The following is a 72,089-nucleotide window of genomic DNA, read 5'->3' as shown; positions in this document are numbered from 1 at the left end:
TTTCACATCGAATGTGGAAGATGTTCTCTCTTTGAATTTGATCCTCATCTTTGTACATGGTTAGAACCCTTCTTGCCACCAAACTCAATTCAACCCTTGAAGCCTTGAGTGTTTTGGATTCCTCATGTTCATCTCCAATTTCTTCGTTAACAAATTTGGTTTCAGATTTACTTTCTTCGGATTCTAAGTCTCCATTACCTTTCAGCACCATGATCCACCTATTCGAGCATTGATTAGCAATGTGTCCTCGTCCCTGGCACTTAAAACACACAATGTCACAAGTTATAGAAAGTGTAGGATCAGTTTTACCTTTAATCTTAGGTGCTGGGATAGATTTGGCTCTTGCTTCTCTTTTTGGCCGATTGGTGCTCTCATCACCATGTTTTAGTTTTTGCTTAGTGTCATATGTGGGATTGCTTCTCTAAACACTTGGATTTGTCCTCCTACTGTTTGAATCACCTCCAAACTATGAGCTTGTACCTCTCCTCTTGAATTAATTTTCAATCTTGATGGCCACATGAAGCATCTCCTCCAATTCTACATATTATTATAGCTCCACTTCATTGGCTATTTCATGATTCAAACCATCCAAAAAACTGACCATTGTTGCTCACGATGCTCATTCATGCTCAATCTCATCATAAAAATCCCCATCTCCTTGTAGTAATCCACCACGGTCCTACTTTCTTAATTTAATGATTGGAGTCTCTTATGCAGCAACCTATGATAGTGGGTTAGTATAAATCTCTTCCTCATGGCTCCTTTCATTTGTTGCCAAGTTGTAATCACTTCATCACTAACTCTCCTTCAGGTACTTTGCTTATTTTTCCACCATTGGAGTGCATAATGCCCAAATTCCACAGCTGCCAATTTAACTTTCTTAGCCTCCGAATAGTTATGACAATAAAAAATCATCTCTATTCACTCCTCCCACTCTAAGTAAGCCTCTGGATCACTCTTTCCCATGAATGGTGGTATGTTGACTTGAATGTTTCCAAGATCATCATCTTCTTCTCTAGCTGGTCTCCCATAGGTTGGCCTTCCTTGGTAAGCAAAAATATCATCGACCCCCTCTTCAAAATCATCTCCAAAATTACCTCCTTCAAATTCCTCCCTAGGCCATCCACGACCTATTCGTCCTCACTCTCAGCCTCCATAGAATTCTTGTCTTGGATTCAGCCTACCTTGTGATGTTTCTAACCTATCCATCCTTTGATCTAGGTGATCAAGGCGAGCATTCATCCATTGAAGTTGTTCCAAGACCGCCATCATATCAGTAGGTTCACCTCCACTTCCCGTTGCTCAAAACTCAACCTTAAACCCAACGGATTCCTCTTCATTAATCCTAAATGAACCATCTCCTTTTCTCATTCTAGAATTTACCATGTTAGTATAAATAATGCAAAAATCCTTACCAAAATCACTCCTTCACATGTTTCACTCAAAAAAGGTCTCAACACTCGTATTTGTACACTAGTTTTGGCTTTTAACCCTCTTTTAAGCTCACACTCTCTTGACTTTTTCGACTCAAAGAAGTATCTCAAAGTTCTAACTAAGCACACAAAAAATAGCAACTAGATCACAAGTTTTCCTTAATTAAACTTATCAACAAAACATCAACTAAAACAAACAAATACCGAGTGAATTGTCAAAACCTAGCCTCGGCCTAACTAACCCAAAACAAGGTCAATATCAATGAAATTTAGGAGTCAATAAATACTGGCTTAGAATATAACGAAATCAAAAATTTAAGGATAAAATATAGAAAAGAGATTCAAACAACAAACAAGAATCAATTCGAATAAAATAGGAAATAGTTGTTGTTTGTTTTTCTTGTAATTTCAGTCTTTGTGTCAAATCCTTTACCAATTTTGATCTCATTCCTTGCTGCCCAGAGTCCATAATTGCAGTCTTTGTACAATTCAATTTTCCAGAAACCAAATATTGAATAAATAGACTATAACTTAGCAACTCCAACAATTTTCCAGCAAACAAATTCAAACTCCAAACTTCAACCAAAATCGACCTTTTACATTTTTTTTTTAAATCTTCGGCTTTTCTTTCTATTCTTTTTTTTTTTTAAACACTCACAGAATATACACTCAACTTCAGTAGCAATAATCACACCAAAAATTGCAATTCCAAAACCAAGAACTTCACCAAACCTAAAACCACACTCCAAACAAAATCAAATTGCACAATTTTTAGGATTTATGCAATATCCTTCCAAATCTCTTTTTTTATTATTTTGAATATGTGAATGCAAATAATTTAAGATTAAACAAGTAAATAAAAATCAACAATAAACCAAATTAACAAGAACAATGATGAAAAACAACCAACAAACTAGAAAGCTAAAATATGGTAAAATTAGGACACACAATTTGACTAGGAATGAGAGATTTTATTTTATTTTATTGCAGAACGTGTAGAATAGATGCAGTCTTAACCTAATGCTAAAATTACAGATTAACACAAAACAAAATAAAGCAAATACGATAGATCAAACTTGAACAAAATTCGTCTATGATACCAAATGATACGAACCTAGGTCAATTCACACCTAAACCTGTATTATGTTAGCCTGGATCAAAAAATTAAGATCAAGTTCTTATGATCACCTCAATCCCTAATCAACCTATGACTCGAAACCTTGGTATATGATGAAAATGCCATAATAGGTGATGGATGTCCTATTGATAAGTCAAACTAAAACACTCACTCTTTAATGGTGTTTTAGGTGAGCTGATTTTTCATTTAAAATAAGCCTTTAAATAGGCTTTGAAAGAATAAAATAAAACCCTAAAAGAATAGTCAAAAGCGGCCATAGATATTAGGAAACGAAGCTTGGCCAATTGTCACCTTCCTTTCCTACACTAAATTATCCTAATTAATTCCTTTATTTTGAATTAGGAATTAATTAATTTACAGTCAAAATAACAAAATTCTAACTTTCCTAAGTTGGTTTATCCAGCAAATAAACAAATAAAAAACCAAAATAAAATATAGTTTCATAAAACAAAAAGTCAAATTCAAATTAGGAAACTAGTTGACTAGTTTGACCACTAAGCTATTTTTGACTAATTTTCAACTTGTAAAGGCTCCAAATAAGCTGCCATATGCCATGTAGGATTCCAAATAGTATTAATAATGATTCCCATAGGTTTCCCTTGATTGGAACAAAGAGAAAATGCTTAATCACTAAAATACAGCAAAGCCAGCGGGAAATACAACAAATTCGGCCAACGATCCCTTCCATGCGCAAATGGCTTCTTTGGTTACTTTTGCTTCTGCCTTGACTTGATTCCTGACCTCTTAGTGATATCAATTGAGTTCAAAAAGTTTTGAACCCATTCCTTGCTGCCTGGAGTCCATAATTGCACTAAAACATCTATTCGGGTCCATATCGGCTTACACCACTTTGATGCTTGAAACAGGCTTTGATTCTTTGGGTATTGACAAGGCCTATTGAGAATTGATAACTCCTTGTATGAAACCAGTCAGGTTGTCCTTAAATCTCTTGACTTGAGCCCTAGTGATTGTTCCCATCTTCATTTGTAAAGTATCAGCACCCCATTGGATAGTCGTCACCATTTCAATTAATTTTATAACTACCAAGTTAAAATACCGTTATTCGATTAATTCCTCATAGTGGTTAAATTAATATGCTATTAATTCATAGCGGTTGAACCTTAATCCAATTTAAGTCTAAAAATAGGAACTTGTATTTCACTATGATCTTGTTGGCTTTATTGTTAACACACATGCTCCATGAGCCATCTTTCTTTGGCACAATTATTATAAGCATAGCATAGGGACTCAAGCTCACCCTTATGAGATGTTTCTGTAGAATCTTATTTTATTTGGGATTCATGTGATAAAAAGTCAAATTTGACAATGAAACCACGCATTAGCTAAACTTGACGTTGAATTTCCCTCATAAGTGGTAATATGTCTAGTAATTCTTTTAAGGCAATGGAATGAAATTTCTCTAACAGTTTTTGGACTTGGATAGGGATTTCTAGTTCGGTTGTTTTGGCATCTATTTGTGAAGTTACTTGAGCTGTGGCAATAATTGCAAAGATGTTTTGCTATTGTTTGATTCAAAAAATAAATTTGTTACTTGTAATGGTGAGTAGAGTTGGTTTAGGTTTTGTAAATGTTTCAAGGGTACTTGCAATAGTGGTTAAGGTTGTCTTAGGCTTAGGATTGGTTTTGTTTGGTAAAAGAACAATTTTTCTATTATTTTGCTTAAAAGAGTAAGTGTTGGCTTCTCCATCGTAATGTACTTTGATGTCGAATTATCCAGGCTTGCCTAATAAGATGTCACATACAATACTATCTATCATATGATACATTATTTCATCTACATAATGTTTACTAATATTTAGCGAAATTGTGCACATTTCATCTACTTTTGTTTCACACCCCATCCTAATCCATCTAATAGAACAAGGATTTGGATGCTTCATGACAAGGAGTGGCATAACTGTGACAAAAGCCTTGGACGCAATGTTCTCACTACTTTAATCATCAATAGTAACTTTACTCAACTTTCTTTGAATATTATAATTAGTTTGAAAAAGGTTATTTCTTTGTGTTTGTTATAACTGCTTCGTAGTAGCTTTTTGAATAATGCTAACAAATGGCTCTCTCTTATCCTCATTGATAAAGTCTTCATCCTTAGCTGGTTCTTCTTATTCTTCCTTAAATTCAATAGGTTCACCGTCAGCATAGTCTGCATGTCCTATATAGTATTTTTTTTTTTCCCCCTAAAAGGGCATTCTTCAGACTTGAGACCAGGTTCGTTGTACTTAAAATACCTGAAAGGTTAGCCGTAAGTATACGGATTTGTTAATGAGGGTTTAGATTATTGATATGGAGGTTTAGTGTTTGGTCTTGGGTGTGGATTAGGTGGTTTGGGATGTAGATTTTAAGGTTTTGGTTTCTCACTATAAAAATCAGTAAGAGGTCTCCATTTGGTAAGTGCTTAAGGTCTAGACCTCTGTGATTGTCTTTAATCGTGGTGGCTAAGCTAATTGCATCATTTAGCGTCATTACTATGCTCAATTCTAGCTTTTCTTGAATCAATGGACTCAAACCAGTTAAATACCTTATGACCAATTGTTTCTTAGTTTCATTAAGATTGTTCCTAGCATTTAACCTATAAAATTCAAACACGTGTGCTTTTATACTCTTTCCACTTTGTTGACAATTATGATACTTCTTGAATAGAATTCGACTTACATCTTAAGGTTAGAATCTTGCCCTCAACAACTTCCTCATTTTAGGCGAAGTTTGGATTGTATTTTTGCCCTCTCTTTTCCTTTTTCCGTTCAATTGTTCCCACCAAGCTAGGGCTCTCCCTTTAAACAACTTTAACTTTCTTCTCTTTAGGAACATAAGTGAACACTTAACCAATCAAGAAATTTTTATATACCTAGTTGTCCATCAAACATTTTAATATCCGTTTTAAATTGTATATGTGGTGCTCTGTGTAAGTTTCTTGGTGATGAATGAGGTCATCAAGCATCTTTAATTCATCATCAAAGTCTAAAATCAATGTTGGTGTGGGGTTTGAGCAACAAATGGTCGTGGAGGAGTCAGTAAGTGAGGTCAGATGGAAAATGGAGTGTTAATTAGATTTGGATCTAGTTGGCGTGCAATATGGTAAATCGATGCATTCCGAGTTGCTAGTAGGCAAGTACAAGGTAAATCTTAAGTTTGTGATCTACTCACAGGCGGAGCCACCACTATTCCGTTGGTGAAAACGAAGAAAAGCTATCAAATTTCTTTTATGAGAGATTCTAATTGCTTCTCCACACTTTCCATTGATCCCATAAGGCCTTCATTTCTTGGTTCTTGCCAGAAGGTTGGAAACTACATTCACTGGAGTTAGCCATCGGAGAATCATTTAATCGAGGCTATGAAACCAATTGATGTAGGAAGTCTGAAAAATAGAATCACTATCTAAAGACTAGAAAAGGGAGTTCTAAGCATCGATTAAACCAATTATAATTAAAGAATACAGGCATGCACGCATCAATACAATGGAAATGGAGGAATCGAGTCTAAGCTCGAGGAAGAAGAAAACCCAAGCTTTTATATAACGCCAGAAAAGCGAAAAGAAAGATATTGTGAATGACAAACTACATCATATGGCATCCGCAATGTTTTTAGCCAATGAGGGCCATTTTAATTGACACGTCATGTTAACAAGGCAAAAATGCATCGGGAACACCATAAAGTTAAACTCATCCACAACTAAAGACGTAGATAACATCATTCAACTAATAAACAGAAATAAAACAAACTAAAGATTAACTTATGGACCACTAGAATTAAAAAATTAAAGGAAAAATAAAAACAACAATAATGAACTATCTAACCAGAAATCCAATTTAAAGCTCGATTAGAGCTCATTTGCAATCGCCGTTGATGCTTCAAATATTATATAAAGCATTTTTTTAATTTTGTTCAAGATGTCTTATCCACTTGGTTTTTTTCTTTTTAAGTTGCTAATTTCAACTTCAAACTTGCAATGGAATCCTCCTTGTTCATTAACTTGCCTACAATAATATTTGCTGTACTTGGAATTTCCAAACCAATTATGATTAACCATCTCATTCATAAAGTGTGATCGAATTTTCACTGGTATATAAGTTTTACTTTGGAAAATTACTTGCGGATTTCCTGAAGTGTAGATGATCAATCCAATTTTAAATGGTACTGAGCATTTTATAAAGATGAAGCAAAGTTGACAAAAAGGGTTGTAGCCAAGTTGGAATAAAGATTCAATTGTCAAGCCAACCGTTATTGGAGAATAGAATTGAAAACAAATGCCTACTGATTTTAATTATATATATAATGGTAAATTTCATTTAGATCCGCTCAGTTTTGCCATAATTACATTTATAATTTTTAACCATAACAATTAACTACGAAAAATTGACAAATGAGTTTTAAGTGTGATTATTCAAAAGCATGAATCTAACTGTCATTCAAACAAACTGAAAGGGTCTATAAATGAAATTTCCCGTGTATATAAAACTAGCATTGACTACATGTATTGCTCGTGGTCTATATATATATATATATATTAGAATTTGCGTTTCATTTTTTTTATGGTTTTAATCTATGCTGTTAATATTTTTCCAAATGATTTAATTTATATTTTTATATCTAAAGACGAATTATAATTTTTTGTTTATCTTTTCTATATTCTAGAAAAAAAAAGATGTTTCTATATAGATATAAATCTTATTAAACATTTTTTAACATCAATTTTTTTTAAAAGTTTTTAGTTATACTACCAAATGGACTCTATACAATTCCATTGTAACTTTATATTTTTACCACGATTTAAAATTACTATGAATAATATTTAATAATTGAACCTTTTTTAATAACCTTTTCATACATTCTCAATCTTCTTCCCAAATCGCTCATTTAACTCATACTCCACGATGAACTAGGGTTGCATACAAAATAGTTATACAAATCATAGAAGCTCAAAAATATAAAAGAGTACGATGTATTTGTTTTATCTTTTCCATTTTACAATGTTTTTTTTTTTTTGTTATGCAATTTTTATTTTATTTCTTTTAGTCATTTAGCAATGATAAGTGGCTGGAACAACATTCTCTTTGATTATACATGTTTGTGTTTTTTTTTTTTTTGTCATGATTTGCTTGACTTTATCATTTATTTTCTAATTTAGAATTGAACACTTATGGTTGTTTAAGAGTATACAATTAAATATCTTTAACGTTGTACAGAAATTTACAACTGAACAAACTAAAAATAAATTCATAAATTCATAAAAGATATGTGGTAGTATAGGAGTAAATGAATTTGAATATATTTGGAAATACACAGCCAAACAATTTAAAAATGTTTAGAATCTCATGACCAAAGAATTCTGTGGAGCCTCTATGTCTATCAATTTTGCTCAACAGTATTATGATTGGAAAGAAAATTCATAGAGTTTCATCACTAATAGTTTCGCCCAAAACCCTTCTATTCATTGCCCAAATGTCACTATCATTTTCCAGATGGAAAAACAAAAAATTTGGCCTTGTTGGAGAATGTATGAATTTAAGGTATTTTGTGTATGATATTGTATAAAGTAATTTTATATTTTCTATTTATTTAAATGATGGTGCATAAAGAATGAGAATGTATAGAATTATTTTGAAATTATGAAAAGAACTTCTCTTTGTTATTTTGATTTTTGTGTTTTTTCAATTTCAAATAATTGAGATAGGTTATTTTGTATTCAAATTTATTATTCAGATTGCTAAATTAATTGTTCTGCTTTCTAATTTATATTTAAAATTTACATTCTTGTGTTTTTTGTTTTTAATAAAATATTAGTTATAAGTTGAATTCAAATAACTTCAATTCCTATTTCAATTGGGAAAATTTCATAAAACCTCCTCAGCCTTGATAAAATATCATTGAACTTCCAAAAGCTTTCAACTTCTTCATCCACCCCTTAACTATTAGAGCATCTCCAACAATTTTTTTGAAAGCCATCTTTTCTCTATTTTAAAAAGCTTTATTGGTTTTTTTATTTTTTAATTATTTCAATTGGCTCTCTAAATTGAAAAGTTAAAATAAAGAATAAAGTTTGGCTCTCCAAATATAGAGAGTCAAACTTACTCTCTATATAAAACTTTTAAAAAAATCATTAATTTACTATTTATAATTCTATAGTTCAATTTTTTTAAATACTACCTTGATGTAGGGAGGAGACAAAAAAAGAAAAAAAAATAGGGAAAATGTGAATCATAATTCTTTTATGGGGAAAAGCTAAATAAAGAATAATTATAAAGATTGCCATTGGAGTTGGATGAAAAAAACATATTACCCTTTATTTTTGAAAATTCTTCAAGATGTTTTTTTCTTTCTTTTTTTTTTTTTTTTTGAAAACTATACTCTTTAAAATAAAGTGCACTGAGCGCCATTATACATACTCTAAATTCCTTCCATTATATTCAACAATCAAAAAGTAAAATTGGTTAATGTATTTATTTTTAATAGAAAAAAAATGCAAGTTTAAATTGATTTGCATTTTCTAGTGAATATGCTATATGTTTTACTTCATTTCACGTTCATAATATCGTTAATATATTAAAGTAGGATAGTCTACTAAGTAGCAATCAATGGTGAATAGTTTTCTCTCCAAAACTTGCACCAAAGTATGGATGAAATTTTATTAAATATTTTCTAGTTCCAAAACAGATCATTTATTAGTAGATAATATTATTGAAATTGAACAAATAAATTTAAGTTGAAAATTTGATAATTATCTATAATCTTTAAAAAATTATACTATTGAACTCACAGAAAGAGCTATTGTACCTAATATTCAATATATTTAATATTACTTAATTTTTTTTAAAAAAATGTCAAGTTCCAATGTAGATATTCAATAGTATATAAAAGACAATATTTGATTGATTGATCACCACAATCTTAATTCTTGATAAAATAATATATAAATCCCAGGAAAAACAATTAAAAACCTGAATTGTGATGAACACCGCAAGTGCGCATATCATTCAAGTAATTAAGAAAGTGAGTAGCGAAGATTGGTGATTGTGAAATAATTTGTATTTTAGCTAAGTATTAAAGGTTTTCACTACTTAATTTTATATGGAAAATTCAATTTAAGATAAATTTAATAATAAATATAAATTGGACTAAAATAAATGCAAAATTAAACCAATATAAACAAAACATAAACCAACACAAACAATTGTATTTGAAATTCAATAAATTGGAAATTAGAATAAGAATCCACTTAGATTTCTTGTGGAATGCTTGAATTAATAATTTTAACTTCGTTTTTTTTCAATTATTAACAAATAGGTTCCTAAATTCACTAATTCTCTCTTTCAAAGTCAAGCTAGATGATAGGTAATATTCAGAAAAATGGAATTTCTTTCTAATTTAACCAGTTACCAACTCAATTAAACTACCCATTAATAACATAAGCCAATTTAGTTCTATTTCCAAAGCTATGTACCCTTGAGCCTTATCTAGCTCTTGCTTCAAGGATAGAGGCCTTTCTTTAAATTGTTTGCTAACGAGTAATATCTTCAAGGTTAAAGGACCCTTCTTTAAACTCTTTGATAACGAGTAATACAAGCCTCCTCTTATGGTCTTCTATTAAAGGCTTGCATAATCCTCTATTAAAGGCTTGCATAAGTATGGAATCACAATCTAGAACTTCTATCTTCTCACATGTAAATATTTTCACATAATCTTGAAGCAATTCCCCTACTTTTTTCTAAATGAAAAATAGGTGTTTGCTTCTTTAAATGGTCTCTTGTTCATTGTAAACTAGTAGTCAAACATATATCCTAATTCTGGAAAATAGTTGATAAATCATGGCATAAGCCTATCGAACCATGTACGGCTATTTGTTTCAATCCATTAGCAAAGAATTTCCCACATCGATGCTTTCCATAGAGATGCCATTGGCTGCATCATTTGGCAAAAATTTGCAATTTGTCTAAGTGGATTTGCAGAACCATAAAAAATCTCAAAGTTTAAAGGTTAGAATCTCTTAGGTATCTCAAAGCCATTGACTTGTTTAGAAAATGGGGAGTCAAAGTAACTAATTTTGTAGTCCTAATAATGAGCAGACCCATCCATCAAAGTGCGTCACATCCATGCTTCACAACTTCCTTATTTCTGGCCATGAACAAACCAGGCAAGCAAGGTTCATCGAACATGATATCCATCTTTCTAGTGGTATAAGCTCTAGGGTCACCTGTCAGCGATAGGCTACGCTTGCTCCATTGCATATTTGGGTTTTTCTTTTGCATCACTTCCTCTTAGCAGTTGTCCTTGATGTGATTCCGCCCGAGCCCGCTGGGGTGCTGACCTGACACGGATGAAGACCAGGCCAATCATAAGAGCTCAAATTAAGAGATTTAAGGATAAACTGGGAGCATTTATACTGGGGGTAATCAATTCTCAATAGAGCTTGTCCATACTTGAAGATACAAAGCCTATGCTAAGCATCCAAGTGGTGGAAGCCGATACGGACCCGGGTAGCAGTTTTGGTGCAAATATGGACAACGGGCAGCATGAAATGATTCCAACTCTTTATGGATTCAATACATATGTCTAAGAGGATATGGAATCAAGTCAAGGCAGCTTCAAAGGCATTCAAAAAGGGGTTGTACGGACAGCTTCAAATTTGGCCTGTTTTTTACTATATTTTGTGCTGGCTTTATTGTATTTTGCTGAGTAGGCTTTTGCTTTCTCTTCCAAGCATGGGAAATGTGTGGGACTTCATGGTCAACTTATTTGGCATCCTAAAAAGCATATTGAAGTTGATTTGGAGCTCAAATTCGTCAAAAAAGGTCAAAGTCAACCTAGTCAAAAAGCTAGTATTTTAGTTTTTTAATTTGATTCTACTTTTTGTTTTAGGAAATTACCATTACGTTTTGGTTATTTATTTATTTATTTATTGGAAAAATAAGTTTAGGAAAGTTATTATTTTAGCATTTCAATTGTAAATTAATTAATTCCTAATTCAAAATAAAAGAATTAATTAATCCAAATTAGTTTAGGAAACTAGGAAAAATTAGCCATTTTCCTTTTCTCTACTTTCTCTTTCTCCACACTTTGAGTCTGGTTTTGAATTAATTTTTTAGGGTTTTTTCTTTGTAATCTTAGCCTATTTAAAGGCTTATTTTCAATGAGAAATCAAGCTTGAATTTTATACAGAAAATTAATTGTGAGAGTGAATTCTCTTTGTTCTCTTTGAACACCTAAAACACCATTAGTGAATGAGTGTTTTAATTTGACTTATCAATAGGACATCCATCAGCTATTGTGGCGTCTTCATCATATACCAAGGTTTCTAATCACAGGTTGGTTAGGGGTTGAGGTGACCATTAGAACTTGAACATAATTAAATCCGTGCTAATATAATACGAGTTTAGGAGCAGGTCATCCTAGGTTTGTATTAGTCCTCTCCTGGTTTGTTGACCTCAATGTTAGACAACGAATCAGTGTCACCTTTCCATCCTAGCCTTCTCATGAGCTCCGACAGTATAGAGCCTTAATCAAAAATTTTAATACCATTCATTTCTTAAGCAAATTTCAATGGAGCTTTTCTTTTTCCTTCTTCACTAGGAAGTCTACCTTTTTCCTTTTATTACAAAAAAAGAGAGATAACCTCATCCAACTTCCTATTTAACTCTTTAGAAGCGTTACTAGCTAGATCTAATGCTGGTGTCCATACATGTTGACAGTTGGTTTTTTGGGAAACTCACCTTCAGAAGGCTTGCTATGCTACCTAGACTGTGGCATTGTATTAACTAGCAACACATGTCATCTATTCTCCTATACTTGATTATGCTTCTAGTATTCACCATCTTTTCCCTAGAAAGGTTTCTAGCCAAGACTCCTAACCTTCTAGTCGTGGGTTCAAGCCTTGCGATGAGTGCTAAACTGTACAAGCCAAAAAAAATGCTTTGATTATCTCTCAAGCATAAAGTGTATATCAAATTTCTCTTTTCTTATAGAAATTTGTTTATGTGTTATTTGATGTATCCTAATGCTTTTATATGACTTCCTTCTTGACTAGCCCATGGTCTAAACCCTAGTAAAATGGGCATCTCTATTTGGGCCTTATTAAAATTTAGCTTAGAAGCTCTTGTCAATTGCTTAGATTGTGTTACAATTATGCTTAACATGGCACTATCTATTCTAATTATTATGTAGGTTTTACTACTATAGAACTTCCTTTTTAGGTTCTTTTATGTTTATATATGTCCATCTTGGCCTCTTTTTTTTCCTAAACCCCATTGTACAATACTCTCCAGCCTAATCCTCTGCATAGTAAATTTTTTTGGATTCCGTCTATTTCTTATTTATGTAGATTGGTCTTCTCTAGTTTGTTTGGCCTTCCTCTTAAACACTTATTAATATTTTAATCATTCACTTTACATTAGCTTTTATTTGAGATTCATCCATTTTCCTTGGTTTGACGTTCAAAAACTTGGCCTAGCTGCTTAAGTTATAACCTTTTGTTAGACTGTTTCCTTTCTTTGGGATTATTTACCAAAAATTTAACAACCTTGGTGACAATCTAAAAATGGATATAGTCAAATAGAGTGACTTGGTTGTATGAACTTGGTTCTAACTATAGTTTTTAGAAAGCAATGATAAAGTAATTTTCAAATCTTTGGATGAGAGAGTCTGGTATTTAGTTTTCAACGGTTGGAAAGCTCTAGTTGCATACTCAAGTAGTGTTAAGATACTCAAGCTAATGGATCATTGCATAAATGAAGAAATTAAAGCAAATGGTTGGAATTGCAAAGGATTGAATATTCTATTTTTTCTTTAATCAATGCTAAGTTCAGGAAGGACCAAAATTGTGATGCAGCAAAGGAGGTATAGGATATTATTGGAATTGGTATATGAAATAAATGCAACTGTTAAGAGGTCAAAACTCTAACAATTGACCACTAAATTTAAGAACATCAAAATGAAGGATAATGATACTTTTCTTTTTTTTTTCTTTTTTTTCTTTTTTTTTTCTTTTTTACTTCTATGCCACATTTAATAAGATTGTAAATTTATACATAATATTGAAGAGAGTATTACTGAACACAAACTTATCAACAAGATTTAAAATCTTTCCTAAAAAAATTTAAAGCCAAAGTAGTCTCTATTGAGGAAAAAGAGGACATTGAAGCTATGAAGATTGATGAACTAGTTGGGTCAGATAGGACTTATAAGATGACTTTTCCCCCACATAAAAGGAAAAGAGTTTGGCCTTGAAAATGATTGTTGTGTGAATTTAGACTCACAAGTGCATGAATCATAACAAGTAATAAAGTATGAGAATTCATGGTCATCGTACCTATAGGTTAAGTAATATTAGTTTCTAGTTAAAACTAATAGTAATATGGACTCACAATTTGGAAGCTTTTAAGATTCAATTAAACTAAAATTCAAACCAACTAGGTAATTGATTAAATTTGAGCAAAACTCAAACTAAGGAAAATTCAATGATTATGAAAATCTAGAGCATTGATGGATTTATTTCAATTTAATTGTTAAATAATCTATTTTATTAGCAATATTTGTTAACCAAATCTTAATCATCCAAATTATTAAAAGTCTTTTTATGCATTCTTGAAATTATTCACACAATCCTAGATTAATCTCTCTCAAATATAAACCCAAAATTCATGGAAATATCATTAAGCAAAAATTAAGCTCATACTGATTACATGCAACATGAATATTTCTCAATAAACCATGAAACACATAAATCAAAATAGAAATTGATATGCAACCGAGTATCTCTCGATTAAAAGGCATAATATGTGAACTATTGAAATCTAAATATGTTCTTTCTCTTGAGTGGAAAAAAAATTAAACATGTTTTCTAGGCCTATAAAAGCATTACGAACACAATAATTTATTAACCAGGAATATATTACTTAAACAAATAGAATTTAACATAAATAATCAAATATTGTTAACTAGTTTCATCCATACTCTAGAAAAGAAAATTACTTCATGATAAACATGTTCTCAACATCCATAATCACTAAATCAAATAATACAATTGAAAATTGAAGAGGAAGAGTAGAAGAATTAGAGATTTTTAGTCCTCAACAATCAAGATGCTACAACCCCCTTTCTCAAGCAAGATAATGGGTTGTCTTCCTTCCAAGCTCTTCAATTGTTCTTTGATTTCTTCATTAAGCCCATAGCCAAAATCCCTTCCTTGTACCTCTTGTATGTGTCATGTATATTGTGGGTTGTGGCTGAAATTGGTAGCCCTTTATATAAAAAATTGATGCCTTGAATCCCAAGCCAAGCATAAGAGATTTTTTGCCTCCTTTATAAGTCAACTAGGTTTCCAAAACTCAGTCCTATTGTACAATAAATATGTGGCTGGCTTGCTAGGTAATTAGGGATTAATTTTTGATTTTTAATTAGTAATTTGCAAAAAAAAAATTTGCCCCTTTTGTCCATATAGTTGTTGAATATACTCCTAAATTATAAAGGTTTTATTTGCATGAAAACATTCTTAATTTGAACATTCCCATTATCCTGCTTTTAAGCCACTTTTTGGACATTCAAATCTACTTATATTTCCTATTAACCACTTGGGTTTACATTTACATGCATATGTGATAATAAGCATTTGGACATTATGAAATGCATTCAAAACTCAATTTTCGCATAGGATTGCAAAATGCCGAACTGCATAATTTTCTCTAATTTCAAAATTAAATGTATTGATTGGATGGTCCACAAGCAAGGAAATTTTACAGTGATGATCTTTAACGTCTTAAAAGACTTCTTCAACTAGATTTACTTCAAAACTCCACATATAGCTCTAAATATGCCCAAAATAATATATAATGCACAAATTTCCAACTTTTCAACATTTTACTTGAATTCTTCTTCTTTTGCGTAAAATTTTCGAAAACACAAAACTAAGTGAATTTCCTTATAAAATGAATACAAAACTAACAAATATTAAGTATACGAGATTATAAAAAAATCATAATATTTGAGGCTTATCAATGATTAATGAGGATTTGAAGCATACTTATTCAAATGATGATACCCTTTAATATGGATGAGGAAGAGATGGCTCTTTGTCAAGAAGTTAAGAAAAATTATGAGAAACAAGAAAGAAAAATCTTCAAACAGAGAAGAAGAGAGAATAAAAAATATTGGAATGAAGTAAGCAAATAAAAGAAACAGCCTTTAGAAGAAAGGTATTGGACAAATTCAATGCTATGAGTGTCAAAGATATGATCACATTGCTAATGATTGTCCAAAAAGGAAAAAAGAACAAGTTTGGAAAAGAAAAAGGGAAAAGAAAGGTGAATACAACTTGTATAGCTTCAAATAAAGACTTAGATAGTTCAAGTGATAATGATAAAGGATGATGGAAAGGTCAATTTCATTGCTTTTATAGCTTCCTTCACTTCTAGCCATAGTATATCTCAATTAGTTTCTTCTCACAATTTTTGTTTATATAATATTTAACTTTTGGAACATGAAAAAGAAGAAGAAAATAATTTGCAAAAGACTTATAATGATTTACTTGAAGAGAGCCTAAAATATATAAAAAGTATATTAAATTCACTTTGAAGCATAAAGAGAAAGTAGAAAAGGATAATGAGTTGAAGATTGTGTCAAAAGAGAAAGATAAGATGATTGTTAAGCTTACAAGATAGATAACTAGTTTAAAGGAATTGGAAAATTTTCATAAATATCTTGTTAAAAAAGTGAGGTTTTTAGAAGTTTCAATGCATGAAGATAATAAGTTAGTTAAATAGTTGAAACTAAGTGAAAGCTTTTCAAAAAATAGTTGGAGCAAGCTAATGAACTATTTAGAAGTGAGTCTATGGAACGATAAGACTTAATTACATTTTGAGTATTGGAAAGGAATGCAATGACAATATATTTCTAACCCGTCTAGTTCAATGACTACATTTGTGAAGTAGGAAAGCCAATCACATGGACAAAAGTAATAAAGTTAGGGAGAACAACTCTACTCTTACTCAAAGAAGACCTCAACCGCAATTTCTTAGACCTTTTTATGGATCATCTAGTGGAGTATTCTTTTCTATCTTTCATCACTGTGGTAGAAAAAGACACATTAGACAAAAGTGCTTTCAACTAAGGAATGAACTACAACTAAGACTTATTGGGACACACTTAGAAGTTTTTATGAGAGAAAGAGAGTTATAAAAAGTCAACAACAATCTAAATAAAGACAAAAAGAAGATTTGAAGTGTTTGATTGTTCAAACCGGTTTGAAGGCTCCATTTCAGGTCAATGGTATTTTGACAATGGTTGCTTGAGAGACATGGTTAGGGATATGTATATATTCTTCAGTTTTTAGGATTATAGTGAGGGTTCAACAACTTTTGGTGATGAAAACAAGTCAAGAGTTCTTAAAAGGGGTTTAGTTTAAGCTCCTGGCATTCCTAAACTAAATGGTGTACTTTATGTTGAGGTATTGAAGGCAAATTTCATAAACATTAATCAAATTGTGATGACAGGTACAATGTTCAGTTTACCAAAAGAACATGTAGTATGTTGAATGACAATTGAAAGTGTATTCACAAATGAGAGAGAACAAAGGATAATTACTAATGCATCATTTCTCCTGTTGAGAAAACTTGTCACAATACTATGGTATCTCCTTCTAAGTTGTAGTACTAGAGACTTGGACATATAAACTATAAAGATGTCTATAAAATCTCTAAGTTCAACTTAGTGAAGACTTTACCCAAAATTTTGGACAAATTAGGCTATATGCATGGTCCTTGTCAAATTGGAAAGCAATATAAAGTTGGTTATAAGAAAAGTCAGTTTATGGCCACTACTAGATCGTACTAGACCATTAGAGCTTGTGCACATAGATTTGATAGGTACAATGAGGACAAAGAGTCTTGGAGGAAAAAAAATGCATTTTTATGATGATCGATGACTTTTCCAAATATGCTTGAGTGAGATTCATTATGGAGAATCTGATAAGTCTTTACACATGCTCTCCATATGAGAAAGAATGAAATATAGACATGGTTGTTTGTCTCAAAAGTGATCACATAAAGGAGCTTGAGAATTCAAAGTTTATTTAATTTCGGTTTGCAAATGGGATAAGTCATAAATTTTTCATTCTTAGGACTACACAAACAAATGGGGTAGTTGAAAAAAGAAATAAAATACTTAAAGAGATGACTAGAATGATGCTTAGTAGTGAGAAGCTTGCAAAGAATTTGTGGGCAAAAACTGCAACACTGCATGCTATATTATGAAAAAAGTGTACTTAGAGATGGCACAAGACACATTTCATATGAATTGTTTAAGGAAAAGAAGTCTGTATAAAATGAAGCATTTTACAATTTAGGTTACTAAATGTCACATTTGGAAAGATAGATAAGAGTTTAGAAAACTTAATGCTATAAGTGACATTGTTATTTTTCTAAGTTATACATTGAACAGCCGAACTTATAAGATATACAAATTAAGGGCTTCCACCATCATGAAATCTATTAATTTGGTTGTGGATAACTCAAGTGTGGATGTTGTCCATGAGTTTGGGGACAATGAGATTTTTAAGAAAGAGATTAAAACTTAGCTGAAGGAAAAGAACATAGTTCTTGAGAACCTTGTAGAAGAGGATTATGTTGAATCACTGAGGTCACCTCAAGGCTAGGTTAAGAAGATGGCTCCACAATTAACATCATTGAAAATATGAATACCAAAATTAAGACAAGGAGACAAATTGAAAATGAAGTGACTGATTTTCACTACACTTCACTTATTGACATAAAGAATGTTAAGAAGGCAATGTTGGATATGAATTGGATAAATACTATGCAAGAAAATTTAAACTAGTAAGAACATTTGGTATTTGGTGCCTAAACCAATAGATGTGAATGTCATAGGTACAAAATGGGTTTTCAATAACAAGATGGATGAATTTTGAATCATTATAAGAAATAAAGCAATGTTAATTGCTCAAAGGTATGCCTAAGTAGAAGGTGTTGATTTTGATGAAACCTTCATTCTTATTGCTCATTTGACATCAAATAGACTCTTGTTAGCACTGTTATGTCATTTTAGGTTCAAACGTTTTCAAATAGATGTGAACACTACCTTTCTAAATGAAATTCTTCAGAAAAAGTGTGTAGAAGAACCTAAGGGAATTGAAGATCATTTACATAAAAATCATGTTTATAGATTATTTACATAAAAATCATGTTTACAGATTAAATAAGGCCTTATATGGATTGAAATAAGCTTTTTGAATATGGTAGGAGAGGCTTGCTTCTTACTTGATGGAACAAGGCTACAAGAGAGGGGGAGGTAACAAGATAGTTTCATTAAAAAGGATAATAAAAGTATTGTCATCGTTCAGATCTATTTGGATCCATCACTTTTGGTTCTACAATAAGTTACATGCTCATCAATTTGCAAATATAATGAAAAATGAGTTTGAGCTAAGTATGGTTGGTGAGTTAAATTTCTTTCCAGGTTTTTGAGTGAAACAAAAGAATACTAGAATTTTCTATCTAAAACTAAATATGCAAATGAATTACAGAAAAGTTTGGTTTGGAAACTATACACTATGCCAAAACTCCTATGGGATTATATTTGTAAGAGTGGTAAAGATATTAATCAATTTTGTATAAAAGCATGATTGGTAATATTCTTTACCTCACTGCAAGCTATTTAGATATTACATTCACTGTTGGTCTTTATGTTAGATATCAAGCTAGTATTAAGGGATCACACATTCAAGGGGTAAAGAGGATAATCAAATATGTGAAAGAAACTTCAAGTTTTGGTATTTGGTACTCCAAAGATACATCTATAGAGTTGGTTTGTTTTTCAAATGCATATTAGGAAGGAAATGTTAATGATAGAAATAGCATTTTTTAGGGTTATTTTTGTATGGAAAATTGTCTAATTGCTTGAGCACAACGAGAAGTAAAATTGCATTTCTTTATCTATAACTAAAACAAAATACATTGTTGCAAAAAGTTGTTGTACTCAGTTGTTGTGGATGAAGATAATTTTTAGTTACTCTGATATTTCATGTGGATCCCTTACCGTTTCATGTGTTAATACAAGTATCATAAACATATCTAAGAATCCTATTTAGCATAAATGAACTAAACATATTGACATTAGGTATCATTTTACTAGGGATCATGTAGAATCAGGTGTTGTTTTCTTAGAGTATATGTGCATTGAAAACCAACTTGCTAATTTGTTTACTGTAGGCTTAATTCTTCTCCTTAGCTTTGTCATACTTGTCTGTAGGTTTGCTTAGGTAAGAAGTGGCTTCAACTTTTTTTGGTCCAATTGGTGAGTCTTGGCCTTTTTTGTGCGTGGTGGAATATGCTTTGCTGGTTGAGATTTCATGGCATCACTTGAACCTTCATCTTTTCTCCTCTCAGCCTTATTATGCTCCACATATAATTTTGAATTGTCATATGTTGTCAAGTGTGATATTGAGTCTATGGAGCTCTCCTCATCTTCATTGTAACTATCTTTAGACCCAGTTACTTACTTTTCACTTTTTAATGTAATGGCTTGAACATGCTTCTTTGGGTACTTCTTAATTTGGCCTGGCAAAGTTCCTTAACTTCTTTGGAATTGAGTTGATAATTGACCTATTTGATTCTCCAAGCCTTTGATTACAACCATTTGGTTATTGAACATTTGATTATGGTTTGTTAATTGTTGCTCGATTCTCTGCATGGAAGAATAAGTATTTTTAGATAACTTTATTAAGAATTGTCCAAGTAAAGAAAATTGATATTAAGATTGAGAAGAATTTTGATTTTGACATTGACATGGGGGTGGCAGCTTTTGGTAGATTTGAAGTTGGAATTGTTGTCTAAACCCATCAACTTGTCCTTAATTGGCTCATTGGTGGTTGTTGCTAGACCATGAAAAATTTGGGTGGCTCCTCTATCCTAAATTATATGTGTTAGAATATGGATTATTTTGTTATTTTTGAAAGTTCTCTACACAATTAACATAATCAGAAGCAAAAGGATTTCCAACTTGGAAATCCACATTATTATGATCATAAGAACTACATAAATCATAAAGTAAGAAATTATTAGTAGATTGGATAAGATTCACCCTTGTTTAACCAAACTGAGTGTTCAAGGTCTTCATGAATTGATTTGTAAGTAGAGCTTCTAAGTTGTTAATATCAACCTTTCCCTTAGTCTTTACTTAACTTCTTCTGATTGATCCACTCTAACTTGGATATTGGTAGTTATCATGGGTCATTACTTCAGTTAATTTCAAATGCTTCAAATAAAGAACCTCCTACAATAACATCTACCATTTGTTTATTGCCATAATCTAAACCATTATAGAAAATTTACACTCGCTCCATGTTGGAAATCCATGGTGTAGGAATCTCTTTAATAGTTTTTTGAAGCACTCTCGTGCATGATACAAAGTTTCTAGGTCCCATTGACTATTTATATCACTTTTCAACTTAGCATTCTTGGATTAAGGAAAGAACTTGGCTCCATTGCATCCCATGTAGTGATAATACTTACAAGCACAAAATTCAACCACATTTTTGCCCTTGTCTCTAAAAAATAAAAGAAATAGTCTTAATCTAAAAGCATCATTAGAAACATCATTTTGTTTAGACATATCACATAATTGAACAAAACTAGAATTATGTAAGTTAGTATCTGCATAATGCAAACCACTAAATTGAACATTATTAAGCAAAAAAGTAGTAAAAACTTCAATTTTAAAATTATTCACTTAAATAGGTGCCCTCATATGCAAAACAAATCACTAACTAATCATATATGGGCAAATCATCTTCTCTTTGGTTGGCCATTGATGAGAACCCATCCATATTAGTACTAACAACTACACGCTGGGGTGCTGATCCTCTGCAACTGAAGATCGGACCAATTAGTAGGGCTCAAGCTAGGAGTTTTAAGAACAATCTTGTTAGTTTCATATAAGGAGTAATTAAATCTCAAGAAGATATAAGCATATTAGAAGATTCTAAGCCCGTGTTCAGCATACAAGTTGTGAAAGCAGAAATAGACCCGGAAAGCTATTTTAGTACATTTGAAAAAACTCCAGACAGTAAGGGATGAGTTTGTAAGTTTATGAACATGCTTGAGCTTCATACGAAGTCACAAAATCATGTCAAGGTAGAGGCAGGGGCATTCAAGCATGTTCAAAGGCGCACAAGTTTCAACATGGCTGAATTTGCTTGTTTTTAGCATTGGGAAGGAGTTTGTTGGCATTCCAAGCAAGTTTTGACTATTCCAATCAATGGCAACGTGTGAAGACTAGTTCTAATCCTATTAAGATGCTACATGGCATATTGGATCTGATTTGGAGCCTAAACTAGTTGGTGATTGGACAAAGACAACTTATTTGGAAAGTTGGTCAAATACTTTCCAAATCTGAAATTTGACTTTTGTTTTAGGAAAGTCTTTTGTTTTTATTTTTATTTAATTATGTTCTGGACAAATTTATTTAGGAAGGTTGATATTTAATATTTTGATTGTAAATTAATTAAATTTCTTTTTCAAAATTAAGAAATTAATTAATACAAAATTTGTTTAGGAAAAGACTTAGAAATTCGACAATCACCTTCTCTTTTGCTATGTTGGCCGAATTTGATCTAATCATTTTAGAGTTTGATTTTGTATCTCTAACCTATTTAAAGGTTTATTTTCTCAATAATATTAGACCTGACAACGTATCGCATTGAATCATATTCATGTCGTGTTGTGTCATGTTTGTGTAGAATTTAGTTAACTCAAATATAATCCTTTAAGCTTACGTGTGAAAATAGATAAATCTGAACCCATTCGATAAATTATCTTGTAACCCGTCACCCGACCCGTTAACTCATTAAGAATGAATATAAATTTGAAAATTTAAATTTGACTTTACTTTCAAATAATAAGATAATATTTTTAAAAAAAAAAACTTGCAAAGATTCTTGTTTTTAGATTTTTTTTTTTTAAATTAAACTGAAAAAAGGATAAAATAATACATTTATAACAATAAATTAAGTAATTTTAATATTATAAAACTTGTGTGATCACAAAAATACTCCTCTTTAATTGGTCTAATGGGTTTATCATATATTGTCGTATTTCACCTATTAAAATCCTTTTAATTTATTGGGTCTTATTGATGATACTGATACAAATCCGATACTATATCATCAATCCAAACCCATAAATTATCGTGAGGGTTCATGTCATCTTATCATGTCATGTGAGATTTTGTCAGGCCTAAATAATATACAGAACATTATTCATATAGAAAATTACTTGTTAAAGAGATTTCTCTTTGTTTTCTTATTCATATAGAAAATTACTCGTTAGAGAGATTTCTCTTTGTTTTCTTAGAACACATAGAACTCTATTAGAGAACTGTTATTCTAGCTTGACTTATCAATAGAACATTCCATAATATATTGTGACATCTTCGATATACCAAGGTTTCTAATCACAAGTTGACTAAGGGTCAAGATGACTATTAGAATCTAAACTTAATTTTGATCCGGGCTAATTTAATATAGGTTTAGAAGCAAGTCGACCTAAATTCGTATCAGCCATTACACCTTCTTGAGTTCTTTGGTCTACACATACCCATGTACCCATTACGATTTGTTTTCTAGGTGTTGGTTTGCTCAGCACTTCAACTACACCATCAAACTCTTGATCACCAACTGTAAAATCTTGACTTTAAGTCCTTGAAAGTGCTTTTTTATCCTCTCTATTTTATTTCCTCAAAGTCTTTCGAGTACATCAATATTAGTATTTAAGAATAAATCCAAATCATTATGACTCATGAATATTGCCTAATACCTATAAAGAAAGCAAGGAAAACAAATTAGAAAATTAAACAAGAAAATAAAAATTGAAATTCTAATGTTGCTAATTAATCCAAAAAGTAAAATCAATAAGCAAAAGAAAGACAAACTAACATTAACTAGAAACTTAGTAAAAAATAACTCAGGGAAACAATAAACTAAACAAAAAGAAGAGAATGCACAATTAAACCCTAGTGTGCAACTATGCAATCAACTTATAAAATTATGAAAACTAAAATCCAACTAAAAGTAAGCAAATGTAATCTTATTCAACCAAACAATTGAAAAATAAATAAAACAAAGTAATAAAACCCCCAAGTATGCTAAAGTCGTAACCTAGATACCAAGAAATTAAAAACAAGATTTTGGTTTTAATTTCCACGAAATAAGTATTAAAATTCAATACAAGTTTCCCAAACAAGTAAGGAATTAAAACCCTAGCATGCATACTAAAACAGAAATTAAGAAATAAAAATAAAAATTGAAAGCAAAATAAACAATGTTAAAAGTACTACTAAATCCAATCTGAATTAATATTAATGCCTTAATCCCAACAACGACGCCAAAACTTGATGTGTAAAATCAACTCGTAGGTACACGAATTTGTTTTCAAGTAATAAAAATGGAAAAATAAGGCTATCATACACATGGAATTAAGAGTTAAATACTAAAGATAATTAAATTTTGGTAATAATTGAATTAAAAATTTAAATGGCAATTGAAAATAAATTAAATTAAAATTAAACAAAAGCAAGCCATTAAAAGTAAACCAATTTCAAATAAGAGAACGAATTCAATAATTATGAGCATTAGGATATTTGATTTCATCACTAACTATTCCAATTTAATTATCTAAATATGTTAATCTAATTAACTAGTAATTTTGTAAACCACACTTAACAACAAAATTAATCAAAAATGGTTTTCACTCACAATTGATAATATTCACATAACCTAATTTATTCTTTCTGACCTATAAATTAAATCATGCAAATTCATTAAACATAGATTAAGCAACTAGCATGGTATAAGACATAACTATTTTTCAATCAATTATGCAATATTGTAGATCCATAAGATGATCCTTTTTCAAACTCAAATACTATTAAATTCATCCATTCCTTCCAACCTATGAAAACATTAAGCATATTAATTATATATTACTAATTAAATAAGACTTAACATATATTAAAGTAACTAAACCTTCATAGTTATGACTACATCATAGGCCTAACTATGATAATTAAATCATGGTAAAATAAATTCAACATCTATAATTGTTAATAACAAGGTTTACAATTGAAGAACTAAGAGAAAAGAATAAAAACTAGTGCAAAAATCCTCCAAAAGCTCTCCAAGCCATTGCCTTCTTCTCCAAACAAACTCATGCCTATATCTTCTCCAAGCTTTTTAATTGATCTCCTAAAACTTTTAAATTCTAAAAGCTTTAAGAGAACTTAAGAAACGTCCAAATTTTGATTTGCTTTTATTGAGTCTCCTAAAAGCTCCTCGTAACTCTCTACACTTGTGTATCTTTCTTAAATAAGGTGGTGACTACATATATAGGATCTCGGAGACTTTTCTTTTCTTTGTTCTCAATGTGGGATTCTTAAAGACACTTTTTTTAAGCCACCAAAAGAATTGGATGAATTTTATGTGTAAAAGAAAACTTATTGATATTACTTGCTCCTTACAACTTTTCTTTTCTCTAATTCCTTATAGAAAAATGGCTAATTGGTCTAGTTTATCTTTAATGAAGCATGTGACATAATATATACCTCATTAATGAGAAATTAACCAATTATCGCCACTTATTCTCATCGTGGCCCTTGGATTTCCTTAATTCTCTATCATGATCAATAGTGGAGATTTAACTAGAATATTCCTTTTGTAAATTTCAAATTTCAAACGACAATATTATTTTTGCTTGCACCTTGAAATTCAAAAATAAGGTGATATTTAAAATTGTAAGATCATGAATATTCTTATGACATCGACTTCCACTATGAAATTCTCAATGACAATTTTATGGAATCATCAAGAAATCATCATAATGCTTGGTTCATTTGGGCTCAAATCTTGGTTCGCACCATAATTTGACCCAAAAAATCCATTTTTATAGTTGTTTTCTTAAAACTCTTCTTCCTTCACCTAGATTTAAAAAAACACAAATTTAAATATCTTTCCATAACAAAACAACATAAATTAACAACTAATTAGGCAAAGTCAAAGAAAATAAAACAATCACCCAGCAGTTATATTTGCAATTCATTGAATTTAAACATTTAGTACATTGACTTAACCTAGATTTCTCATGTAATTCATTAATTGGTAACTATAACTCCCTTCATATTCAATTCTTAACCAAGGACTCCCAAATTCATCAACTTCCTATATCAAAGCTGAACTAGATTTGTAGGTAATCAATTCTAAATTGGAATCTCTTCCTAATTTTACCAATTACCTAAGCAATTAAGCTACCTTTTAATACCCCAAGTCTCGATTGTTCTCTGAAACTCTATTAAGACTTAAATTGAGGTTATCCAAGACCTAAAAGGCACTCTCAAGCTCAATTGGTTCTTAATTTTGTTTAGCTAGTGCTCAATTCACTAATTATCAAGGTTATAATCTATGAATCTAGATAACACCCAATCAAATTTTCATTCAGTTTAGTGTATTATAACAATAAAGACCAAGGCAACACAAATAATTGGAGAAATCACATTAAAATCACAAATTAAGTCATTATAAAACAAATATAAGCTATATAAAAGCCCTAGATCAAAGACCTAGCCATAAATACCCATAGAAATATCAAATATAAAAACAAAACAGACTTCTATTGATTAAAAAAATTAAATTCTGCAAAATATCCTATAATTCCATTATAAATCACTGAAAATTAATTAGTAGAGAGTACATGAATACAGAAATCTTAGTGTAGAAGAAGTTCTCCAAGCTCCCAAAGCCTTAGGACTTCAAGAATTCCTCCCAATTCCAAAAGCTTCTCTCTCTAAAGTCTCTTTCTCTCCTTTGATTTCTTGATGCCTCCAACAATTGCCTACCCACCCCCCTTTCCTAGATCTTTATTATATAGCCCATAAAAAAATGCATATATACTAGTCACATGCTCAATTAAAATTCTTGTCTTTACAACACTTAGTCAAAATTGAAGAAATGTAAAGGAATACATAGCAAATGGCGTGTCCATTTTCAATATGAGAGTGTGCACGCCACAGTTCATATATGAAGGCCATTAGTATGGCATGTGCACCCTCTAATAGAGAGTGTGCATGCCATTTAAGTAGAAATCATGCCCCTTTAGTCTTCTACGTGGTGCGGTAAGTAATTCTTCAATCTTTGACTTGGCCCTTAAGAAATATTTCAAGAATGCAGAAAAACTTCAATCTTCAAGAAAATATTCTTCAAATTCCAAATTAAAAATTTTCCTATAAAAGATAGCAAAGCACATCAAATAGTACAAAAACTTAAGAAAATAAACAAACAATTAAGTTAAAATAGACTAGATTAGTAAGTATAAAACTCACTAATCAATGGCTAGGAGTGTTAGTATCATTCCGTACACTTAGGATAGGACTGTATGACTGTTTTTTTTTTTTTTTTTTCTTAGTGGATTTTATATTAGAGGTTGGGGTTGGCACCTATGATTTATCCCATCCTAGGTTTCCAAGTAAAAATAGTGTGCTTGGTTCTTTATTTTTTTGCCATTTGATTTTCTACACCTTTACTGTTTTATATTATTTGTTTTGGGAGAATTGAATGTTGAATTTTATTGCTTTAGATTTTTTGTTTGTGGGAGGACTAAATCCTCGTTTGCTACCATATATGCATACTGTGAATTTATGGTTTAGGGGAACAAATATACAATATGAAGTAGATGTAGGTTCTTACATTTTTTTTTTAATATACAATTGCAAAAAAGAAGAGCAAAAATTTTGAAAAGCCTATTCAAGCCCCCATCTTAACTTTTTTTGGATTTTTAGAATCAAAGAAAAATAAGTGACCAATTTGCAAAAAGAGGGAAAAGCAAAGGAATAGTGGTGGATGAGAAGAGACTTGATGGAAGATATAATGGTGGATGAGTTGACGTTTGATGGAAGATCTCTATGCAATCCATCTACCTCTTCTCACTCAATTGCTTTCTCATGTTCTTCCAAATTTAATTGCTAGAAAATAAAAATAAAATAAAATAGAAAAAATTTGGGTCACACGCAACTCACATGACTCCATTTCTTATTGAATCTGTTGGGGTATAAGATGTAATAAAAAATTCAATAAACCCCTAAATGAGAATGCAATTATAAGGATAATAAAATATAATTTTCCTTTATTATAAAATGATTGATATTGTTTGTTTTTTTTTCACTTAATCTTAAATTTCAAACAATTTTCACAAATTAATAATAATAATAATAATAATAATAATAATAAATTTCAAAAAATTTTGACTAAATAGAAAAGGCTAAAAATTTTAACTTATTTGTTAAAATTATAAGTTTTTGAAACCAAAAAAAAAATAAAGTTATTTTCCAAATATGCTCCAAAAGCAATACTATCCCCAGGCCCCTTTTTTTTTTATCTTAATCATATAGTTTGTTTACTTTAAATGTTAGTTAGTATTAATTAGAACTATTAAGCTTCATAATTAACTATAAACTTAGAAAACAAACATAAAAAATAAAAAAAGGCAAATTGGTTTTTTCTTTTTCTTTATACAAACAAACATTTAAAGTGAGTGGAAAAAAAAACAAAAAAACAAAAAAACAAACTTTGTTGTTTAGACACAATCATGTATAAAAATAAAAATAAAAAATAAAAGGTGTAGTTTGGTAAATATTGTTTTTACTTTCAGGATTTCTTTTTTCTTTTTTTTCTTTTTTCACTTAATGGCAGCAAAAACATTTTTATTTTTAGCGATACCGTATATCATAATAACCTCTATTTAATCATAAAAATTTAGTCCCAATTTAAACCAATTATAAATACGAATAAAATAAGTTATAATTTTTTTAGGTCCCATTTTAAAAGACTTGCTTCCACATAATAATAATTATATGTATATTGTAAATAATATATGCTACATCAGATTAAAACTTTTACGATGACATAAATATTTATGCAAAGCTGTTTAGGAATTTTTTTTTTTTTTTTTTTAGAGTTGTTATAATATTTAGGTACATATTCTTATTAAATCCAAGATATATAAGTATAAAATTAAATTATTTACAAATTGTTTGCTAATAAAGGAAATATAACAATTGATTAATTGGGGATTGCATTTTTTTGGTAATTATGTGTATTTATATATTTTGTGTTAGACAATAAAATTTGTAATTACATCTCCATTAAATTATAATCTTCTCATAGTTATAAAATTGATTTGGTTCAACAATATGACTATAGAAAGGTTTTATCGTATATATAATTTGCTTACTTCAAATGTTTTGTTAATTAAAGTTAGATTTTATTAAACATTCAATTAACTAACTTCAAAGTTAAGGAAGATAATAACAATAATAATAATAATAATAATAAAAGCATCATAATTCATGTCCAAAACTAAAAAGAAAAAAAGAGAAGTTCTAGTCAAGGTTCAAAAAATCAGTATCAATGAAAATATCGAGAGTTTAGAATGCGGAAATTTCCATGAAAATATCGAAAAATATCAAATATCGATAAAAAATTATAAAAAATGATGGAAATTTTTATTGAAACTTTCAAATTAGTTTATTTAATCCATCAATTATCAAATTGATTATAAAACTTGCTAAAATATTGAATGGATGTTATATTCTTATTAATGAATTGATTTATAATAAGCATTAATGACCATAGATAAATTATTATTAATAAAAATATGTCAAAAATACATATATAATAAAATTATTTATTAACTAAAATATATAAAACGATAATTACAATTATATTATAGTTCATAAATGTCATCTTAATACCATATAGAACTTTTAGGTGATTGAAATTCATTAATTTCTTCCTCATTTTGATTTTGAGATGTAAAATGTGAAAAGTAATTATGAAAAGGTGTATCTCTCTGATAATTTTGCATATAATTATTAATATGCCAACCATATGGATCTTGCATTATTGGTTGACCATGTGCATAACTTACTCTATGATGGTTGAGTTTAAGATGGTACCCATAAGTTGCTATTTGATGACATTTCATAAATATCCATTGAATAAGAATTATGAAAATGATTTTCAACCCTCATTGATCCAAAATTCATAGAAATTGAATCCTCTTCTTGTTGTGACATCTCAATGTATATATTTCATCATCTATTTACCTACATTTGTAAAACAGATATTCCCGACAATAAGATTAACCAAATTCTAAAACATAATCCACAATTTTTGTATTTTTACTTTATTAATATTCAATAAGTAGAACATATTAATGTTATTCAATTCAATTCATTCTATTTTATTTATATCACTAAATATTTAAAAGGCAATCAAGGGTAAAAAAAAATTATCAATTAAGTTGATTTGATAAAAAAATTTACTAAATATCAATAATATTTATGAATATTTTAAAAAAATTTAAAAAAATCCATAAATATTTTCAAAATTTCAATGGAAATTTCAGAAATTTTCATTGAAATTATAGATTTTTTTAATCAAATTGTTAAAGATTTGATGTGGATATTTTTACAAAAATTTTTATGGAAATATAACTAAATTTTGAAAATTTCAACAAAATTTCAGAAATTTTAATGGATATTATAAAAATTCTATCCATTTTCATTTGAAATCTATATTTTATTTCGATCCTTTAAAAAAATAAAAATTTTGAAAAGATATCAAAAAAAATTTCGGATATTTTAAACCGTGGTTCTAGTTAAACTTTAAAAATAAATATATACAGTTCTTATTAAATTGTTTTATCAAAATACCCTTCTTCTTCATAAACCTTAATTTTTTCAACCTTTTGATTATTTATAAAAAGAAAAAATATACCAGGACACAAGGTTTGTCCTTGGCCTTGTGTCGGTGCCTCTATACAGCTAATGGTTAATTGTTCAACCACTTTATTGATTTTTTTTTTAAAAAAATGAAATTAAAAAAACAAAAACAACAATTGCAAATTTTACTTGTAGAGGAATGCAGCTAGTGTTGGAGTCGCTTAAAAATCCAATGATTGATTGCAGATGACTTTTATTATTGGTGGTTGTGATGGAATAGAAAAATAATAATAAAAAAATGAAACAAAGATTTTCAAAATAAAATAAAGAGTAAGAGAGGTGTATTCAATCTAGAATTTGAAAGATTTTTAAAATGTTTAAAAGTTTGAAAGTATTTAATTTAAATTTTAAAAAAGTCTATACAAATCTAATGATATTCAATTTAAATTTTGATGAATTTTATAAAAATCTATTAAAATACAGATGTATTCAATTAGGATTTTATAAAATTCTTTTGAAATCTAACGGTATTCAAAAAGTCATTGATTTTAAAATATTTTAAAAAATAATAGATTTTAATGAATTTTAATGGATTTTAATAATGAAATTGTAAAGAAAATTATTAATATAAAATCTAATCTTAATTCAAAAAATTTTATTGAATTCTTATACATTTTTTTATAAAATCTATGAAATTTCATTACAATCTATTAAATTTTTTAAAAATATATATTGAATGTATGTTTTTTAACAAACATATTAATATTATTAATTAATAAAGAACCGTGTATAGTTAGCTTGATATTGGAAAAAGAATCCGAGCCAAGATGACGCGGGTTCGAGTCACTGAGTAGGGGGCATGGGGAAATTGCTATATGTCAAGGGCTAGACGGTGCACTTCAAGAGCATCGGTCAAGCCACTAGGCACTAGCCGCTAGCTAGTGGATATAGAGAATACGGAGCTTTGCTAAGCCGTAAGCCACCAAACACAGAACCAGAAGCCAATGGCTGCAATGGCAGCTGCTTTAGCACCAGCCACCACTTCCCTCCGATTGAAGCCCTACTCTACCTTACGCTTCTTCTCTTTCTATCCCAGAACCACCATTACCAATACCCTTACTCCACCACTCCTTTTCCCGCCAATCCTTCCCCGTACGTTTCAATTCCCCTCTGCTAGGAGACGCTTATGCTCCGTAATCTCCGGGGCTCTTCACTCCGGCGAGGCCGTCGAGAGGACGAGGCCGGAGCCGCCGGAGTTTGCTGAGAAGTTGAGGGGCGAGAGACGAGTCGGAGAGTTCAGGAAGAAGCTCAGGATTGCGGATATAAAAGGTGGGCCCGATGAAGGCTTGGAACGATTGGGACAGACCCTGTTCGTGCAGGGTTGGGTTCGGACTATTCGGATTCAGAGCAGTGTTACGTTCATTGAGGTAACACTGATATGGTAATGTTTCGCGTGCAATTACAACGATATGGCTTTGTTTGGTTGCCAAGAAAAGAGAGGCAAAAAAGAAATATAATGATTATTATATCTTAAAAATGGATACTTTTTCAGCATTACCATAAGAAATATGGGGAATACATTACAATATCAGAAAAATATAAATAAAAACGAAAAATTTTAATGGAACTACTAGCTTATGGTGTTCTAATTAATTGTAAAAAAATAATCAGCAAATCAGAGGCTTTTGGCACCCTTTTTGTGTGTTTTAATATGGGTTTGTGTTAAAATTAGTGAAAGTTCTTGTAACTCTCTGATATGTGTGTGTTTGTGTATATGTATATATATATATATATATATCATCATTACTTAGGTTAACGATGGTTCATGCCTCTCAAACATGCAATGCGTGATGGGTTCAGATGCTGAAGGTTATGATCAGGTATAGTCACTTAAAAATGTGTGCTTTTATGACTGTCGTGTGCCCCTGCTTTCGTTCTTGGGTTACATGTGAATTGATTTGGTTGTACTTGTACTTGTATCTTAACTTTTCAGTAAAAGTTATCAGCATTTTTGTGTTAAATTTTGTTCATAAGTTTAGTTTTGCTAAAAAATTGGAATATAATAGTAATACCATTTGTCGCTTGACTGAGTTGTTGGGTTATATTGTGGTCAAAATTGTATTGCAATTTAAAGAGTTGCCTCATCGACTCATGAAACTGCTTTTGACCATGAAATTATGAAGGATTGTGATATTAAAAGTCATAACTTAGCTCAAAATTTACATTCTAAACCGTAAAACATGTTTTTATTTGGTTTTCAGAATTTTTATCAAGTGCAAGAATGTTCATTTTCTATGTTTTATTATTATTATTTTTTTTTTAATTCAAACAATTCTTTATGGTATGCTATTATCCTGATATATTAGTGACATTTTGCATATATAGTTTTCATTCTGTATTTACTTCAAGCTCTAGAGCTTAGTCTTAGTTTAGCCCAAAATTTACATTATAAACCATAGAACATGTTTTTATTTGGTTTTTAGAATATCTATGAAGTATAAGAATGTCCCTTCTCTATGTTTTATTAATTTGTTTTTAAATTCAAACAATTCTTTTTGGTATGTTGTTATCCTAATATGTTAGTGACATTTTGCATATATAGTTTTCATTCTGTATTTATTTGAAGCTCTGGGGCTTATGGACAGGTTGAATCTGGGTCAATCACAACTGGTGCCTCACTATGGGTGCAAGGCATTGTGGTGGCCAGCCAAGGATCGAAGCAAAAGGTGGAGTTGAAGGTGAAGAAAATTGTCTTGGTTAGTATACTATCCATAGATATATTAGCTGAGAGGACAGTTGTTTTGATATTTTGGAGAGTTTATATCATGAATTTACCTCTTTTTATCCTTGTTCCTTTGTTTTCTAGCTATTAATTCTTTGGCAATGTTTAGTTACCATATGAATGACCCATAATTAGATCATTTATTAAATTCACATGTATTTTCGTAGTTCACATTTCATTTTTTTCTGTGGCGTGTGCAACAGCATGTTATATGTTAGCAGAAGTGTATTTTGGAAACACACACATACACAAAGGAAAAGAAACAAAGGATCATGGTTATGATCTGAAAATTTTTAGGCAAAAAAGATCATTATTATATTCCTTCATCTTGTAGGTTGGCAATAGCGATCCTTCCTATCCCATTCAGAAGAAAAGAGTAAGCAGAGAATTTTTGAGAACAAAAGCTCATCTCCGTCCAAGAACAAACACTTTTGGTGCGGTATGGTTTCTCCTTCTTAGCATAATATACTTTTTTGCTTGCTTTTATTTAAAGATGATGTTACAAGGAAAAGATAGTACTTCTATTAATTTTATATGATTTTTTATTTATATTGTTTCCTAATTATTCCTTAATTTCATTTTTGTGTTGTGCCTCATTTATTTGTTCACACATTCTCGTTTATATGTCCTTGGCAACTTGGTGGTATCTACAAGTAGTTTAAACAATAATGAATGTATCTACATTACTTGAATAAGTTATGATATTAACATATGCGGTGGATGGTAATAAATATGGAGTTTTATTCCTAATCTGTTTAAGCTAATATGTGATGAAAATGGTAAAATCTGCTCAGACGGTTCAAAATGTTCAAATGTGGTTCATGTAATTGCTGATGAGAAGTGATTGCTAATTGAAGGCTTTTAATTGGAGATACAAAGAAAATGGAGTAGATTTTGATAATGATAATGATAACAATCATATTTTGATTAATACCATGGTTTTTTTTATTGGAATAATATAGTTTTTCCTTATTTTTATTATGGTACTTTGACCATGTTAGGCTGCTTATGAATTGATTACTTGAGTCAAATGATGATCTACATGTGCGGTCAAGCTGTTTGTCCATGTTAAGCTTAATTAGTAATATAAAAGGTGAATATGAAATATGCTTTTTTATGCATCTTTTGAGTGATCTTTTATCCCTTTAGAGCTTTACTACAGTCCTTATACTTTCTTTTAATTGATTATGTAATTGCTCTTAGGTTGCAAGGGTGAGGAATGCTCTGGCATATGCTACACACAAGTTTTTCCAAGAAAATGGGTTTGTTTGGGTCTCAAGTCCTATTATTACTGCCTCAGATTGTGAAGGAGCAGGTGAACAGTTTTGTGTTACTACTTTGGTACGCACTATGGCTTAAATATTATTTTTTTATTATATTTTTTGTTTTGTCTGACATTTTGAAAATATAATTAGCTTTGATATGTTGATATGTTGATATGTTGCATCTTATTTGCTCATATCATCTTCATTTCTTCCATTTTTTTTTTTTTTTTTTCCTTTAATACATGCACTTGATAGAAAGAGTATGTATGTTTTCATGGGAACAATATCTTAATTTGACATGAATGGCTGTTTTACTTCCTTGTTTGATTGTTTTATGGTACACTTGAAAACACTGTTATAAGATATATAGACAGATGGATTTTTTATATATGCATGATACATTTATTGATTTCAGATTATGAGAGGTTGTTTATCAGAACATTTAGTCTTGCATTGCATTTGTGCTTTTTGCTTTATGCTTTTGTAAACTATGGACTTGTTAATTTTAAATAGATGCCAAGCTCCAGAGATGCTGTTCATTCTTCCATGGATGGTATTCCAAAAACACAGGATGGGTTAATTGATTGGTCAAAGGTGAGTCAACTTATGTTCACATTGTTTGTCAGTGATATATAGTGAGGCATGGAAGTGAACAAACCTAATCCATAGATCTTTTTTTTTTTTTTTTTTTTTTTTTTTTTTGGGTGGCGGCTATTGTTTTTAATTAATTAGAGTGTTCTATATTTTCGAATTCAAAAGGTTTCTAACATGCGAATTACCATGCTTTTAACTTTCTTTTCATTCTTACATACCTCAGGATTTTTTTGGGAAACCAGCTTTCTTAACTGTCTCAGGCCAGCTAAATGCTGAAACCTATGCTACTGCTCTTTCTGATGTATGTCCTTCATGTCATGTTGGTCCTCATCATACTTTTTCTGCTGATTGAGACTCTTAAATCTTTTTGACATTAGTTATCATTTTCAGGTGTATACATTTGGTCCCACATTTCGTGCTGAAAATTCAAACACTTCTAGGCACTTAGCTGAGTTTTGGGTAAGTTTTTGCTAATTCCTTAATTTGTCTCTTTTCCCAAGCTTGGCTCTTTCGTTTATATGCTATGTAATCAAGCATCTTACAATTTCTTTTTTCTTTCCTTTTTGTTAAGATGATTGAACCTGAACTAGCGTTTGCTGATCTAAATGATGACATGGCTTGTGCAACTGCCTATCTCCAGTATGTAGTATGTTATCTTTCATGACTATTGTCAACCATCACTATTTCTAGATGTCTTATGTATTGAGAGGTATTCATCATATTTTAGAGTCCTATCTGATTCTTTTCTTGATTTTATGGCCATTTTCCTTAAGCCAAAGGTCTGTTAAAAGAACCCCCAGTAAGGGGGGATAGCTTGGTTTTGGAAAGTTGATTAAGATCATAACAGCTACTGCTGTGCCTGCAGGTGAGATATGTTCTGGAAAATTGCAAGGAAGACATGGACTTTTTCAACACTTGGATTGAGAAAGGAATAATTGATCGATTGAGTGTATGAGCTCTCAGTGTAACTTAACCTTCTTATTCTTTCTGTCCTTTTCATAGCTTCATCCTTCAGATATTTGCTTTCCTGTATTGGTTTCTTACGTAATTCTCTACTTTAAGGTTTGGTTGTGAGAAGATCAAGTCTTTTGCTTTTTTTGCCTTCTATTGCTTGTTGACAGGAAGTGGCCGAGAGAGACTTTGAAGAGGTGACTTATACTGATGCTATTGAACTTCTTCTAAAAGCAAATAAGAAATTTGAGTTCCCGGTATGACCAATTATTGGAGATTTTACAAATCATTGGTTTCTAATGCAATTTATGCTTTTCTTGAATCTTAGCCAGTCTAAAAAGCCATGTTGCTATATTCTTCTGTTTCCTTAATTCCCCTCTTGATAAAGTGCTACAAGAAAACTTATGACCCATTCTTTGTATTTATGCAAAACAAAGACCTATGACCCATTCTACTTATGTATGCCAAACCAAGTGTTTGTGTACTTTAGAGCTAGGTGACTTCGCTTTTTCTCTGGCAACATGTTCTTTTGCTAGCACTGGAATATGGAAGATTTATGGAATTATTTTGTATTGAATCTTTTCAACACCAAATTGTGCATTACAACTATTGCATGCTTGTGCATCAGCCATTGTATTTTTATTCTTATTATTGGTTTTATATTTATATAATATATATATATAGTATTATTGTTAGTCATAGTGCCTTCACGATGCGCTGTTTGTCATACTCTGAATATTTCTTAAATATCTACTTGTAGGTGAAGTGGGGATGTGATTTGCAGAGTGAGCATGAACGATATATAACTGAAAAGGCATTTAGAGGATGTCCTGTAATAATCAGAGACTATCCAAAGGCATGCAGTCATCTCTTTTTCCCAATTTTCAGGAGGGAAAAACCAAGATTGACATTTAATTCCATATAACTTATTCTGAAGCTATTCAATATTAAATTTCAGGAGATCAAAGCATTCTATATGAGGCAAAATGACGATGGGAAAACTGTTGCGGCCATGGATTTGTTGGTTCCTCAGGTAAATTCTATTTATTTTTATTTTTTTTTTCAGTAAGTACTGATTCTAAATAGATAAAGAAATTTTCCATTTGAAATTTATTTTAGAGGGTGAAAATCAAGCTACCAAGTAATTTGTTAGATTTAGTTGTATGGACTATGAAAATGTATTGATTCATTATTTGCATTGATCAAAATTATGAATGGAGGAGATAACAGAGCAATTGTTCTAAAAGGAAAGAAAATGAGTGGATTAAGGCATATAGGAGATAATTAGGTCATGAGATTCTGCAACATGTACAAGTATATGTTGCTCTGGAGATGGGCTTTGTTGTTGCGGCTCCATGACACCCAACATTGTTGATCTTGGCTCCATTTTGCTAACTGTTTTCCAGATTGGCGAGCTTATTGGTGGAAGCCAAAGAGAAGAACGACTCGAATATCTAGAAGCTAGACTAGATGATTTGAAGCTGAATAAGGACAGCTACTGGTGGTATCTTGATTTACGTCGATATGGTTCAGGTTAGGAACTGTTTTCAACTCTTGTAACAGTTTTTTTCCAAGTTGCAGGCTGCTGAATGGTTTGGCACTTTCACAATGTTGAATTCTGTTTTGAGCTATACTTGTATATTTTTTAGTATTCTGTTTTGTTGTTCTTCAGTTCCGCATGCGGGGTTCGGTTTGGGTTTTGAAAGGCTTGTACAATTTGCAACTGGAGTAGAGAATATAAGAGACGCTATTCCTTTCCCTCGGACACCTGGTTCAGCAGAGTTTTAGTGGGATAATTGATAGTTTTTTGTTGTTGAATCATTGTTAGAGCTCCTCTTTGTTTCTATTTTCTAGAATTAGCACATATCATTCGTCTTGCGTTTCACTTTTGTGTTCCAAATCTTTGAGCATTGTATAAATTAAAAACAAAATCAATCCTCAAGTTTACTACTTCCTATACCTGGCAATTCGTGTTGGTGGGTCGTGTTCGTGTCAACCCGTTTAATAATCGTGTCAAAAATGCCTAACCCGAACACGATCCATTTATTAATCGTGTCAGGTACCTAAAACACTAACCCGACCTGTTTATAAACAGGGTAACACGACACGATCCGTTTAACACGATTATTTTAACGGGTCGTGTTGACCTATTAACCCGTTAACCTGAAATTGACCTATTAACCCGAAAATTAACCTATTAACCCGTTAATTCGAAAATTAACCTATTAATCCGAAATTTTTTTTTTTTTTATTTTTTATTTTTATGTTTTTGTTTTATTAAAGATGTATTTTTTGTTTTTAAAAAATTAGTAATAGAAAATTATTTTTATAAAATTTTTAATTTATAAAATTTTTTAGTTATTAAATATTATATTAGTGATAAAATATTAAATTAAATTTAAATTTAAATAGGTTATAATAGGTATATAATCGTGTCGGGTTGAAACTGACACGTTTAATAAATGGGTTGTAACGGGTCAATTTCGAATTAAACAGGTCAACCCGAAAATGACACGATTAATAATCGTATTAAACGGGTTGATCCGATTATGATCCAAACCCATTTATAATAAATCCAAACTCATTTATTCCGTGTCGTTTTCGAGTCATGTCACCATGTCATGATCCAAATTGCCAGGTCTACTACTTCCTATAGGTCTGATGGTTAAGAGTTCATTGCTTATGAATGTAAGATTAAATATTTGAAAGTATTAAATAGTGACAAATAATATTCTTTTTCTAATACGAAGAATTAAGCTTTTCATAAAGGTTCTGTTTGGCAGGTAAGGCTGGTGGAGCTTCCTCTCTACCGTTTGATATTTAATTTGTCATTTTGTTGGAGAGGTTCAACTATTAGTTTCCACATAGTTAAATCAAATTAGGCCGTTTAGAATATGAATTTGATGAAATTAAACATATATCCAATTTATGTAACTTTGTTTAGAAGTTTTATTTATTTATTTATTTTGTCCTATTTTATATTATTTTTGAACTGTATACAAGCCTAATTTTGTCTAAATTATTAGAGATAATCGGATGATTGAATTGAATTGGCAGGAAAAATGGTAGTACATAGATAAATGTAATCAGTTTAAAATTTTAATATCAATAGAAATATTGAGAATCTAAAATATAAAAATATTTATGAAAATATCCAAAATTATCGGATATTGATTGAAATTGATAAAAAAAATAATAAAATTTGATAGAAATTTATTTTAAAAATGAAAATTTTTATTGAAATTTTAAAACTAATTTATTTAATTAATTAATTACAAAATTGACTATTAAAATTGTAAAAATATTGAATAAATATAATAGTTATCTTAATCAATCAATTTATAATAAATGTTAATAGATAAAAATATAATGCTATTAATAAAGAAAATAAAAAAGGAATATATTTAATAAAACTATTTATTAATTAAGACATATAGAACAATTATTATAATAATATTATATTTTATAGATATCATTTTGATACTATAAAGATCCCTTTCGTGGTTGAGAATTGTTTGTATATTTCTCGTTCTTATTTTTAAATATGAAATATAAGAAGTAATTATTGAAAGATATATCTCTTTAATATAGCATCATATGAATATTTAAAAATTAAATTTGCATGTATTAAATAAATTTCATCAATATTGAAATTTTGAATCTTAGTTTGCAGAAAATATAGTTACTGCATATCTTTCAATTTTTATAGACGTTTTAATTTTTATCTACTTTATAATATTTATATAAATATTAAATTTATTATTATAAAAAGAATAGTAATAGGCAGATAAACTTGTAACTTGTGATACTATTTTTTTCTAAAAATATGATAGATAGACTTATGTAACGTAACTTTTGACATTATATGTTAATGTGAATTTTTTTTTATTTGCCTAATTATTGGAAAACAATTAAATGGTAAAAAAAAATCAATAATATTAATTTGGCAAAAAATTTTACTAAAATAATATTTATAAATATTTTTTATTGAAAAAAATTAAAAATCATAGATATTTTTAAAATTTCTATGGAAATTTATGAAAATTTTAGAAATTTTTATGAAAATTATGAATTTTTTTAATCAAATTGTGAATGATTTGATGTAGATATTATAATAGGAATTTTTATAGAAATTATGCAAGAATATCAAAAAATTCAGTAAATATTATGAAAATTATATGTATCTACTTGAGATCGAAAAGAATGGAAATTATATTCATATCTACTTGGGAACTAAATTTTATTTTAATGTGTTTAAAACATAAAAATTTCCTGAAAATTTATCGAAAAGTTTCAATATTATAAATTATGAATATAATGGGTTTTGTAGTTTGAGGGTAAAAATGCAAAAGTAGTACAATTGAGGGACCAAATTGTACTTAACCCTCTACATATTGCACTGTCTGCAAAGTTTCATGAATTAATGTGCGGGACCATGCAGGACCCACTCTGAGCTGAAGAAAGCACATGCCATGCGTTGGGGAAGAAGGTTGTAGCACTAGATCTTTCTTCATAATGATATGTGATGGATGAACAAACTAAAGATCGTTTGTACCACGCTGTACCCCAAAAGAGTAACATTTATTGGCCTTCGCTTGCATGAGTCTTCATCTGCTACCATAAATGCCACCATTTGCATATGAGATTGTTGGCAATATTACTTGAAACTAAAATTCTTTCAAAGTTTTTGTCTGGTTACCAGAAATGTGTAGATCAAATATATGAAGAACACTCTTTGCCTCAGAAAAAGAAAATCTTTGGCCAATCTGTTGGAAACCATTTTCACTGTAAATAATCTGGGCACAAACATCGTCTAGCACAATCACGTTAACAATAAGACAAAGCTGTGTATTGAAGTGCCCCATTCTCACAAAAATATAATAAATATTCAATGAAAATTACAAGCAAAAATGTGACCTTTCCCGGTATTTGATTCGATTTCATAATGCCATTAAGAGCAATACAAAAAGAACAAACAAAACATATTTATTTTCAATTCAATACAATATCTTTTTTCCCTTGAGAAAGATCTCTAGAGGCTCTCCTTTTCGTCTACCTCAAAGGACATTTTTCTGTTTTCCAACAAATGAATAAATGAACTGTACAGTGGCCCACGCAGAGTTTCTTCACCTATAGTAAAAGAACCAGCTCCTCAAGCCTCAGACGGTGGCAACTCAAAGGACAAGCACAGATAAAATCTAGGCTTATCATGCATGGCAGGGAAGTAGGGGAAAGGAAAATTTTCATTTTTCTCCTTGCATGAATTCGATTTCACCCAATACCACCACTAGGACTCTCTGAGACATGCAGAAGCAGGAATGTCCCAAGTATTGTATTGATCACAAGGAACAAAACTTGATATTTACATCTCCATTACTTTGTTTCAAAGTTCCACTTCCTGAAGGTCATCCCCAAAATTGCTACCATTTGTCTGTGTACGCATTAAAGAAGGCTCATTAGGCATATACAAAGATGGAGACATGCCTAAGGCCTCCCCTAAAGGTTTTGCTTCAGTCATTTTTGGAGGGCTATATGAATCACTGAAGCTTCCGCTCCATGAGGCTGTCCGTCGTGAGCGAGATGGAACAGCGCCATGTCCATTTACCATCACTCCCTTGCTAGGGATGTTACCCATGCTTGGGTACCTTTGCATGGTTGGTGATGAAGATGCAGAAGAATGGAATGGGTCGGTCATAGTGGATGTTGAAGTATCCACATTACTTGTGACACCTTCTTGTGCACTCTCTGCTATAGCCTCCATTGTCTGCTCACCCGATGCAGGGGTGGGAATGAAAAATTTTGCATTGGCTGCAACAGCAGGCTTAACAGATGATATGGAAGGAGACTGGAACAAGTTCGCCGGGCTTCCACCACCTTGGTTGAAAGTGTCAACATACCTACAAAAGTCCATCAAAAACAGTAAAAACTCAATTAATTAACTCCCTATATAATGTATATTATATATTATTTTAGTCTGTTGGGAACACGCTTCCAACAGATCATAACTCTATACTATATATACAATTTTTCTCTTTTCTCCTATGCAGGAATCTTGAACAATTTTTTGTCCGGGACAAGAAGATGAAATGAAATACTCATGTTGTTCCGGACAAAATTTTGTCCAGGTTCTTGGATGAGAGAATTATTGTGTGTATATATATATATATATATAACAAATGTATATTTGAAACCAAACAGAGATTGCGAGTTCCTAAATTCACCGGGCAGGATTTACTTTAATGTGTGCGATCATTGTCATTTGACAAGGAAATCAACACAGAAAAGCTGACCCTAATTAGTAGTTTCATCCATTAATTTTTTGTACTACTCCCTTTTGGTATACCTCTCAGAATTTGAGAAATGAGTTTAAAAGTTTCTTATATTTTCCATTAAGTAATTGATACAGGTTCAAACAATTACAATCGTTTAATATTATCTTAAATAGCAGAGTCAAATTCCAAACATCAACTTACAAAACTTTTCAATATTTTCCATTAAGTAATTGATACAGGTTCAAACAATTACAATCGTTTAATATTATCTTAAATAGCAGAGTCAAATTCCAAACATCAACTTACAAAACTAAATGAAAAGTCAGGGAAAAAGTTCTTGTACCTTGACCTAACACCCATCCGCCCACGAGCAGAGAATTGGTTTGAACCAGGTGGAATAGGTGGGATTCCTGGAGTGTGATCTGAAGGAGTTGAATTCTTCAGGTCTGGGCTCCCATTTGGAGGAGACCCTTCTTTCATTGCAGATTTCAAGTTGTAATCAGAAGTACCATTCTGGAAGGCTGTAGTTGGAGGAGGTGGCAGGGCAGCTTCTTCAGCAGGGGGATCAACACCTTCCTCTACCCATCTCTTCAGTTTTTCATCATAATAGAATTTGTTCTTTTCACCCAATTTAGCCTTCAGCAGCAACACAGAATTCATACCAATTTAAGGGGTGGAACAAGAGAAATTATCCACAAGTATTCCGCAGACAAAAGGAAATATGCATGCAGTGAAGCCTGATACATAAAAATAGTATAAAAAATTACCTGTTTCCCAGGGCGAGGCCTTAAGACTAGTCCCACGGTCTTTTGCAACAACTGAGAACCAAAACCAAAACGAGAAAAGCGAGATGGTCCCCCTGAGACTGATGCTTTGCCTTGTGCATCAGGTGAGACCATTTCCTTTGACGAATCAACCTGATCATACCATTAGTCGGTAAGACCTCACAGATACTAGACAGAACCATCCGCACATGCACAGAAAGTAAACTGAAAATGCATGTTCTATTAAAATATTCAGACCATAAATTTTGAGTTTGAAGGGCAATCACTCACCTGTCTTGGACTTCTGCCAAAATCTGGCTCTGAGACACTTCTATTAGACATTGTCATTCTACTGCCATCAGCAGCCCAATCGCTTATGGGCTCCATCGAAGCAGAAGGCATCAACGACGACATTGCCATTGTCGATTGACTAGTTGATACTCTAGGGGCCATCGACTGGTGAAACTGTTGACTACCTTGCGCACTTCCCTGTGATGTTGATGGTGCAGGAGGTGGCAGGCCCCCAACAACCCGATGTGCAGTACTATCAAAAAAGTTGAGCAATTTGCCAACTAATTTAGCAGGAGCCAAATTTGTGGCATATCCACCCTGCAAAAAGAATGTCCACTCAGGGCATCAGACATTCCACGAAAATGATAAATATAAATTATAGGATGGAAAAGGTACCTGTTGATGGGTTCGGATCCGCTCCTCAAGTGATAATACCAATTGTTTCCATGATTCTACTTCAGGTACTCTACCAGTTTTCAGAGACTTTAGTAGTGCTTGACAATATCTAAAAAATCCACATAATATTAAGAAACTGAGGATAGAAAGACAATAGAACGGAGAAAAACAAAATCAAAACCAAAACAAATCAATGTACTTACTTTAATGAGTCTGAAACTCTTCCTACTTCTGCTAGCATGTGTGCATAGATTAACTTATATGGCTGAAAAGGTAGCAAGATAAACTGAGAGTTTCCAAGAACCTTTGAATATTCATACAACTCGGTCCTCTGTCAAAAAGCCCATCAGTCAATTCTGTAAAGACTAGCAACAGAGCTGTATTTAATTGAATAAATAAGTAATTAAATACATAGTTTGATGTGGTCAGCAAATAATGGGATATTCTGGCTTAATTAGTCAAAACATTAAAGAAAAGCAACATGCTAAAGATGAATTGAACATATGTTGCATGACTTTAAAAGGAACCTCGGATGTATGAAGGTAATATACCATAATGTAAAAATGTGACTAAAATCATCCTTTGCAAAGGAAACATATAAAACATGGCCAAAATTATATACTAAAATCGTAAAAGAATTACATAAGGATTAAATTTATTTCACAATAACATGAATAATTACGTCTACTGGACGTGAAGTCCAGCACTACTAGTAAAATTAAGAAATACACAATCTATTAAACACAAGCATTTCCACTCTTTTGCATAAACAGTTCAGGGAGGATGACATTAGAAAGCACCTGAATAGCCTCAGGACTAGCAAAGGTACGTGGAAATTTCCAGTGATCTGCACCAATTAGACAGAGTCTAGCACTGTCCGAGTATGATTCGAAGTTGGCTTCTGCAACCAAATAACAGATATGTGCAGCAGTAATCTGAAACAATAACTCCCATGTCAGACCAGGTATAGATAAAAACTTAAAATAAAATTTAAAAAAAAGGAAAGTTAGATAATATATACTGTACCTCGCTTCTTTCCTTCCACAGGCAATCTCCAAGATGAATAATGACCAATTCATCATCTTTTGTTCTGTTTGCCGTTATGACAGCCAAATTCTCCTCCCAATCATCAAGCATACCATTGGTACCAAACTGTCAAAAAAAAAAAAAAAAAAAAAAAAAAAAGGGGTTAAACATTCTCACACAACAATATAAAGAATTTGTAAAAATCTTTGAAAAATACCACAGGGACAACAGTTGATCAAGGCTATAAAATGAAACATCCAAATACAAACACAAACATAGAAAAATCTTAATTTCAGTAGCCATCTAGCCTCAGCGTTACATTCATAGCTGCGAATAACATATAGAAGAAATACCTATATTTGAAAAATAAATTCCCGTCCTATTTTTAACCTTTCCCTTTCTTTCTGTGTTTCACTTTCTTTTATCAACATTATCGAGGTATAGATAAAGAATGGGCAGCCATGAAAGTTTCATGACAGCACAAGAGACAATTATTAATCAATATCTTACCAGTGCAGGCTGTTGAGGCATTTTGACAGCACCTGAAAAATTGCTATCGACCATGGTGTCTGCAGAAAAGACTTCAGCCGGTTGCCCTGCAATTAGCAAGCATAAAGTTCGCAAAGGTGAACCTGCAACCAGCTGCCGTAGTGCCATTTGCTTGATAGTATCAACATAGTACTGTATTGTTCAGACATAGTCATCCCCACCGGAAAAGAATAAACAGCAAAGAGAGTGAGCCTCACTACAAAAATGACAGCAATTTTGCATCTTCAAGAGACTGATTATAGCAACAGTGAGTGTGAAATTAACAACAAACCTGTTCACCAAGTTGTGAAGCAAGAACAAGGGCAGGTCCCCACAACTGACCTTCTTGTGCACATTGCAAAGCCTCTTTCTTTCTCCCAGAAACTAGCAGATTTTGCACCACAGAAGCAGTTGCCTATAATGTTCACCAAAATCTTTTACAAAATGGTAAAAAAGAGGCGAAAGTGAGATGAACGAGAAGGGGACGAGCAAAAGCAGGTAATTTACTTCATACCCGTATTTGTCCTTCAGAAGGCAGTTGCTGTAAGCAGTAGGTAGCAGCACCAGAATCACTAAACTGTACACCATTCTTCTTGGCAGAAGAAAAAAGTTTAGCAACCGCTGACTCTGGAGCATCATTTTCCTATTCCGAAGACAGGCCCAACAGATTACCACATGTATCATTCATAATACCTTTTTATGGATTTTAAACAGCACTAGTGCGAAAAAGACAATATGACAATTAAGGGAAGACATGAATGATGGGAAGCGAAAAATAAAAAGACAACCTCAACCAATCTTAAAAAGCTATAGGTTGACAATCAATAATTAGACTTGGACATGATTTAAATCTGGGCATTATACATCAGTGTTGGGACTGTTCGGGTTTCATGTTTGTTTTATAGTTTATCTGTTTCAAAAGTTCCTTATTTGACTATCTTGTTGCATATACATATATAGGCCTTGTAACCTAACAGACTAGACTTGGACATTGAATATTACACACAACTGAGACCCTAGTCACCTCCCTGTCTGCATTCTTCTATCCTTTTTTTTTTTTGGGGGGGGGGGGTTGTTTCTCTATTTCCCTTCTTCCTCCTCCCCTTCTAATTTCTCACTTATATTTTTTCTCCACTTCCTACTACATCTCCTCATTATAATTGCTACCAAACTTCAACTTATAAAGCTTCAGACATCAATAAAATGAATAAATGAGGGGAAGAGAGGAAATATGGGAAGGCGGTTAGAGTTTTACAAATGCTCACAGTGATTTTCAGTTCAAAATTGTGAGAAGATCACACCATAATATTATATAATTATGCTGCAAACCTAAACATAACATAATATTATATAACTACGCAGCAAACCTAACTGTAGCAAACAAAGAACTTATGATTTGCAGTGTGTTAGACAAGGACAAACATACATATGGTGAAATTGATCAAATCAAAGGGAAGTTCAGAGGACAAGAATGTGACTTACCCTCAATACAGTGTCCGAACCAAAAGGAGAACGGAGTTTACCATAGTGTTGACAGGCTATCTTAAGCAAAGAGAGAAGCAACCTCAATACTTCACCTTTCCTATAATCCATGTTGGGCGTAACACAATTTGCAATCCTCTCATCCATCCATTTATTCAATTCTTTACTTCCAACATTTCCATGAACCAATGGACCTGGAAACGATTGTTGGCACAGAGCACGGAGATAATCACAAGAACCCACTCCACTACTTGAAACATCAGGATTCGCTGTGACAACTTCCATCAAATTTAGAACAGAAATTGAGCTTCCTACGGGATCCTTCACATATAATAAATATACTTGGTTAGCCCTTCCACGACATCAGTGTTAACAAAAAAGTTACATGCTCAATGTTTTGGCCACAACAGATTATGAACCATGAAAAAAAGAAAAAAAAAAGAAAGATCTTTTGGGACCCGAAGCAGAATCTCTACCATGATAAAGTCTACATATGAAGCATTAGGACAAAAAAAAATTAAAAATACAAAGTAGTGAGAAATTTAAAAAAAGAAGGTTTCAATGTCTAACCTGGCTTCCATACGATGAGTTTCTAAGAGTACTATTATCCTTCATTACTATGAGTTTTCCACCAAATCCAAAAGTTACTAACGCATGTGGAGGACGTCCCGCTGATGATCTTTCTACAGTGGTGGGAGCATAGGAGAACTGCTTGCCACCCTGAAATGATTGTTGGGAATTGACAGAGTTCTGACTGCCAAAGTAATCATTTGAGAATGGCATTTGTTCGTTTAATTTCATATTGGATTGACTAAAAGGCTGACTAAAATTTCCACCAGAGAACCCAATAGTCCCATTAGCATCACCATGACCCTGACTACCTTCACCATACGAAGGAACACCTCCAAAAGGATTAAACTTCTGCTGATCCTTCTCTACTGACCTCGAACCATAAGAATTATCCAATTGCTGGTTTCCACCAAAACTTGTAACGGCACTATTGTTAGCTGTGGCTTCAGGTTGCCACATGTTCAAACTCTGCTGATTATTAACACTATAAGCCCCAGCCCAGCTGCCATCTTGACCTTGGTTTCCAAGACCTTGTGCCCCATATTTGTCCCCTTGCGTGTACTCACCGTATAAACTACTATCATTCTGAGAATAAATACTACTTGAATGAATCCCATTTTGATTTTGCTGACTATGGTCCTGAAACACTGATTGGGCGGATGATGAAGTATAAGTATCTAATGAGCGCCATTCTTGTGCAATCGTGTCGTAATACCAACCAGGGTACTGAGGATCAAAATACATATGTTCTGGGTACCCATTATTCTGTTGGGTGGGATGGTTCCAACTAGACACGCTCTCGCTTGTGCTCGTTTCAGTTACAGTTCCTGCAACAGAGTGAGCCGTTTGCTGCAGATATGAAATTTCCGTTTTCGCATCCGACCCAGCGGCAGCAGCAGCCGACCAACCACCAGCTGAAACAGCCGCAAAACTACCTTGAGCACTCACCATTGCCGGATCATAACCATCTACTTGATACCACTGCCCAGTGTTGTGATCGTACTTCCAACCAGGATAGAGATTTTCCCAGTACTCACTGCTATTCATATCCTGTCCGTTTGAACCTTGCTCCAAAGAAGCTCCATAAGCTTGACCAACGTCTTGGTTTTGAGCATGGTTATCCAAATTATTCAAAGCATCAGCTTTATGCTCTTGGGTTATCAAATTATCAGCAACTTTCTCGGAAAAATCTCCGGAATCGTCGGGCAATTCACTGAAAAAATCCGAGTAGGATCCAAAACCGTGCCCACCATTCTGCTCAGAATCAGCATGAAATGCACTCCAACCCACCTCCTTAACGCCAGAAACACCGGATCCATTACTTTTATCCACCATGGAATCCGACCTCATTTCCGATCCATTCTCATCGTTATGATGGGGCTCAATTACACTATCTAAAACGGCACCGTTCGACGATAGCCCCAACGAATTTGTTTCTTGTGCATCATCGACAACAGCATTTGAAAAACCCTTTTCCCTTTTCTCTTCGAACCCAACTTCACCACCTCCTGAATCCTCAAATGCAGAGCCATCATCGCCGATACTTAGATTGGCAAACGCTTTCGCGTCGTCGGAATCATTCCCTTCGCCAAATTTTCGTTCTGATTCAGTGGGCCCGAAGTCATCGTCCACCAATTTATCAAAGAAATCCTCGTCCGTCTGATCCTCCACCTGGAATGGAGGAGGATTCGAAGCCATCAACGATTAACCTTCTTTGATCCCCCCAAGCACAGAATTCACAGCCGAAAATCCTCCAAATTTTACCTTCCTTTAATCTATAACCTCGCAATTCTAGCTTCGGCGTCACCCAAAAAAACCTCGAGATCCAGAATCAGAACCAAAAATCAAACAGTTCCGACCCTCCCTCAAAAAAAATCACTAATCCCCAAAACCTAAACCTAAAAAAAATAAAAAAATAAAAAAAAAATACAAACCCGAAATGATCGAGATCTAGGGTTTCTCAGTTCTCCCGAATCCTGAAACCAGAAATCAAAAAAATATCTATTCAAAAAAAATTGGAAAAATCCCAATTTTCTTTTGCTTCATTATAAAGCATTTTGCGCAAGACAAACATTTCCATATTCGAAGCAAATAACAAAATATACCTTTACAGATCGAGGATTGCGATTCTCATACAGAGATCACAGGAAGAGAGAGAGAGAGAGAGAGAGAGGGAAAGAGAAAGCGAAAGAAAGTTCTTCCGAGCATAGAAGAAAAGCCCACGATTTTGCACCACCCACCCACCAAGAGCTTCGTGTTTTTACTTTTTTTTTTTTTTTTTTATAATTTCAGTTTTATTTATTTAGGCCATTTATTCCTTTAATTATATGTGTTTGTAAGCTTTTTGGGCGTGGTTTTAATTTAATTTGATTTTTTTATTGTTGTATTTTTTCCATTAATTTCTTTCTAATTTTACCGCCAGTTTTTTTTTTTTTTTTTTTTTTTTTTTGTGGGTTGTGTAAAACCGCCAGTTACATATATAATATAATAACAAATATGTTTTATATACAAGGAATTTAATTAACAGGCTTGTCGGTATTATAGGTTTGTGCTGTGCTCGTATTCATTTTTAGTACTTCCCCTAGCGGTGTCATTTGTCGTATCGACGAGGCTCAAGGTATTTTGGAAATATTATAAGTCGGCATTAGCCAATTTTGAGCTGGAATTAGCCTTTTAGTATTCTTTTTTTTTTTTTTTTTGGTTATAATAGCCATTTTCTTAGTGTTGTACCATAACTTGACAAAATAAACAATATTTCAAATTTAATAAATCTAATCAAGCCAAAAAAAAAACAAAGAATAAATCTAATAAATCTAGTATCTATATATATATATATATCTAGTTTCTTTTATGAATAGTCTAGTATCCCTATTTCAACAAAACAAAATGGATTTTTAATGGCTCTCTAGTGTCAATATTTTTTGCATTTTATCTTGTTAAGAGCATCAAATTAGTATCAATATCTTCATTGAGCTTATAAACAAAGAAACATCCATTCAAAATGGTAAAACCTTCATCTTCATTTTTTTTTTTTTTTCATTTGGTTATTTTTGTACCTTTATTCAAGAAATGAGAATTTTTTATTAAAAAGTTATGTGAAGGTTTTGGATTGTAAAGTTTTTTTAACAAACTTCAAAGGGGTATTAAGGCTGATTCAATACAATAGAGAGTAAAATATAAGAATATTAAACCTATAGAAGTATTAGTGCCCACAACCCCAAAAAAAAACCAAAAAAAAAAAAAAAAAGTATGTTCTTTGTATGTCAAACAGAAATCTAGTAAATCTATCTAAAGTTGTAAGCCAACCTTAACCCGTTTTTGTTTGTTTGGTAAATTTTGATGTTAGTTTTAATAAGGACTAATTGTGCTAACTATAATTTTTTTTATAATAATTATAATTTTGAATACTAAATAAAACCTTTTTTTATGCACATTTCTAGGTACATGTAGGCAGCATTTCGTGGATAATTGACTTTGGCTTAACTATAGAGGTATAAATAGACTCATATATCTCATGATTAGTTCGAACTCGGTTCGATTTTAGTTCATTCGAACTCATTTCGAAAAAATTAAAAAAAAAAAAACCAATCTTTAATAAAAAAAATAAAATCTCACAAACTGATTTTCAACAATAAATCAAACTCATTAGTAGCTAGAATTATTATTTATACATATCTGTATAGAAATTATATTATAAATGTAAGCATATTAAGCATTTATAATGCATAAATAATATTTTTTTATTTTTTTAGATTTATAATTTTAAAAAAATAAATTAATTTTATAATGAAATCAATAAAATAAATAGAATTTATTAATTATTAGTGTTATAAATTTTATTTTGAAAAATGAAATCTTCAAATTTTTAAATTTTTATATTTTAATAAACTTATACAAGCTAAATTTATACTTTTCATGAACATGATAAATGAGTTTAAATAAATTATTTCAAAATTTTATAAATTTAAACATTTTTATAATCATACAAATTGAGCACAAAAATGTTAATATTCAATTCTACTTAACTTATTTTCGTCTTTACTCAACCATAACCTTTTTGATACATGTAACCTATGAATATCGTTCACAAAGAGGTAGTCTTCTATCATTTGCTTATTTGGTAGGAAACTTGGTCGGGTATTCATTCAAGTGTGTGGGACTTGCCCATTATATCACAACAAAGAAAAAAGAAGTTACGTGTCCATATAAATGCCCCTTATAGACACAATTGACAATCCAAATACTTTAAGGGCCTACAAACTTTGTAGTTAGGTCCGTTAAGGACTTAAATTTTTTTATCTTTTTTTTTTTTTTTCTATTCACAATGTCAATCTCATTTAAAAATGTTAAAAAAGAGACTAAGTAAAAAAATAAAATAAAATGAAATTTTATCCCTAATCATGGATGCTGATGGAGAAAAAGATAAAGATTAGTCCATAAGACTTAATGATGTCTTTGGGTCCTTTTGCACCATTACTCATGAATGTTGTGCCGCTATATTCAATAAATTTGGCAATCTTATAATTTGTTTAGTACAACTGCCAATAACATTCTTTAGGGCTTCTATTTGCATGATCATTTTTTTCTCCCCCCATATATTTTTCATAAACTTTCTAAATATATATATATATATATATAACATGATCTCTCTTTATTATCTTCACAATGCCAGTTGATTTCTTATAAGGAGCAATGAAAGTTGTTAATCTTAAATTACTATTATTTTTAAAAGCTTAAATTATTAAAAAGTCAGTTTAATATATACATATATCTAGCCATGTCATCAGTATTAAGGTTAGTGGCAACCATCTGGTATCTTATCATCTCCACTTCAGCTGCTCCATATTAACATTTTCCATGCAATTTTTTTTTTTTTCCCTGAAATATGTGGTTAAGAATTAAGGTTGATGAATAAAATTGAGGATATTTTCTATCAAATAAGATTGACTCAATTGATATATATCATTTATATTCATATGCATGAAATTATAAGTTCAAAACACCTTATTCCTCTCTTTTTTAGATTAGAAATTTGTTGTTATGATAAAAAATAATAATAATAATAAAAACACTATCTTGTATATATTTACAAGAACTAAAATCATTGAATAATTTAATATAGGTAGACTCTATCATATTTGAGTTGATTAAAACACTATGTTTTAGTTACGAGAGGTATTAGATTCAATATTATTTAAACCCCTTGAAATTTTGTCTTATTTTAAATTATTCCTACTAGTATCAAATAATTCAAAAAAAATCGCCTTTGAGTTAACTCATATCCAATTAATTTTTCTCTTATAGGCAAAACAAAATAACTTAAATACATTTACAACAAATTTTTTTCTTTTTTCAGTATATATAAAATTATTACTATTAACATTCCTTTTTTCTTTTTAATTTAAAAATCTTTATTACTACTTTACCAAATGCCCTTTACAATAAAATTTCTTTATTTATTTAATTTTATAACTTTACCATTTTATATTTTATTACATTGTTTATAATTGTGCAATAATTTTTTTATTATATACTTATATATTTAGAAATATTAAACTTGGCTACTAACTATAAATATATCTAGTAATTAAATTATAATTTTATATACACTGTAAATGACCACATTTTAATATTTAAAGAAATAATTGAATTAACTATAAAGTATAAAATATAAAATATAAAAAAACTGTTATAACCAGTTTCAACATTATTCTCCAATTTTTTGAATAATTTAACCACAATATTCTATAAATTATTTTTTATTATGGCCAAACAAATTGCATGGTAAAATACCACATAAATGACTACATTTCAATATTTAAAGAAATAATAGAATTAAATATAAATTATAAAAATTAAAAAATTAAAAAAAAAAAAACTGTTATAACCAGTTTCAATATTATTCTCCAATATTGTGAATAATTTAACCACAATATTCTATAAATTATTTTTTATTATGGCCAAACAAATTGCATGGTAAAATACCACATAAAAAATTTGAAAACAATAATTTCTTTCTTGATTTTGTCTTAATTATTTTTATTTTTTACTTTCAGAAATTTTTCTTATTTTAATTATATTTTAAATGAAAAAATCATGACAGTTCAATCTTTATAATTAATATGGTATTGATCAATTGATGATCTTATGAAAATTATATAAAAATAATATTTAAGTGCATTGTACTTTTATCCAATAATAGAAGTAATATGTGATGATATATAAATGTAATCAAATCAAATATATATCTCAAACTTAAGTAGAATAAATTCTTAAGTCAAAATAATAATATTGGTGTTTAATAATTATTTTCACTTATAATTGAAAACAATTTATTGTGATTTTACTAAATATTTCATGAACTCTAAAAAAAAATAATTGTTAGATAAGTGAATTAGAAATACATACATAATGTACTTTCAATTGATTATTAGCATATAAGGAATACTAACAAATAAACCAACAAAAGTAGAGACACACATAGTTAACAATATTGATCAAAGAAATTTGAAATATATTAACAATAAATTACTAAAAAATAAATTTCAATATTGTAAAAAATAAAAACCAAAGGTAAATAGTAAAGTTAATTTTTTTTAGTTAATAAAGATAGATGCTAAAGTTTTTAAGGTAACATAACTAAAGAGGAGGATAATTTCCATAAAGAAAAAAAGCAGGATAATTAATATTTTCAAGTAGTAAAACATTTTATTTAGGGAGATACATAACTAATTAAATAATCAAAAATTATTGTTTTTTATTTAACAAAATGCAACAGTGATTTATTTAGATGATATATAATTTGTTCTTATTATTATGTATGTATTGCACACTTTTCAATGAATTTGGCATGGTTCTTGGATAGTAAAATGATAAAAATTATTGTTTTCTCGTACAATGATTCAAGTTCAAACTTTATTATCTTCAATATATATATATATGTAATGAATATGACATAAAGTTTCAACTTTTCCAAATTTTAAGAGTGTGCAATTACCATTACTTCCTTCATCAGTTAAAATTTAATGAAAATTGATTATAGGATGAAGGTGTTTTTGAATTTTTTGAAACTCATAAGAATAATTTTAAATATGATCAAATCTCACATGAATGATTAACCCTTTATTTTCAAATATTGAATGTATGTTCAGCTCTGGTTCTTCAATATATCTAAATGGTTCATTTGCATTAAACAATTCAAAACTAATTTCGAAACAATAGGCTCAATAGTTACCTAATGAGTATTTTTTTTTTTTTATCATTTATAATAATGTCTCTTTTCATTTTAATATTTCGAATTTATGACCTCTCAAGTCATAGATGTGAATGGCTTACCATCCAAATCAATCTTACTTAACTACCTATTGAATAGTTTAAATATTCTGTTAGTATGTAATAAATAATTTTACTCTTGTCCAGATATAGTTCTTTGAGCATTTAATAATGTTCAGACATATAAAATGAGCCAACGAATTTTAAATGAGTTAAGATGTTTTGTGATCATCATGTTAAAAAAAAAAAAAAACATATATTTTTTGAAATATATAAATATAGTTAAACATCTTCATAGTATAACAATGATCTTGGTTATAACTTAGAGGAAACATATTTAAAAATTATGTTGTCTAAGGTGTCTCATGCAATTCTTAATCAAGCAAGTTATATATTTTATTTATTAGAAAATAACCTACAAATAGTTTAATTTAGTATTTAAATATAATCTTGAGAAGTTAGAAATATTTTAGCTTTAACAAAAAGGTGTCTATGCTGGTAAGTTATTATATATTCATAAATTTATAGATGTTATAACTGTAACATTTTTGTAATAATGGTATGAATGATTTTCATTAATGGGCTTTGATGGGATTTGATTGCATACCTTTGAATCTTCAGTATGTTTCGATCTTGAGGCTTAATGGGGTTTTTTTTTTTTTGAACAAAAAAATTGCTTTAGAAAAAACAAGGAAGGATAAAACCTTTGAGTGAGCATTTTTTGAAGCAGAGAAAAACAGTTCTGCATTGTTATAGAGTGGTAAAGCTTGGGTACCGACGGTTTGAAAAGTAAGACTTTGGTGGTGTCGTGTCCAAACGTCACAAAATCACCTACACCAGTGGGACGAAAATCATTTTAAGGATACTGTGGTATCACACAGGCTTCGGACAGATCAACCTACACATATACAAATACAGGTTCTTGATTTTTCTGAAAATTGAAATTTATTTTCTTATTTTTCTATATACCAATTAACAACCTTAAGATGACTTTTCTTTATACATATATATATATGTGGTTATGTGGATTTATTTACCGATTTGTTGCGGAAAAAAAAAAATTCAGACCCGCACCTTTTAATTTGTTTGGGTATATATTTTTCCGTTGTTTTATCAATGTTAAGAATATTTGAGTGCCCATGATTTTATAAAAAAGCTAATGATTTTTCGATATTGGAAAGTTGGAAAAAGTGAAAAAATTGAAACTAGGTCGATCGATCTGTTTATCAGAGAAACAGATCAAAATTGACCCAATAGGAGTTGAAGATAGGTCAAAAATCGAGTAAATTGGTCGAATTTTGTATTCGTGGGCTAGAATTTTAATTTTATTGGATTTGGGTCATATGAGAGCTCAGCTCATGTATAGAATAGGCTATTATTCAGCCCAGTACGCAAGGCCAAATACCAAACCAAGCCCATTAGCCCAAACGATTTCAAGATGCCACATGTTGAATAATGGAAATGCCACATGGCGCACAGTGGTGAAGCCATGTTATGCACAGTGGCAAGGCCACGTGTAGTCCATTGGTCGAGGCCAGGTGTCATGCGATGGTTGGGCCATGTGTCGACCAATAGCAATGGACACGTGTCGTGCAGCAACAGGTGTCACGTGTCAACCAATGATAGTGGACACGTGTTGAACATGGACATGGACACTTGTCAGGACGCGGTTGGGTGTATAAAGTAATTTAACAAGTGTATACAACAATTTTATAGTGAGGTGTATAAAGAAATTTTGCAAATGTATAACAAGAAACCTAGGAAAAATTACATTATTGTAATTTTTTATTAGAAATTTGTTTTAATTAGTTTATTGGGGTTTAAAACAAACAACTAATTGATTTCTGTTTTTGTGATTTTACAGAAATGGCTAGTAGATCAGATAATATGACTTCTGATATTATGTCCATTGCACATGTGCCAATTCCAACTCTTGTGGTTCAAATACCTCCTCATGCATTGGTTGCTATGCCTGCAAAACATGCTGAGCAACCAGAGAAGTTTAATTGAGCATATTTTAAGAGGTAACAATAAAAGATGTTGTTTTACTTGACTATCCTGGACCTTGCGAGGTTCTTAACTGAAAACGCACCTCTGAAAAATGATAAGAGTGATAGAGAAACACTCATGGCAGTGGATGCAAGGAAGCATTTCGATTATTTGTGTCAAAATTATGTCTTAAATGGCCTATCAGATGCTTTGTACGGAGTATACTGTAGTATGAAAACAGTAAAAAAGCTGTGAAAAACTTTGGACCGCAAATACAGAATTGAGAACGCTAATTCTGAAAATTTTGTAGTAGGCCGATTCTTGAAATTCATGATGGTGGATTTAATTGCAAGTGCTCATTCAAAAATTTCTCGCTAAAGGGATGATAATTAATAAAGCCTTTTAAGTAGCAACTATGATTGATAAACTACCTCCAAGTTGGAAAGACTTCAAGAATTATCTTAAACATAAAAGGAAGAAAATAGATTTGGAGACTTTTGTTAGCAAACTTCATATCGAAGATGATAATAAAAGATCTGATAAAAGATCTTTGAAGGTCGAGGTCAAGGCCAATATTATGAAACATGGTCAAAGTTCCAAGAATAAGAAGAAGATTGGAAGAGATTCCAAATTAGGGCCTAAAATAAGGATCTCCAAAAAGGCTAAGTTTTAAGTTAAATGCTTTAACCGCAATAAGGTGGATCATTGAGTAGCGGACTGTAGGCTGCTTAAAAGGAAGAAGATTAATGAGGCACAGATGATGGAGCAAATCACTAAAGAGGTTGATGATATCGATCTCAGTTCTGTTGTCTCTGAAGTGAACTTGGTGAGATCAAATACTAAAGAGTGGTGGATTGATACTGGTACGACCTGCCACGTATGTTCAGACAATAACTTGTTCACTTCCTTCGATTTGAGTAAAAATGGAGAGAAGTTATTCATGGGCAATTCCGTCACGTTTAAAATCCAATGGGAGAGTAAGATAGTCTTGAAGATGACCCTTGGAAAAAACCTAACTCTGAACAATGTGCTCTATGTTTCAGGCATTCACAAGAATCTGATGTCTAGATCGCTTCTGAGCAAGTATGGTTTTCGTTTGAAGTTCGAGTCTGATAAGGTTGTTTTGTCCATGTATAGAATATTTGTGGGAAAAAGCTATGTATTCAATGATTTATTTAAACTGAGTGTAATGACTGTAAAGCTAAATAAAATTAATAAAGCTAGTACTTCTTTTGCTTACTTGCTTGACGCTTCTAATTTGTGATATGGTAGACTAGGTCATGTTAATTATAATTCTCTGCAACTGTTAATTAACTTGAATCATATTTCCACATTTAAAATTATTTCCAAGCATAAGTGTAAAACTTGTGTAAAGGTAAAAACTACGAGGTTATCATATCAAACGATTGAAATGAATACTGAACCTTTGGATTTAATCCATGGTGATATGTGTGATTTGAAATTCGCACCAACTAGAGGTGATAATAAGTATTTTATCATTTTTATTGATGATTTCATGAAATATTGTTAAGTATACTTACTTAAGAGTAAGGATGAGACAATAAATAAGTTATTCTCTATAAAACTGAAATTAAGAATCAACCTAACAAAAAGATTAAAATAATAAAAAGTGATCGTGGTGGCCAGTATGTAACTTTATTTGGTGAGTATTATGCTCAACATAGTATTAGGCATGAATTTACTCCACCATATTTACCACAATTAAATGGTATGGCTAAACGGAAAAATTGTGCCTTAAAAGATATGATGAATGCAATGCTGATAAGTTCTGAATTGTCTAAGAACTTGTGAGGGAAAGTCATTTTGTCGATGAATTACCGGTTAAATAAGGTGTCCCGGAAGGATCAGGTGAAGACGTCGTATGAGCTTTGGAAAGAAAGCCAACATTTCTATAAATACTTATAAGTGTGAGGGTGTTTGACCAAAGTAGTGATACCTACTCTTAAGAAAATAAAAATGGATCCCAAAACAATTGATTGCATCTTCATAGGATATGCTAAAAATAATAGTGCATATTGATTTCTTGTGTTTAGGTCTAAAATACCATATATACATAAGAACACAATAATTGAATCAAAAAATGTATCATTTTTTGAGTATATTTTTCCATATAAGTTTGAAGAAGGATTGAGTTCGTCTAAACAAACATATGATGCTATCAATGAGGATAATTATGATAGTGATCAAGAACAGGAGACTGAGGTAGAGACTGAACAAAGCAAGAAAGTAAAAATGGAAAAATCATTTCAGTCCAAATTTTCTTAGTTAAATGCTAGAAAGTGAACTTTAGAGCTTCTAAAAAGTTGTAAACTCTTCTAAAAGAAATTGATAAAAAGAAACCATAAAAAGTAAAACTGATTCCATCTTACAGAATCATACTTGGGAGTTAGTAGATCTTCCTCCAGTTTGTAAATCGTTGGATTATAAATGAATATTTAGAAGGAGAATGAAAAAAGGTAGAAAAATAATTAAATACAAGACAAGGCATGTTATTAAGGGATATAAGCACCAAAAAGGCCTTGATTATTTTGATACATATTCTCTAGTAACCAGAATAAATTCCATAAGAATGGTACTGGATGTTAAAACAGTATTTTTTAATGGAGATCTTGATGAAAAGATTTACATGGAGCAACCCAAGGGTTTCTTCGCACTAGGATAAGAAAAGAATATCTATAAATTGGTGAAATTCTTGTATGGACTAAAACAAGCTCTAAAGCAATGGCATAAAAAATTTGATAGTGCCATGATAAATGATGGGTTTAAAATAAATAAGTGTAACAAATGTATCTATGTAAAAGATACAGAGAATGGATACGTCATTTTTTGTTTGTATGTAGATGATATACCCATTGTAGGTATTGACGATAATATAGTCCGAACTACAAAAGTCATGATAAAATTTGACATAAAAGATATAGGGCTTGCTAATGTGATTTTTGGAATGAAAACAACCAGTACATCGAATGAAACCCCTACTCAAATGCATTATGTGAATAAAATACTAACTAAATTTAATAAAGATGATACTCGTATAGCCAAAACACCCATAGATGTGAGTTTACACTTATCCAAGAATAAATGGAAGAGTGTATCTCAAGTGGATTATACAAGAATGATTGGAAGTCTGATGTACTTGATGAATTGTACAAGACCAAACATAACCTATGCTATAAGTAGACCGAGTAGATACACGAATAATCCAAATGAATATTATTGGAAAGAAATTGTTAGAGTATTAAGGTACTTACGATATACTCATGATTATGGACTATCCTATACAAGATATCATACTGTATTAGAAGGATATAGTAATGCGAATTGGATATCAGATATCAAGAATTCAAAGTCCACTAGTAACTACGTGTTCACATCAGCAAGTGCAACCATAACATGGAAGTCCTCGAAACAAACTGTTATAACTCGATCCACGATGGAATCTGAGTTCATTGTATTAGATAAATGTGATGAAGAATCTGAATGGCTACGCCAATTTTTAGAAGACATTCTAAAGTGGCCTAAACCTGTGCCATCAATAAGTATACATTGTGATAATCAATCTGCGATTGGTAAGGCATAGAATATTATGTATAATGGAAAGTCTAGACACATTTATCCAACACATTTCTATTAGACAGTTAATCTCAATTGGAGTTATCTCGATAGATTATCTAAAATCAAAAGATAACATTGCAGATAAGCTAACCAAAGGGTTAAATAGAGATTTAGTTGAGAAATCATCAAGAGGAACAGGATTGAAGCTTGTAAAGAAAGTCGATACAATGGAAACCTAACCTAGTTGATTGGAGATCCCAAGATCTAGGTTCAATGGAAGAACGCAATTGTCAAAACTAATATGAAACATTGTGGCGGCTAGTCCTGTAACACCCCGTCCCAAATCGCACCGGAATCCGTGCACGTTGACCGAGGTTGACTGTTGACCGTTGACCAAAGGGGTCAAAAGTTGACTTTTTGACTCGGTGGGAATTTCGAGATGACTAGGGCACCGTGGCGAAGTGCACGATGCCACGAGTTCGTAGACTGGTAGCACGTCGAAAACGGAGCTACGGTTTGAAAGTTATGGATGAAACAAGTTGCGGTCCAAACTGTCCAAGGGGTGCCGGAGTTGACTTTTTGTTTATGGGGAATTGAGCTTTGACTCATGCATGGTTGTGAAGTACTCGTCGATACGAGTTCACAGACTAGCGGCACGCTCAAAACGGACATCCGGTGAAAAAGTTATGGACGTTTGAAGTTTACCGGATACCGTATTATTTTAATATTTTTTTTTGGGTCGGTGAACAGTGAAACGCCACGTGTCAGTTTCTGATTGGTCCATGTGGCATGAACAGTGTCACGCAGGGTTTTAATTTTGAAAAACTCTCGGGGAAGAGAGAGAAAGAGAGAGAGGAGAGAGAAAGAGAGAGAGAGAGCCACCGCCGGCCACCGGATTTTGCCACTGTTCCGGCCGAGTTACTGTACACGCGCCGGACAGAAAGCTTGCCCACCTCATTTCCGGCAAAACCTCCAAATTTCACGGCGAACGGCCGCCGGACGCGCCCGGATCGGACGTCCGAAGTTTGGCGGCGATTTTTCTCCCTCCACCGCCGGCCACCGCGAATCGGCACTATTCCGGCCGATCTACAGTACACGCGCCATACACCCAGCATCCTCTCCTCAAGTCCGGCCTACCCACCAAAAATCACGGCCATCGGACCACCGACGCGCCGGGATCGGAGCGTTTTCCGGCGAGGGGTCGAAAATCTTCAAACGGTGATTTCTCCGCCGTCCGACCTCCGTTTTGCTCACCGTCGGTCCCGTTGGATTGCTCTCCTCACGATCTACAAATCTGCAAAATTTCACAGCAAACGGCCACCGTCGGAAATTACTGTTCCGGCGACGGTTGCCGGTGACGTGGCGGCCCGCCGGAAATTACTGTTCCGGCGAGTACCCCGAAAATTCCGGCCAGCTCCAGTCCGCAGTGTTCGATCTCCTGAACCCAAATCCGACTTCCGTTTCCGCCAATTCGCGACGGTTTGGGAGAATTGCGGAGCCGAAACCCGAAAAGCTTCCCGATAAAATTCAAACCCCGTCGGGTACGATCATCGGAAATTAAGACCGGATCTGTGATTAGCATCACTCGAGCTTCGATTCGGTATATGATTCGTAAATTTTAGTTATCGTTGTGTTTTGACCCCCCGGGTACCGGGTATGATTTACCCGAATAAAATATTAATTTATTTGACTGTCTGTGAATTTTGTTCTAGGAGCACCGGTGAGTCGTAGAATTGATCCCGTAGTGGATCATGGGTTAATTGCGTGCTCCAGGTGAGTGACCCACCTTCAAATTAATTTTGGGGAATTTAATTGATGAATATATTATGTGTGAATTAAATATTTGGAATTTAATATCTATGTGCCAAATATGTATTGGATTTATTGTAGAATTATTTATGAATTTATTGGATTTAAGAAAATGCGAATTCTACAAATTTATGCCATGTGGAATTATTTTATGGTTTTGAGGATTTTGAAATTGGTGTGGTTTTAATGGTAAATTGGGCATGATTTGATTTTCAAATATTTCAAAGAAAATATTTGGTTATATTGGTGATTTCAATTTTTATAAAATATGCCCATGGAATATTATGAGATTTGATTATGATATTTCGAGAAATTATTTATGCTATTGGGAAAATGTGGATATTTGAATTGATGGATTTGGAAGTTGGTGGATTTGAAAATCATGGAATTTATGGTATGGATTATAAGGAAATTGTGGAGAATTTCCCGGTTCAAGCGGATGGATTATGCCCGCTATGCTTATGAAAAATGTGAAATTTGTTTTATGATCTAAATTTATGGATTTTATAATTTTTAGATGCACCGTGCACGTACTGGTGTTCTGATTATGTGATATGGTATATGTGATATGGTTAGTGTGCACACGGTTGTGATTAGCGCGCAGGTGGGTGTGATTAGCGCGCAGGTGATGTGATTAGCGCGCAGGTGGGTGTGAGTAGCGCGCGGTTGATATTATGAGGGTGTCCTGTGGATGCCATCGGAGAGGGCGGCCACCCCCCTTTGGCCGGGACACCAGGTTAGCAGCGGCGCTGTGGGACGCCACGCGACCGTATGCCGGTTTCTCTCTATAACCTCCTGTCTGGCGGTACCTTGGGACGCTGGGTACTGTTGGCGCCACTGGTATATAGTGGGTGCATCAACTGATTTTCAGAACTGTGTTTTAAAAATAAAATGTTTGGAAACTGAATTGGAATTAAAAATATAATTGTTACCGCTTCTGGTATTTAATTGATGTCTTGGTTTTCGGGGAATATGGATAAAGGGTTTTGTGAAATTGTTTTAAAAGGGGAACCTTTCCAACTGAGAGAATCTTAAGGGTTTTGAGAGAAAATATTATTTCCAAATAATTATTATTTATACTTATTACTGTGATATTATATGGTATAGTAGTAGGGTCGCTCACTGAGATGATTAGCATCTCACACTCTTAAATTCCGTTCCTCTAGGTACCAGGTTGTCGGTGTTCACTCGGAGCGGACTTGATCTTCCTCGCTGTTTTAGTTCGGCAGTACCCTGTTATTCTTTTATTGCAGTTGTAATATTTCTTTCACTCTTGTTGTATTTATTTTGCACTGGATTACTGTATTTATTTTTTAAGTACTGCAATTTGTGGAACCAATTTGTAGTTTGTGGGAGGAATAAGGGGATATTTTTGAAGTGTGTTTTCAGTGCAGGTAAATTTGTGGTAAGTAAATCCCTTAGGGGAGGTGCTGCCGGATTTTCCGTTGGAAGGTTCGGTGGTATTTCCCTGGGATCAGGGCTGTCTAGGGTTCCGGAGGAGGAATTCTGGACGGGTCCTGACAAGTCCTCTGTCCATTCCTATGATAAAACAGTGATAGATGAAGGTTAAGCATAAAGTATGCTTTTAATGATTCCTATATGTGTGTGTTTGGTAATCCATGTCTAAACATGCTAATCGCATTGGCAATAATAATTACCTATGTGAAAGAGAAGAGTGGCCGCTTCAAAGGAGAATTATTAAAGATGCAATTCTTTAAAAACTCTCGCAGTATCAGGAATACATTTAAGGCCAAAATGAACAGAGCAATGAGAATTGAAATCTACTAGGAAGGAATCATGTGTGAACTGTATTATCATTTACACAAACGTCAAAATGGTTCAAAGATATCGCATTTACTATTAGTCAGTTAAGTAAATATAGTCAATTAAGTAAATATATCTACCATCCTATGCAGGTTCCAACCGTAGAACTTTACCACCAGAGTCTTGAATTGTCCCTAGTCAAATCATTCATGTGGGAGATTGTAACATTTTTGTAATAATGGTGTGAATGATTTTCATTAATGGGATTTGATTACATATCTTTGAATCTTTCTTACGTTTTGGGTCTTGAGGCTTAATGGGTTTTTTGACAAAAAATTGCTTTAGAAAAAATAAGTAAGGATAGAACCTTCGAGTGAGCATTTTTTGAAGCAAAGAAAAACAATTCTGTATTGTTATAGAGTGGTAAAGCTTGGGTACCGATAGTTCGAAAGTGAGACTTTGGTGGTGCCGTGTCTAAGGTTTGAAGACCCGTCGTATCCTAAGAGATGAGCGTCACAAAACTGTCTGTACCGATGAGACAAAAATCGTCTTAAGGATGCTGTGGTATCACGCAAGCCTCGAACAGATCAACCTACATATATACACATACAGGTTCTTGATTTTTCTGAAAATTGAAATTTATTTTCTTATTTTTCCATATATCAATTAACAATAACAACTCTAATGAATAAATTAATGTTCCAAACAACTTTATATAAGTATTTTATGTCATACTAATATAACGTACTATATATTTTTTGCAAAATATACATAACAATTATTATCATAAGAAAGAACTTTAAAAACTTATAATTTATTATAATATGAAATTTATTTTTATTTATAACTGATTAAAATTGAAAATATAATTTTTTTGACTAGATGGTAATTATCACATCAAAGGATATTACTGTAAAGAGTTTTTATTATGGAAGCATTTTTTTTTTTGGATGTTGTTACGAAAAAAGAGGACGTTTTCTTAAATAATTTAAATTATTCTTACACATGATTATCATGTGAAATTACTAAAAGTTATTTAGTTTTTTTTTTTTTAAATATTTTATATATTTTAACCAATGTTCTTATCCATCTTTAGTTTATAACGTTGCCAAGAAGACAATTGCCTTAATAAACGCTTGGTGGGTGGTAAACACGCAGAAACCTCTGGTAGTTAAAATTTATAATAATAATAATAAGTGAAAAGGGTGGAAAATGAAACTTTTGTTGTCCAAAAAACACAAGTCCTAAAAAAGGTTTAACTGCTCGTGAGTTTAATTGGGCCTTTGTTCCATTTGAAGCCCATATATCTAACAATGAAAAAGGATGCGACTACCGATGCCATCTGCAAAACGTGAGTCGATCACAAATTTTGCATCAACATGTAACATAGGAACCACAAAGTAGGTTCATAGTCACGAAGAGACCACTAACAACCTAATTATAAGTCATCGATTACAATGTTTGTTGATATGTCCAATCATCCAAAATAATCGTTAAACATTTCCTTTCCAGACTCTTATGCTAATTTCGTCTGAAAAAAAAAAAATAGTAAATAAATAAGAAAAAGAGAACCTGATCTTACGTTAGTGGCTCAAAAAAAAAAAAAAAAAAAGTAAAAATTCTCATGCAATTTTTTAATTTTTTAAGGATTAATTATATTGTGATATTTTTAATTTATAGAATTTTATAATTTTAATTTTTAATTTTCAAAAATAATAATTTAAATTTTTAATTATTAAATTTATTATAAATTGATACAATTTTCAATTTAGATCAAACAAATTAATAACAATTCTTTTTAGAAATATTTCGCAGAGTTTGTAAGAATTAGGGCATCTATCTATGAGAATAAAATAAAATTTTTATCCAAATTTATTACAATGAATTTAAAAATTGATAATCTAAACCACTATTTTAAAATATTAAAAATCTAAATTATAAAATTTTATAAGTTAAATATATCAAAATGCAATTAATACTTTTTTAAACGTTGGTCATTATGAATCGTGTTGACAAATAATTGTTAATTATTTGGCTTTCTGTAAAGTTGGAATAAATAGTAACACTTAAGAGTGTTAAACTTAGAGTATGCTATGTAATTCAAAAAAAAAAAAAAAAAAAGAAGAGTACTTTAGAACCGGTAATTAGAAGAGACATTATTCTTCTAATATTATGGTTAATTGTATTTATTACTTATAGTTTTGAAATTTTATAATTAAGACGTTCATTTTTAAAATTGAATATACCGAACTTCTTTTTTATTTGCACATTAATGTAATTGGATCTAATCCTAACTTAATATTTTAGTTATTACATTCCTACTTTCATAATTAATATCGATAAAGATATCATTAAAAAAAATAATAAAGAAATGAAGAAGAAGAAAATAATTTATATGTTCTAAAATATGCATGTTAATAAAGATAATTTAATCTTTCATATCAAACTATTAACATCATATAAATTTCATTTTTTACATTACGCTAATTGGATCAAATACAGATAATGGAATACCGATAATGACAAATAGTATTGTTGACATGTATACATATTGCTACACAAATTTATATATTATACATTCACTTTTGGCTGTAATGAACATTAATTAATTTATTCTGACCTAAAATGGGGTGCCAAATCATGATATTTGCAGCGTGACTCAAGGTTACTTCATGAACATATTACATTTGGCTCTTGTTTTTGGAGGTCTTATGATGACATTTCATGATATATACTATATTCTTGGAATCTATGTTCTCAAAACCCTCAACCTCACAGGATCACGTCCGCAAAACAAATCTGAAAAAAAATATAGTAACAATTCAAATTAAATTTGTGGTGCCCTACACTTTAATTCCATATACATTTAATTAACCCAAAATATAATTAGAATAAAAACGTTTAAGTCTAGAGCCTTTTTGCATTTTTTAACTTTTAGAAAAAAAATAATATGTTAACATGGTACCAGGGCTGCAGTCTTCGGTTCAGTTCCTATTATTGTTGTCCCAAAAAAGAGTTACTTCAACAAAATCCTAAGTGTAGATTTGTCACTCTAAATTATCCCATGTTTTGTTTATAAATTAATTTTAAACCTAACACCATTCTTATATAGATTGACAATCTAATACGTGAGAGCATTTCTAATAATTTTTTTTTAAAATAAATAGCATATCTTCAATAATAAAGAACATTTTTAAAAGAGAGAATGAAATTTTTAAAGCTCCTATAATAATATTCTTTATTTATGTGTTTTTAATTTTTATTATATTTAAAAATATTTATTGTTTTATTTATATTTTTTTTACTTTTTTATCTAAATTTTTTAAAAATATTATAATAATTATGCAAAATTTTATAATATATTAAATTAAAATAATATAATATTAAAATAAAAAATAAATTTAAAAGGTAAATTTTTATATTAAAAAATTAATATAAAAAAAAACCTATTAAAACTTTTTTTTTAATGTTAATTTTTTAAAATAGAAAGTATAGAAACAATAAAAAGTTCTTCTGAGACAGACTAAGAATAGGCACAAGCTGGTCTTGATGGGATATTAACATCGACCTCGTACTGTTACGGCGTGCATTAAATTGTTTATGTTGGCTAGAGAGTTGTACACCAAGCGCAATAAATGATCTTGCCAAGCAGGAGAATATTTAAGAGATTTCTATTTTTTTTTCTTTTTTTTTCTTTTTTTCCGTTTTGACATAATTAGCTGGTAGCCCCCCAAAAAAAAATGTTAGATTTAGTCCAACTAATGTTCTAATCTAGTAATTAAGTGAAAGCCAATAATTGAACTTGGAAAGGAAAAATTAGGTCTAATTTTGGTTGGCAGAGACAGCGACAACATGTAATATTTGGCAATTGGTAGTTATTACAGTCTCTATTATATCGTGACGCCCAACTGCAACCTGCCAGAATATGACAAAATAACCTTATATGTTAAATCAGATGCATTTTAACTTGTAATTTATGTATATATATCTTTTTGAAATATTGCCCCCTCAAGTTTCATTAGAGCTGCATTTTTACTGCTCACGGTTAATTTAGACATATGATATGACCATTAAATGGGCTTAACACAGACTAAATAAATAAAAAATTAGAATTAACATGGTATAATTTATGGAGAGTTTATTCCCTTTATAAATATATATATATATATATATATATATATTATTTATCAACCTTGGTTATCATTATTAATTGGAAATCCATATTAGCATCAATTTTTTTTTTTCTTGTGAATTTGTTGATATCAATTTTTAATTAATTTGTGCTTATGGGTTGCTTTATACTTGTATAGATTTTAAATTTACAAAAGTTAAAAGTGATTTAAATATATTATATTAATAATTGACATGTTAGTATATATTCCAGTGGTGATGATTAGTGTCACCAAAGACATAACCCACAATTTACTGTGGAGATGATGGCAAACAAGTAAAGGATAAAATTTGCGAAATTGAAAGGGGATACTACAACTTATATGGTAGCAAATAAGCAGAGGATATTGTTTCGTAATAGGGTTAACTCTATAAATATTTTATACAGATTACTTAAATTTTGTTGGAATTGAAGTTCTGTTACATTAAAAACAAATAGTAGAAACATTTCAACAAAGCGTAAAGATTGCCTTTGTTACTTTCATTTTAATTTTCAAGGGTAAATTAGAAACTGTGGGCATTAATGCGAGGAGTAAATTAGAAGCGTAAAGATACAAATTAGAAACCTCCCGTGCCAATAATGCCAGGAGTAAAACAAGGAAAATACATATATCATAAAAATAAATGTAATTTGTAAGAATGATTCTCCAACCATTGCATAATTTGTTCTTTTATGAATACTTTTACATAATTTATCAGAGCATTTCCAATAATGTTCTTAATTTTAAAATGTATAATTGTTAAAATAGAGAGCATTTTGAAAAAAAAAATTAAAAATAAAGAGTAAGATTTTTTTTTTTTCAATTTCAATAGTAGTATGTATGACAACTTTTTATTTTTTTCCTTTTTCCCTTTTCCCTATACCAAAGTAATATTAAAAAATAAATTAAAATATGAAAATAAATTAAAACGGTGCATAGAAAATTATAAATCTACAATGAGTTTATTAAATGTTTTATATAGAAAATATCACACTTTTTATTTTTATTTTTAATTTAAAAAGCATTTTAAAATTATGAAAATGGAATATAGTTTTTTAAAATAGAGAAAATGAGACTTTCAAAGAGTCTACTAGAATTGCCCTTGTCCATTATTTAGGATACTGTTTGTGCTAACTATATATATATATATATATAAATATATTTTAAGGAGAATTATATGGTGTAAACAGTCCATATGTGTACTGTATCCAAAACCAATGTTTTTTGGATGAAAATATCGATTTTAATATGTATAGTGTTCAGCACAGCCGGTATTTTCATCTAAAAAATATTAATTTTAAATGCATCCACATGTAGACCATTTACAGTGTAAAAAAAAACTCTATATTTTAAAGCACAAGTGACTCTAAAGAAGTTACAAAATTATCAAGTGTTACACACGTACCCATTTTCTCAGCAAGTGAAAATTGACAATTATAAGGAGATAATTTCATTTCCATCTGCTGGTACATATAGACAAGATTTTAAAATAAAAGGTTTTTTACTGAATTTTTTAAAATAAAAGTTATTACCAAAAAATAAAGTTTTAAAATAAAAAAGAAAAATCAACTAGAATCCGGATGTAATCCATTCAGTGAAAGGACTTCTCCAAAACCCTTTTGAACTCCACTCGAATTTTTTTACCATAATTGTTTTGGATTAATTGCATATTAATAATAAATGTTTTAGTCAGTTTGCTCATTTGATCTTCAGATTTGAAATATTTCATATCAAATTCAATTTATGATTTATTTTATATTACTCTAATTTCTATATTGATCAATAAAAAATTTAAAAATTGAAAAAATTAATTAAATTTCTCAATTTACGTATAATATGAGGCCAAAAAAAATGATTAACTAATTAATGAGAAAACTAGTCTATTTTTTTCAACTTCTAAACTTTCAGCTAATCAATTTGGGAATGAATTTAGCAATTAAATTTACATGAAATAAATTGTAAATTAAGGATTTAATGTATAATGTTAAAAATTTGTGTTCAATAAGCAATCTAACAAAAATATAATTACTAAAATGCAATTAATCTATTTTTTTTATAACTTTTAAAAGTTTTGACATTTTTAAGAAAATATTACAGATTCACCTATTTTGTTTGTAGATTTGCAAAACCAACGTTGTCTTTTCAAAAATCACAAAACTACTCATTATTCACATGTATTTTTGTTGCAATGTCATTTTTGTGTATATATTATACACATATAATTTTTACATTTTTTCAATAGATAAATTATTAGTCATATTTTCTAAATTCAATCCTTTGGCCTGTTTTTTACTTTTGCCATTTTTCTAAACTAAATATTTATGCTTTATCTAATGAATATTTATCATTTAAACTCCAAAACAAAACAAAGAAAAAAAATATATGACATTGCAAAAAAAATAAAATGTTAAGTGTGTCCTTTTTATAATTTCAAAAATACAAAGTATTTTAATGAACAGGCAAAATATGGTTTATTTGCTTGTGCTTGTGCTTCTCTCTCTCTCTCTCTCTCTCTAAAAATACGCTTGTGCTTGCACTTTGAAATGATAAATACCATTTTGGTATTGTCATTTTTAAAATTTGACATTGATATGAAATAAAATCAAGTAGCTCTTGAATTACATCTTCCTTCTACAAACTTTTTGATACATGATAAAACTAATAATAAAACAAAAAAACATTAAATAAATTAAAATTATTTTAAAATCATATCAATCAATTTTGCCATTAAATTTATAGAAAGACCATGTAGAAATTAGTGATCTAAGGACTACTTGATTTTTTTTTCCATTGTCATGAGCTCTCGAATAGTAAATATTACTGTCAATATCAAATTTTAATATTGAATTTGTAATAGTACATGCTAAAAAATAATATCATCAAATTATAAATATTATTAAATGGTCATGAGATTCACTTTTATTACTTAAAAAGCAAACTTGTAATAATTTAGTATTAAATGGTGATAAATCCCACAAACTTTATTATAATAGAGTTTATTGCCAAAATTTGCTAATTGTAAATTTGGTGCCAAACAATATGACATTATCAAAATTTGCCAATTGTCTCTGGAGTAGCTAAAAAATGCTCCTATGCTATATTTTGGCAACGGCATGCTATTAAAGATGCTTGCAAAAAGGTGCTGCACTTTATTTTTTATTTGAATAATACTATATGTATCAATTTTTTTACTAAAATTTTGATAATCAACTATATAGTAATTTTTTAATGATTATAAATTGATATTATTCTATATTAAAAAAATATAGATCATTTAAAAGATATCAAATCATAAATATTAAAATTTTAATAAAAAATTTAATCAGTCTAGATTTATCATTTTTATTTTACAATAATGTTATAAATGTAATGTGCACTTGACCAATTTTATTTATAAAATTATATGTTAAACAATATGGTTTTACAATTAACGGGTCACACAACACTTTCATTTTAATGATTTGAAATGAATTTTATTTTTCTTTTAAAAATTTACTTATATATATATATAAATTTATATATTTAGTTTATATTAATTTTTTATTAATTATATAACATCATATTATTTTGACACAGTAGCTTGGTAAAGAATTTTTTTTTTTTTTTTTTAATAAGTCGGTAAAAAAGTTGGTACGCGTGGCAACTGTGTCCCTCTTAAGAAATGCCAATGTCAAATAGGTTCCCTTATCTTATCTTGAATTACTATTACTATTATTATTATTTAAGAAAAAATCGATATTCACCAACATTGAAAAAATCGATACAAAAGCATAATGTCATATAATGTTGACTCTGCTTCTCAAGTTTCAAACAATGCTTTTCATCTGGTTTTTGACTGAACTCATCCGAAACATAAAATTTTGGATTAAGCAGCCAACTTAAATTCTTACTAATGAACCAACCCATTATTCCCCACTCTAATGGAATAGGGTTTTAAGAACGAAAAAAAGTCATAAAAGGCATATAATTTTCAGTATATTAGTCAATTTCTTATCTTGCTTATTTGGTATTCGTTAGACGCCAATCAAATTTGACGTCTCTTAAATGCATGCGTACCACTCTAAACAAAATTAAAGAAAATTGATAATGTATTGCAGATAATAAATATCAAAAATGGTAAAAGTAATATATATTGCATGGCAATGTAAATATGACAAAAATCAAGTAGTTGCGAAGACTGCAGAGAATTTCCAATTCCAAAGTTTTTTTTTTTTTTTTTTTTGGGGTAAAAAACAAGATAATAAGAA

At 30.9% G+C, this 72,089-nt stretch overlaps 2 protein-coding genes across 4 annotated transcripts; one reads left to right on the top strand and one right to left on the bottom strand.

The window, feature by feature from the left end:
• Window positions 1–31,200: 31,200 nt before the first annotated feature.
• On the top strand, window positions 31,201–38,697 carry LOC107404365 (asparagine--tRNA ligase, chloroplastic/mitochondrial). 2 transcript variants are annotated; one of them, XR_009639460.1, is made up of 16 exons: window positions 31,201–31,787; window positions 32,172–32,240; window positions 33,006–33,116; window positions 33,477–33,581; window positions 34,346–34,483; window positions 34,921–35,001; window positions 35,225–35,302; window positions 35,392–35,460; window positions 35,573–35,647; window positions 35,867–35,950; window positions 36,123–36,209; window positions 36,713–36,808; window positions 36,911–36,985; window positions 37,359–37,485; window positions 37,625–37,894; window positions 38,591–38,697. XR_009639460.1 is itself a non-coding variant. In XM_016011312.4 (15 exons), exons 1-15 carry the CDS (start codon window positions 31,365–31,367, stop codon window positions 37,738–37,740), a joined length of 1,734 nt encoding a protein of 577 aa, XP_015866798.2. In that variant the 5' UTR covers window positions 31,201–31,364; the 3' UTR covers window positions 37,741–37,909. The 2 variants fall into 2 exon arrangements, 1 of the variants encoding a protein (XP_015866798.2); XM_016011312.4 differs by lacking the exon at window positions 38,591–38,697 and having other exon boundaries at window positions 37,625–37,909.
• Window positions 38,698–40,799: 2,102 nt separating this feature from the next.
• Window positions 40,800–49,590, bottom strand: LOC107404366 (protein transport protein SEC16B homolog). 2 transcript variants are annotated; one of them, XM_048463414.2, is made up of 14 exons: window positions 49,387–49,590; window positions 47,282–49,257; window positions 46,712–47,032; window positions 45,744–45,872; window positions 45,522–45,644; window positions 45,212–45,382; window positions 44,702–44,827; window positions 44,476–44,610; window positions 43,879–44,006; window positions 43,676–43,784; window positions 43,280–43,597; window positions 42,992–43,141; window positions 42,568–42,860; window positions 40,800–41,849 (listed from the first exon to the last, which is right to left on the bottom strand). In XM_048463414.2, the coding sequence occupies exons 2-14, from the start codon at window positions 48,977–48,979 to the stop codon at window positions 41,336–41,338; spliced, it is 4,215 nt and encodes a 1,404-aa protein (XP_048319371.1). In that variant the 5' UTR covers window positions 48,980–49,257; window positions 49,387–49,590; the 3' UTR covers window positions 40,800–41,335. The 2 variants fall into 2 exon arrangements, with proteins under 2 accessions (XP_048319371.1, XP_048319372.1); XM_048463415.2 differs by lacking the exon at window positions 49,387–49,590 and having other exon boundaries at window positions 47,282–49,373.
• Window positions 49,591–72,089: the final 22,499 nt, after the last annotated feature.

Source organism: Ziziphus jujuba, chromosome 6 (genome assembly GCF_031755915.1).
Source record: "Ziziphus jujuba cultivar Dongzao chromosome 6, ASM3175591v1".
NCBI lineage: Eukaryota > Viridiplantae > Streptophyta > Magnoliopsida > Rosales > Rhamnaceae > Ziziphus > Ziziphus jujuba.
This window is presented reverse-complemented; position numbering and strand designations above follow the sequence as displayed.

Coding starts and splice junctions, on each gene's coding strand:
- LOC107404365 (XM_016011312.4), top strand. CDS start 31,365: ATGGCTGCAATGGCAGCTGCTTTAGCACCAGCCACCACTTCCCTCCGA. Junction 35,002..35,224: donor GGTTAATTGATTGGTCAAAG/GTGAGTCAACTT, acceptor TACATACCTCAG/GATTTTTTTGGGAAACCAGC. Junction 35,461..35,572: donor GGCACTTAGCTGAGTTTTGG/GTAAGTTTTTGC, acceptor CTTTTTGTTAAG/ATGATTGAACCTGAACTAGC.
- LOC107404366 (XM_048463414.2), bottom strand. CDS start 48,979: ATGGCTTCGAATCCTCCTCCATTCCAGGTGGAGGATCAGACGGACGAG. Junction 45,645..45,743: donor CTTCTGAAGGACAAATACGG/GTATGAAGTAAA, acceptor TGAACATTATAG/GCAACTGCTTCTGTGGTGCA. Junction 44,007..44,475: donor CTAGTCCTGAGGCTATTCAG/GTGCTTTCTAAT, acceptor GCTTTTTGACAG/AGGACCGAGTTGTATGAATA.